The sequence below is a fragment of the Caloenas nicobarica genome, chromosome 4 (genome assembly GCF_036013445.1).
Source record: "Caloenas nicobarica isolate bCalNic1 chromosome 4, bCalNic1.hap1, whole genome shotgun sequence".
In the NCBI taxonomy this organism is placed as follows: Eukaryota; Metazoa; Chordata; class Aves; order Columbiformes; family Columbidae; genus Caloenas; species Caloenas nicobarica.
The window spans coordinates 69,830,757-69,902,845 of NC_088248.1; the positions used below are offsets into that span (position 1 = coordinate 69,830,757).

Here is a 72,089-nt window from a genome sequence, read left to right on the forward strand (position 1 = left end):
TGAGCATAGCAAACCATGGCATAGTATACAATGATAACAGAAATACAGATTTCGGCATTCTTACCTAGATACTTGCCATTCTGCTCTACGAGCTTTGATAGTAAATTTTCAGATTCTTGAAGCTTTTGATTCTAACAGAAGAAATGTTATCATTATAGCTTAAAAATAAAATTCTATTACAAAAAGTTAACACATTTTTATTCTGTTTTGCCTGTACAACCCAAATTTTTCGAATGACACTGTAAAGGTGAAGTAAAGATTAAAATTCAACCTTTTAGTAAGCAGGCACACTGGGAGATTTCCAGCAGGCCTGAATTTGTTCCAAATGTATTTTATTTTACTTCAGAGTGCAATACGCGGGCTGTAGGTGCCCTTCTTGCTGCCTCACAGGCAGCCATTTTCTGAGCCGTTTCTCTGGCCATGAAGCCATGTTGAAGGATCTTGACCTGTCGTTCCCGACTGTCTTCCAGTTCTTTCCAACGGTTCTGTTCCAAAGAATCCTGCGGAAAAGACACACAGATGAATGGAGTGCAGAGACTATAGCGATTATCTTTAGAGGATACACTGAACTTCTCTTTGATAACCTGGCTGGTTGGCAACGCGGTTTATTTGCCAACAGGATTGTGAAACTTGCCACCCTCAAATGGGGCATGATGAATAGAAAGGTAACTTGAGTGGGTTGTCCAGTTTAAGATTAATTAAACACAGCTGCAACACTCCACAAAACATTAAATCAAGATAAAACTACATCTGAATGGTTTGCTGCCTTATCTTCTTTCTTTGCCAACAGTTTATTCTTGAACTCATAAAGGAACAGTTGCACAAATCCTATCAGACTCTACTGGTTTCTGGTTCAAAAGCTGGGTTCACAAGGGAGCATCCCCAAAAAAACCCCAGGACAAACACAAAACTGCTACTTTTTCATCTGATTCTTTGCTTAAAATGATGGAAATTAACATTTTTTTTCATTCATGATAGTTTTTCTTACGGTTACTTTTCCAAATTGCAATATAAATGGTTTTATAAAGAATGTCCTAGTCATTTATAAACAAATGTTACATTGACTTATATCAGCACAAACCCATTGGACCTAAAGCACCATCACAACTGAAGCCACAGCCTGGACTTGGAACCTTAATACAAGGGGTTAGTGTCTTTTTTTTTCTACTTATTGGGGAAACTAAAAGGCAGTACAGACTGAATGCCAGGTACCTATTGCATTGTAACTAAGGGAGGAATTTTCTCCTATAGTCACACGAACACCCTTTTCAGCAATATGCAGTTCAACTGGAAAAAAGATGCTGCTGAACGTATCTGACTGGAATTGAGCCACTTCCCTCCAGTAGCGTTTTGATAGGGTCATGCAGAGCTGAGCAGACCTGATGGAAGATACACTAAACCAGCTAAATAATTTATAGTAACCTTGAATTTTTTCCTTTTTTTTTTTTCAGATGTCTTAACATTTGAGCAGAACATACACAAAAGCACTGTGAATCTTAAGAGACTTACTGTGTAAAGCTAAGCTCAATAAAAAAACAAAATCTACCATCAAAACAACTTTCGAACCCTGGCCTTTTTGCTCATTCACATGACACCAGAGCACTCATGCAGACCCACATCAGGTAGTGAAAAAGTTCCACCTGGGAATTTATAATTTATCTTTGTTTATTTTAAAAATCTTGGTGAAAATTGTGAATTATACGGGTGCTTTCCTTTGAAGTCTGCATTTATTGCTCCTACTTTACTCTGGACTCCAGTCAGCAAAGCATTTAAGCATGCGTTCAAAACTTCAGAAAGTCATCCCAGTTTAGGAAAAGCTTTCTTCAAATAGGTCTTCCATGTTTTCTTTGCTGAGAGGGATAGACCTAGTTGTCTGTATAATATACATGTTTCCCTTGCCTGAAATGGGAATTCTGAAGGCAGCAGGCATTGATACTCTGAAAGATTGCATTATTTTGGTTTTTAAACTATACACACATGAAACATACAGTTTTCCTGTTCATTGAATTCAGCTTCATCTAACTTTCTGACAAAATAGCTAAAGAATTATTATTTTAACAGATTGGGAGATTTGGTTCTAATTTTGCATTGGGCTAGTTCAGCTGTTAAAAAGTGATCCCATCACGCATGTTCACTGCCGTGTTCCATATGTGCTGTCACCGGGATATGAACCACTTCTAAATGTTAGGCGTGCATGAGCAATGGCAGAAGGAGCAGCAGGAGCAGCAGTTCCTCACTGCTTGTCTTTAGACACTTGCCAAGGAAATACAACCAGTGCGAACAGCCTACGGGCTATTGGTGCTTCCATCCAGTTTTGTGGGAGCAGGCTGAGGAAAGGTGAGGCAAAAAGCATGGGAATGACCACCTGGAATATGCCTTGTGTGAGACTCGGGGGGAGTGTCCCAGTTTGGTGTGTGAGAGGAAGGTGAGAAAGACAAGAGTCAGGGACAGGGGTAAGATGCTGTTTCAGTGGGAGGAGAGTGTGTGGTAATAAAAGTGGGAAGCGTGTCATATGGATGAGCCCTGCTCTGTGGCAGCAGGATGTGTGACAAGAAGCTGAGGTCAAGGCCACGGTTTGGAGAAATGGTGCCGAGGCAGGACACAGGGAGTTGCTATTGCCAGGCATTTACGGCACCATCTGCCTCCACCCCCCGCCAGTGCTGGCAGCTGAGCAAAGGTCTGCGAGCAGCAGGTCTGTCATACAGCTTTTCTCCTTATGGAACTCCCAGACCTTCCTCCATGCAACGCTGGTTTTCTGGGGGGTGATCTTTAAGAGTCCTGCTTGCTTTTTGCGCTCCATTGTTTTTTCTACAATCTTTTTCTGCAGGTTTAAAATACGTTCATCTTTCATAGGCCTTTCACCAGGCTGGGACTTTCTTTTCTTTTCTTCTTGCCTGTAAAAAAAAAAACCAAAAAGAAGCAATGAGAAAGTAAAATAATATCAACTCACAGAATAAATCCATCTGAACATATATTATCTTGAGAATAATGAATTTGCTCTTGCTTCTGGGAACCAGCTAGACTCAATACAGGTTTAAATCATATAGCTCGATGAATGTGGTATTCACAACTTGCTTATTGTTGTTTACAGAACAGCTTTACTAAACAGTATAGAATAATTTCTTCCCACAGGATGCCATGATGACAATATCTGAAGTATTTCAAGCCTGACATGACATTCTTTAGAAAAAGCAAGTGCAAACACTGTGATAATACTGCAGCTTTTTGCTTGAGAGAACTATTGAGTTTTCCTTATATGATCATTAGTATTCATCTCAATTGCTGCATTCCTTGGCAAGTCCTTTTCTATGTAATCTCAATGCCCAGATTCAGCATCTATGGAGTGGTGAATTATTAAGGTTAGTGGGTTTAGGTGAGCATAAATTGATAGAACCATGTGCAGCATAAAAGTAAAGCATAAGAGAGAGGTTATTGATTAGTCTTCCTTTTTTTTTTTTCCTTTCCCCTTCTACTATAGATATTTTTCTGTCCTCTGGAGTTAACATTTTATCTGGTTTTGCTTACTTTCAGCCAACTGGCACAATTTACTCATGACTTCTTCATGTAGGTTACACCACCTTACATAGTGATTCACTTTACATCCAACTTCCTCTTTTATTCAACATTGCCCTTGAATTTGGCTCAGTCTGACCAAGCTGTAATATTAATACTATGTCATGAGGAGCTGTGATTCTCTGGCCAAATTCAGAGTTAAAGTAAGTTTCAGATCTGCCAAAGAATACACACAACTATATAATGTATAACCAGGTTACATCTGATGACTTCTCTCAGCTGGCAAGTTTTGTAAAAGGTCCTCCTATATTGTGGCAGTACAACATTACAATTGTTGTTCTTGGAAACCAGATTAAGACTCCAAATGACTGAGAGCAGAGTGCACTGGGGCGTCGTTCAGCTGATACTGTGAGTGTTATTCTGTCAGTGGCAGCACTAATTTCACAGGCAGGCTGCCCCTTGCTTTACAACAGAATTCCCTTATCTCTTGGGTCTGACACCACAGTGTTTTCAGTATGAGGCCCACTCTTTTCAAGAAGCTGGAGGATGGGGAAGAAGGAAGTTCCTTCTCATGCTAAACCCACCAATTTGCCTCAAAAAGTGTCTGTATCAAGATTTCAGGGATCCAAACACTTTGTTCATCTTGGGAGAAATGAGAGATTCCCAAATCCTCAGGAATGGCATGAAGGGGAGATTTGAGCCATGGCACATTCTGAAACGTGACTGTGAACTCTAAACAAGGGGCACAGTTTCTTATTTCCAGTCATTTTCCTGAGACACCTCCTGAACACCTCTGCTCCTTGAGTCATGCTGTCTGGTTAGGATAACACTTCCTTGTTCTCATTAATACTGTGACATACTCTGCTACACTGAGATTAATTTTTAACACTATTCTGTAAATCTAAAAATTATGTGCTATCAATCTAATTGTGAACATGGGTTATTTCTATTTGCATTGTAACAAGGCATTGCATTCCATGGGGCATAGGAGAATATAACAATAAGGTTTTATGTAAACACTTGATGATTAAATATTGTCAGTGGGACTAAGCAACAAAACCTTTCATTACACACAAATCCACATTCTTGTAAATACAATTACAGGAAATACAGCAAGAGGTTTAACATCATGAAGCAGCAGCAGCTGCTTCTGAATTAACATTGTGAATAGTTGCTTAACCTCCGACTAATATTAAGCCCTCTTTCACACGAAGTCACGTGCCAGTCATCTACACTATTCCAAAGAGGTGCCAATCCCATAGATTTTCAGATGCCACACCACACCACAGCTGAAACTCAGAGAGAGGAAGGAATAAGGTCAGTTGAGAACTTTCAGGACTCAAGACAGAAAGAGCTCATACGATCTCCGTCACCCCATATCAAATGTTTCCTAAGAAGTAAGGTAACAGCCAGTCAGAATGAGGTAGTACATAGACAGAAAAATCCTCTCCAGATTCAATAGAAAATTATGTGATGACTTATGGAAAAAAAATGCAGAAACCATTTTAATTTTACTTTTGTTTACCAGCTACTAGTATTGAATGAGCACCTTGCACGGAAACCAATCTTTAAGAATCATACTAGTTCCTAAAATGTAATGTAAAATATTTGGTCAAAAAAAGAATTCGTTCATTTTCTCTTCTTTTGGTCTCAGATAAGAGTCTTCTGTCCCTTTGTGAGTACACCATTATTTAAAAAATATTTCCCTACCAACGGCTTTGAAAAAAAATGGCAATATTTTTGAAGTCCGTATGTATTTGAAACACTTTAAGAAACTCTAGTTTTTGCTTAGTGACTTTGTCAGAAATAACCTTTTAGTGTTAAGGAATGAGATTAGAGGATTCTTGAATGTGCTTATCGAAGTTTGTAGAAGTGTGGGGTATACAGATAAACTACTCAAAGGAGGAAAAATAAGGGATTAAAGATTTAACAGAATATGGATATAAAAGCAAACAGTGAAAATTTCTTTATCTACCACTGATTTCATTCACAATTCACTTTCCATGTAAGCCATGTGTACAGTCAACAGCAGAAAGACTTTGCCTTACTGTGATAAAGTACAGAACAATTCCATCAGTGATGGGTAAAATGTGTCTTTCTACTTAAAAATAATATTCCAGGCATCGTAAACTGCAGCTGATATCCCATATTTGTTGTCTCAATGATCTCCTTAGTAAGTATGATGAATTTAAAAAATATATAATTATTTTTTTAACTTCATGTTTTACAAACTTATCATGGAGTTTGGCAGTCCAGCGTCTTCTTATTTACATATCCCTTGTAATTATTTAACTATCTACCGCAAAATTTTAGCATCTGGCCAAATGGACTCTAGGGCCAGTAGGTTATCCAGCCTATAACTAAAGAAGCAGAAATGCAGCATTAAAGGTTTTCCTGTAGGAAACGAAAACACTTGGAACAGTTGGATTAGGTCTTCTCAGCTGTGTTTTAAACATGGGGAATCTGAAGATCTGCACAGAGGATTCCCCCTGAAAACCACATTATGCTCTTTCTTCATTTACATTTTCAAACTCCAGCTGTGCATCAAAAGTATACGGAGACAGATGTGTGACACTGAGTCTTAACTGACCCAGTACTTGTAGGAGAAGGAGTAAAAATGGCTGCTTGACCATTCTAGGCACCAAAAGATCAACTTAAACAGCTAGGACTGTGTTTATAAGCTCACCTTACAAAATGGTGTCTTGGGCAATAAACACAAATATGTATTTTTAAAGCAGAAGTAGAATTGCTTTATAGTGCAATAAACTTTTTTAAAAAATTATTTCCTCATAGTCTCAGTGACAAGGGCTGCCTGTACTTCAAAGCACCTTGCCTTTTTCTGTCCTGCATGATATGATTCTTAGTTATTGGGGGGACGAAAATGAACGTGTCTGTTAACTGTTAAGGGAGTCATCATTTTGACATTTAAAAACACTACACTACTAGATTGATTGCTATTTTGTACCAATTTGAGGGATTTAAGCACTCAAAATCTGACTCCCTTGCAAAACAATTAACTTATTAAGCACGTAATTTTAGGTGGAGAAGTCATTGTTATTCCTAACGGTGTTTTCCTCATTTGAAGTAACAATTATGAAGCTGTATAATCGAAGTTCATTCATAGAATCACAGAATGGTTGAGGTTGGAAGGGACCTCTGGAGGTCACCTTGTCCACTCACCTGCTCAAGCAGGGACATCTAGAGCTGGTTGCCCAGGACCGTGTCCAGGTGGATTTTGAATATCTCCAAGGATGGAGACTCCACAACCTCCCTGGGCAACCTGTGCCAGTGCTTGGTCACCCTTACAGTGAAACAGTATTTCCTGATGTTCTGAGGGAACCTCCCGTGTTTCCTCTTGTACCTCTTGTCCTCTTACTGGTCACCACTGAGAAGAACCTGGCTGTGTCTTCTTTACAGCCCCTCTTCACATGTTTATATTTCTGATCCATCCTTGCTGATAAATTTAGTCCTTCTGTTTCAATGCTTGTGAAGAACTGATTACCAGCAGTAGGGACTTGGAAAATAAATCTTACTTCTTTATTACCAACATGCGCAAAACCCTAAGTATTTATGAAATTTTTGAAATTAATGAAATCACAAATATTACAAAGTACAAACCCGAAGTCCCTTATACTGCTAATTATTCAGCTTTTTTCATTATTCTAGGCCATGTTTTGGAAGCCTGAAGCAACAGCCACACATGGGGACAGCATGGCACATGTTCGCCTGTTCCATCTTTCCACATCCATGTGCTGCCCCTTCCCTCAGCTGTGTGCTGCAGCCCAGGGCTGTGCTGCCAGGGAGTCCTACAGCTTTTGGAGGATGGGGCTCCATTCTTCCCTCCTTGCCCCAAAGGGACTGACCCCCTAAGTCAGACCTGGACGCTCCAGGGAACACCTGCTTCGGGGAGCTCGTTCTACTTGGAAAGAACTGTCACAGTCATCCATCCATAACCCTCCCTTCTGTTTTTTCTCCTCTTCTTCCTCATAACCTGCTTTCATCTAGGGGTGGCCCTGACTTGGGGAAGAGAAGAGGCTGGGGCAGCAGGCACCGTCACATCACTTGAAAATGAGCAGGAAAACAAACAAGGCAGGAACATGAGCAAAAACAGAAATAAGGCTGGATTCCATGTACCTCACATTTGTGCCAGTGGCTGGTGGGGCTGTGGATGTGCTACTGTCATCTGTGCGAGACAAACAAAAGGATAGCCTGGGGTTCACTAGATGGGCTTGCAGAGGAGCCAGGAATTGAGAATGTGAAGTTTTGTGAGATGACTCTCCTCTGAATAGCTTTAAACCACATGGATGATGGGAGCATGCAGTCCCAAGACCAAAGTAAAACCCCCAAACCACAGATAATGTGGAAAGAGGGAGCCTCAGCCCCAACTGGTTTGATCTGTTGCTTGGTTCTTAGTGCCTTAAATTACTCACAGTAGGAGATGTAGCCTGACTAGAATGAAAGGGAATTGTACCTGACATACACAGGCACATCACTTCAGTACATTATTAGCACATATTCAAACACTTGTAAATCTTCTGGCACTCATGCTGGAAAGCTGAGAACTCAAATGTTTGTCCACTTCATATGCCAGTGCTGATTTTCAAACTGTGTGAAATTCTGGCAATTAAAGGGACGTCCTGCGTATATACTGACTCAAGTGTTCTGCAAGCACTCACAAAAGCACTGCTGTGATGGATGTCATGGCTTGCAGTCTATTAAAGGCTGATGTCTCTGTAATTTTTCATGTTCCGTTTCCTATTTTGTTTAATATAGCTCATTATATGCTTGCTCAATGTGCTTCTTTTGTGTTGATGTATGTCTGTTTGTAAATGACATTGAAAGGAACCTGCTTAGTAGGGACCCAATTAAACTCCAGCTGACACTAACTAAAGCACATTTGTTTAGCAGAGCTTAGCTGCCATTAGTTGATAAGCAGTAGCCTTCAACATCATGCAATTTAAGATAGAACATGTAATTTTCTATTGATGTATAAGGCTATCTTATGAGGAGCATTGGTAAGATTTGCTGTTCTATTCCTGTAATTATGAATTCATTCTGTAAACATAAAACTTTGCTTTTTACGTCTCCTGTGCAGTGTATCAATAGTGCAACCCAAGCAATTAATCACTCACACTGACGTGATGCATATTTCAGGATTCAAGATCTGTAAATTAGGTTTAACATACAAAGCCTACAGTTTGTTTAGAGAGAAATAAAAGCTGCAGCAAAGTGTCTAGCATTTGTAAATAGGCCAGCATGCTGTATTCCTATATTGACAGAAATAACACTATAGATTTGGATTATAGATGAAAATGCATGAAATAATATACTTCCAAAGAACATTATTTCTGGTATACATTGAAGATGCCTCTTTATGGTTGATGCTTCCACAAGAAGCCACATAGATTGCCTGGGAGCCATGAAAAGAAATGTCTTATAACATCTATAATGAAACTTTGTATTTTCTCTGGAGAGCAAATAGGGCTCCATTAAAATTACTGTATTACTTATCATGAGTGTGATGAGAAGCTTGCAAATTAAGTGTTTAATTTCATTTGGATTCTATCATCTTTGGCATGCTAGTCTGTTCTAAAAAGCATTTCAAATGTCAGGACAAAAAGTGAATCAAAGTTAGCTTCTCATTCAAGCATGGCTTGTTTCAGAATCAGAACAGCTTTAGATCTGAATTAAGCCAAAGAGTCTATTTTAAAGGAACCCACCACTATACAAAATTCACGGACTGCACGTATAGCATTACAAATGATTCTTGTCGTAGTTACTAGTGAAACAGGTTTTATATATTGATAGTACACCAGTTCTTAATGCGTAGTTTGTATCTCTAGCAGAAAGCAGTGGTTTAAGTTGCTCCCACAGGCCTCTGCAACACTGAATGTTTTGCGATTTGAGTGTATTTCCAGCTCAAACTCCAGGTTCTTTAGTCTTCAAATCTTTTCTCGATATATGCCATAGGAGAGAGGGTCACTGATCTATGCAGTCAATCTACTGCAGTTGCAGTTATTGATTCATTAAATTCATTAAACTATCTTCTTAAGCACTAACATAGCAAAACGCCAGTCTTTGGAGATTAACTATCAGCAACAAACCAAATTAGAGCTGGGACTAGTGAGAACCAGCTAAATGAACACATCAATACTGCCTTCTGTAATTGCGATTTAGAACTGGATGATAAATCAATAACATGAATCGAACTCTAGGAAGCCACCTTTGGTATCTTGGCAATAAACATGAATCTCACACGTCTGAAGACGTGTGCTTTTAACCTGATACGTGTCTTCAGAATGTCAGCCTGAACATGTTTGCAAAATAAATATGGCAAGACGAAGACTAACCTCTCAAACCCACAAGGCAAAAAGCGAAAGACAACTTGCAAGAAAACAGTAGCAAGTAGTCAAGATACAGTAAAAATGGCGTAAGATCAAGGAGTGTGCCATATTTTATACTTTTACACAGGCTTTCTTCCTTCTCAGCTTTATTTGTAAATAGCTTTAACTTAGATTTTAAACTCTTTGTGCAAGGGACCTGTCTTCTGCATATGTGAAGCATCTATAATGGTTATGGACAATGGATAATAATAATAATGGTTTATGACAATGAATAATAAATATGATAATCAATAATAAATGTGAATAATGAATACGGAATTTGATCAGAGAGCCTGTAAGCGAAGAATTTTCTCTTTGATCTGCTGCTATAATATATTTAATTTATAACTTATTATTGTTACCAGAAAATCTCTTTCCTAAAGTATTTTGAACTCTAGAATAAGGCCTGCCTTTTCACATAACTAGTGAAATTCAAGGAAGAAACCTGTAGCCCTGTTGTATTGGTTTAGATGAAAATGAGAGACCCCTTTAAGTGGCAAGCTAGAGTGATTCTAATAACATCGAATTAGTTCTGATTTGCTGAAAAGGAAGAGAAGAAAGGCAGAACTTATTTCTCAATATATGATATTGGCTCTGAATCCTGGGGCAATACTTTCAACACCAACTTATGGAGTGTCTTCGACCATAAATGATGAAAATTATTCTTAAATTAATCTGATGCAAATTATTTTTGAGAATAAAAAGGAAATTCTGGCCTCCGTGTAACCCTTGACAAAAATCACACTGGTTTATAAAAGGGCAATGTTTTGCTCCTTGTTTTTCTCCTCCAGGGGCTAGCAAAATATTAACAAAGTTGCAATGTCTTAAATGTCACATGCTGTTTTATACTGACTTGAGAGCAGCTGCTCGTCCAAGTTCTGCTCTGAACATGGAAATCTGGTCCAGTTTTTCTAGAAGAAGTTGTTCCTTAGCTTGTTTTTCGTGAATTATCTGGTCTCTCTTTTCTTCCTCTGCTGCCTTCTGTGCTTCTCTGAGTAGAGCGAGGCGTTCACGTAGTTCCACTATCGACATTTCACAAATTAAACCATGGCCACCGGTCTAGAGAACATGAAATATAGGTTTAAATAACACTGTAAATACCAAGGGGAGAGCAAATGAGTAAAACTAGAGTATTTTGATTGTGTTCCAAATCGTGCTGAATATATTTGGACTTAAAGAAATATTGGGACAGCCCTAATTTTTAGGTTGTAGAGCTTCTCTTTCGTATGTGTAAAAACCACAAGGGTCATAAAACATTTCATGGAAAAGCATTGAAATATACAGTAATCAATAATAAATACAACGTATTTGCTGTCCAAAAAATTCTAGTTGACTTATCTTTTAGTTTTAATTAGACTTTTGACGTTTTAAAATGTTTAAAACTGTTTTGTTTGTTTTAGTTTGTAAAACCAGAACAGAGTTTACACTAAAAAATATGCAATTTTTGTATTTACCTGTTTCCAAAGCATGTATTTGATCTATCACATCACCTACTATTTCTATCTAAAAAGACTAGGACTAAACAATGCTTTGTGCCCAGGAAATTCAGATCTTAATGCCTGACGTTAAAATATTCAAACTTGAATGTTTAATGAAGGCTTTTAAAAATCCACTTTGCAATGAGAGTGATAATGACCCTGATTCTGAGATGTAATGAGACTTCTGCACCTTATTTTGCATATGAAGACAGATAATTTCTACAGATTTGTGAACACTTGAAGTTTTCAGCCCTCTCTCTTACATATACTCTTCCTTTCCCTAGGTCTACACATATATATCTGCATATGTGGAAAACTTGCATAAACCCACACAAATATTGAGCTTCTGTGTAGCTTTCTTTGCAAAATTTAATCCATTTCACACCAAATGATATTCTATTGTCTATCTTAACATAGTTTTGGTACACAGATTTGGTGTGTATCTTGTAAAATACCATGGCGTGTTATAACGGAACATATGGGTGCAGGAAATCACGCTGCTAACCTGACTCCTGCTATATAGCTGTATAACATTGAGAGTGAAACACTGGTTAGGAATTTAAACATGGAGACCTTGCTCTACTCAGTTACGTAGAACTAGTGACAGAAAATTAATGACAAAGTCTGGGAAGGATGAAGTGGGTGGGTGTGAAATCTGAAACAACAACCACTCCTCTAAATTGTATTTCTCAGACTGAATTTAAGTGGTAATGATAAACATGTAAGTAAAACTCATTACAATCCTTTTAATGGAGAGAAATTATTCAGTTAAAGAGCCTTCATTTTTTCAAGTAATCCTTTTTAGCAGGTAAAAAAAGCCCTTGTTTTGAATACTGAGCGAGTTGTTGACAGAATAGTAGTCGCCTTTCTGCTTTTGAGCTTTTTACAAAAGAGAACATGAAAGACAAAAAAAACCCAAAACCAAAAGCCAAAAAAACCCCACCCAACCAAAAAACCCCCAACCAAACCAAAAAAGAAGGATGCTCCGTCATAGACAGATGCTCAGATTGTCAGTTTGGCTGCAAGAATTGACCCGGGTCCGGTCCCTCTTCTCTGGTCTGGGGTCTTATCTAAGCAGCCTGGTCAGGTACTTGTCCCCTGGGGCTCAGCCCCTGGCTGTTCGGGGTGGTGGGTCCATGGAGGAGGGGAAAGCCAAGTGAGATGCAGAAAACAGTGAGTGGGGGCAAGGGGGCGCAGGGGAAATAAAACCACAAAATAGAGTAAGACAACAAGGCTTTACTCTCTGCTGCTACAACATCGGTGCTGTATAGGCATTATGATTCTGTTAGTTATTATGATTAGTTAGTCTGGAGAATCTAATGACACAAGCTTGTCAGTGAAGGAGAGGGTGTCTTGGGTGGCCATCCCTGGGGACTTCTCCAAGATCTCCAAGAGTGTCTCCTGCAGTTTTGGTCCCCATAGCTTCTCTTTCTAAAGCTTCGAAAGTTGGGTCAGTAAGAAGAGACCATCAATCTTTTTTCACCTGAATTCCAACTCTTCAATTTTGACTCAGTGGTTTCTGCTTCCATGCTCCTCATATGTACTAAACACTTCCTAAACACTGGTCGCCGTCAGTAGAAGACTGATCAAAAGGTTGATAAGAGTTGAATCTTAAGCAGTCTTTATTTTTGCATCTCTTTGAAAAATATGTACTACCATAGGTTACTGAAACAGTAAATGATCATTTATCTGCTTCTCAGATTTCCATTTAGAGTGAATTTGCAAATAGCAAGTGCTGTAATACCTTGCTTCTAATTTAAACTGGTCAATGCCCATGAAGTTGTATTCATAGGAAGTGGAAAGAAAATGTTTTGCCAGAGGTCATATATACCAGTAGTAGTGTTTGAGCATGGCAAGCAGACACCCAAAAGGTGTAGGAAAGAGAATTTCCTAGAAGTATAGAATGGTAGAGGGTGAATATTTTGAGTGTCTGCATTTCCAAAATACTCGGTGAAGACAGCGTAGTGGTTCCTAAAATATGAAAAGTCCTTTACTCATGCTGGTGTTCAAGCAACTTAAGTGCCGTCAAGGGAAGAACTGGGTACTTTAAAAATTATGAGAATGAATGAGAATTTTATGGACACACACTTAATTTCACTAGGCCTGAAAAAGCCTTTTGTAGAAAGAAAAAAAAACCCACCATGGCAAGCTATCACCAAAAGTGTATTAGTTTACTCAGAGTACTATAGTAATAGTGAATATAAATGAACCGTGAAATTGAGATATAGAATTATAGAAAGATTTGAGTTGGAAGGACCTTTAAAGGTCATCTAGTTCCAACCCCCCTGCCATGGGCAGGGACACCTTCCACTAGCCCAGGTTGCTCAAAGCCCCATCCAGCCTGGCCTTGAACACTTCCAGGGATGGGGGATCAACAGCTTCTCTGGGCAGCCTGTTCCAGTGTCTCACCACCCTCATGGGGAAGAATTTCTTCTTGATGTCAAATCTAAATGTACTCTCTTTCAGTTTCAAACCATTGCGCCTTGTCATGTCACTACAGGCTTTAGTAAAATATCTTTCTCTGTCTTTCTAATATGCCCCTTTGTATAGTGAAAGGCCACAATAAGGTCTCCCTGAAGCCTTCTCTTCTCCAGGCTGAACAACCCCAACTCTCTCAGCCTGTCATCACAGGAGACGTGCTCCAGCCCGATGATAATTTTTGTGGCCTCCTCTGGACCCACTCCAACATGTCCAATAGCTGGACGCAGGACTCCAGGTGGGGTCTCACGAGAGCAGAGTAGAGGGGGAGAATCACCTCCCTTGACCTGCTGGTCACACTCCTTTTGATACAGCCCAGGATATGATTGGCTTTCTGGGTTGCAGGTGCACATTGCCAGCTCACGTAAATTTTTTCATCTACCAATAGCTCCAAGTCCACCACAGGTCTGCTCCTAATCAGTTCATCCCCTGCTTGGTATTGATATTGAGCATTTCCCCAACCCAGGTGCAGGACTTTGCACTTGCACCTTTCCTTGCTGAACTTCAGGAGGTTCACATAGGCGCATTCCTCAAGCCCGTCAAGGTCCCTTTCCTCAAATGTATCAATTGCACCACCCAGCTTGGTGTGAACTGCAATCTTGATGAAGGTGCAATTAATCCTACTATCTATGCCATTAGGGAAGATATTAAATAGTATTGGTCCCAGTACCACTCATTACTGGTTTCCACTTGGACACTGAGCCATTGACTGTAACCCTTTGGATGTGGCCACCCAGCCAACTCCTCATCCATCTAACAGTGCATCCATATCATTCAGGTCCCTTCTCTTGTACTTCCAATATGATCTGGATGGCCACTCCATTTTCAGCAGTTACGCTTTTGTAATGCGTAGGATAAGCTTGAATTTTGAATGAATTTTTCACATACGGCTTGAAACCTGCTGTTTTTCTGCTTTGGCTTTTGAGATGAGCTAGATGGGAAAATGTATTTAAAGCCATATTCTGTACTTCGAAACAAACAGTATTTTAGTGGAAGCTCTATGTGAGGTCAGCAGGCACTGTAAGTGGCGATGAGATGAACTAGGTTCAAAAAAAAGAAAGTACTGACATTCCAGTCACCTTCATTTTCCTGAATGAGAGCCTGCACCATTTTACAGAAGTTGTTGTGATTGAAAAAGTAATGACATTTCCACATCCGACAACATCATACCGTTATGTGTTTGCAGCCTGCACCTTGTGACTGAATCACCTGGGTAACAAATAAGCAGTGGGACCATGGTAAGGGCTCTGCTCAGGGTTGACACAATCTGCAACTCTATCTGCAGCAGTAAAAGACCTGGAGATTGGAGTAGCTTTTGGCTTTTCCATGCAGACAGTTTACAGGGCCTGTGGTGTGCAATAATTCTTTGTACTCTTCACTTTTTTCCCCTGCTTTTTCCATTGTGGTTCAGTGATATTTCTCCACAAATGGGTGGGGTGTGTCTGGGTTTGAAACAAGAGATTTGCCTTCTTGGGCTGGAAAAGAAGTGGAGAAGTGATGGCAGCCACCATAAAGGCAACCGAAGAGAGTAAAGGAGGATGGGACATCTGATTTTATTCTTGTTTACTTATTTCACACTTTAACATTAAATGTATGCTAAAATCTGATAAATGAGATGGGGGATTTATCTGGTAGCTGCAAAGACAGTGGGTAGCTTTGGAATCAATAATGGCTCAGTTCTCTTCAGAGGAGCAGGAGATAAAACTAAAGTATTGTACTGACTGTTCCAACAGCCCCATGGAAGGAAGACCTGCTCCTTCTGTATTGTTTCTGTAGATTAACCATGGATGTTTTTAAAATTTGTGATCTTCATTTGAATACTCTTGAAAGAAAGAAAGAAAAAACTCAAATAATTATATTTAAATTTCTAGGGTCATTTTATATTATTCTGTGCTATTCTTCTTTCAATATGCATAAGAAAAATGGAAGAGTAGTTTCAGCTACTCTGCTTCTGATTCAGTGGTAAGGTAATAGATTTCAGATGCTGCCTGAGTCTGGAAATTCAGCAGAAGTGGGCATTGCAAAGCCCAGTCTCGGGCATATAAATTGTTGTACATCAACAGTATGTCCAAGAAGTTTGGGATACATTTACTGTAGACTTAACCACACACAAAAAGTCATTTGCACAGTACGTGCATAACAGCTCAGCAGATTTTGGGTTCTCTTGACAATCTCATACACCTGAATGTTGACAGTTGTGAAAGCACAGGAAATTAATTTTGCTAATTACCATGGCAATCACCACTGCAATATGAACAACTGTGTATCAGTCCAAACTTTGTGTTCATTTGGTTCTTACCCAGGACTCACAAATCTGTGAATTTGTGAAGATGGATAGAACACGTTGTAATCACTTGTCGGTCTCTTTGTGAAAGATATTGGGAACGCAGATCCTTTGGCAAAATTGAAAGTTCAAGGGGACTAAGATTTTGGTTACCATCAGAATATTCTTCCTGGTAAAATTTTCATTTTATAAACTTGGTGAAAGTTCCAGTTCAGATCTAACTGTTGTGTCATGGAGTCACTTTGTATTTAACGTCATGCATCCAGACTGACATATCTGCATGCAGTACCCAATTCCACTGAATGTGTGAAAGATGTACAATATACATTTATGTAAACCCAGTAGTTTTCCCTTTTGAGCTTACCTCAGTTAAATCAACAAACTTGTGTCTGAGGCTCGGTAAAGACGCAATAGCTCGTATTTGTTGAATTAGTTCGTATCTTTTCGTAAGCTTCTCCTCCTCGTCTTCTAAAGCTTGCCGAAGAAGTTCTCGATTTTCTTCACAAACTTCCTGAACTGAAAGAAAAGAACTAATCTCTGTGAGCTGGCTGCATATTTTAACACATAGTCCATCTGGAGGAAAATTCATATGAATTTGTGAATAACGATACTAATACTGATCTAAAGGTACTTGAGGGTACCGTCTGGCATTGGTGGGAGGAATCACAAGAGAAACAAATGAGTACTTCCCACCTCCACCATCTATCATTCTATTCAACACATAAACATACTGTATATATACATAGACACTTCGAATTACTGCTTTGTAATTTCTATTCTAATTAGTGCATACTGTTTCATTATTCAATAAAAGGATATGCAATAGTAACAAAAAAAATCCATAGTTTTACAAGCTTTATATATGATAGAAATCATGGAAAGCTGGTACGCTTTGCCATCTCATTTCAGAGTGGCTAATGCCCTCTGCCCCCCTCAGCCGATACACACGGATGGAGATACACAAGCAGAGAAAAGTCTGCTCACCAAATCATCCACAACTCCAGGTAGCCTGTGCATACAGTACCTGTTGGCATGGCGTTGCACCGGAATTTGTCCAGCCATGCCAGTCAGAGCAGCCTTCTCCATGGACCTCATTAGCTAATGCATTAACTGGAGAATTTTCTTCAAGAATAATGGAGGATGAGTAACGTTATTTCCCTCCATCCTAATGACTGGTCTGTCTGGGAGGTGCTACATCTTTCTCCCTTGTGATACTGTCCTTCTAGGAGATGGCTTTTCTTTCCTTAGCTACAGTCTTCTTCTCTGGAGAAGACAATAATGAGCCACAATTCTTTCACAGTGGTTGCTAGGCGAATCTTCTCTTAATGATATGAATCACAAGAATTTGAGCTTCTTAACTTGATTTGACAAAAAGTACAGTCATTCACATATGCTACTTTTAGATTGAAGGGAAACGTTGCAGAACAATAGTGCTGTATTTCTCCCTTTTAAGCAAAGAGTAATTCCAATGACCAGTAGCTTAGAATTTCTGATCTGCCCATTACAAACTTATTCCTGGAATTCATATTCATACATTTGTGGGAACGTATAGCCTGGATCTTTCCCTCAACTTCCCTTTCCTTTCTGTAAAAATTGTAATTGGCCCAGGAAAGTAAAGATACAGTAATTTGGGGACATGTGTCATCATTTCTCATTTTTCTGGCAATATATAAATACCTATCTGCTGTTTGTATTTCTGGAGCTTTATTTTTGCTTGCTTTGCGTTCTTGTGTCCTTCCACAACCTGCTCCACCAGCTCTCTCATTTCTTTCTGTTCCTGTAGACGTTTCTCTGCGTACTGGTGCATCAGCTCTGCTTTCTAAATGCCAAACAAACAGGTGAATAAAATTTCTGATAACTGGTGATCTGAATGCCTCAAATCATTGAAATAGCGCAAGGACGAATGGATTCGAAGTATTACATCATCCACAAAAGTAGCAAAGGACATTGGCTGGGGACAACACGGAGACCCAGATTTAAGCTCCCTTCTCTATGTTTTATTTCCCCACAACAGCCCTCCATAACATTTGCACTGCTGTTTTCCAGGATTCCATCCCCATGTTTCTCAAAGCAGACAAAAAAAAGCCATCTCTGGCTCTGGCTGTGAGACCAAGAAAAAGAGTGCCAATCTAATGCACAGCTGGCTGTGTGCCTGCAGGATCTTCCTGGGCCTCAGTTGTAGCTCTGTACCATACAGGAAGTCCAGTTTGGGCTGTCACGTTCCTTTCTTTGTTGGCGGAAATGAACAGGAAGCAGGAATCTGGATTTTCCCAGACTGCATTCTTTACCATACTTTCTGTTTTAGGTGGAAGACCAGAGTTTTAAAAGAGGAGAAGGGTGAGCATGACAGCTGTTGGTGAATAGGGGATTGGTGCTCAGTACTTATATGGATGAAGTGTCTTGCTTTTGTCTGTTGGCAAGTGAAGGGAGCTGCCTCGAACTGGTCAGGTTAGAGCAAGTCTGACTTGCACATCCCCAAATCTATGCGTATTGGGACATTTCTGTTAACAAATAAAACATTTATGCTCTGAAAGTGAGGTGAATATAATAATTACAGTAAATTTGGAATGAGTGTGAGCGATCACACTGTGCTCAGTTGTACACAGTAGGGTTCTTGCTACAGCCTGTCTGAACAGACATGAAGACTCAATGTCAAAAAAGACTGAAAGATTTCTTTAAAGGACAGAGAAGGAGCTCATTAAGTAACTTTCCCTTTTGCAGGGTGGCCTTTATGAAAATCTTGTACATTTGTGGTCCCATCCTAAGTTGCTGAGGCACTGTAGAGACATCTAAGAGAGGTGGCCAAGAGAAAAGAACTGGCTGGCCCACAGGGCATAGCGGCAAACTGGGCTAATAGAAAATAAAAGCCTGTGATAGTGACCAAGAAAACTTCTATATCTTTTAATCTAAAGCATTAGTTGTTTCTTTATTGCTTGTTTAGTTTATAGGAAAAGCACTGGAAAAATGTAATGTGAGTTTGGGCAAAAATGAAAAGATCTAACAAAGTTTTTGGGAAACTGTGATTTGCCAGATCAGAAACTGTGTGAAAGTACTTCTTGGCGTAAATATTCAATTTTCCATGTATATAAATCCAAAGAGGGTTATCTGCCTGAATTTCCCCCTAGGAGAGATTTAGGCATGTCAGATAATATGAAGTAAATTGAATTATATCTGTTTAAGAAAACAAAATCTTTCATATTTGTGTCTCTCATTTTAACAAGATAATGACATTAGTCATATATTGGTGATTTCATTGCAAATGGCGTTTAGTATCTCAGTATCTGTTCAAAAACGATATGCATAATGACATGAATATAGGAGAGAATGCTTTAGCCTTCTGTTTTTTTTCAATTTGCTTTGTAAGTGTTATCAGTCTTGTAAAAAGTACTTTAGTGGATAAGCATTGCTGTGTCTGGAAGTTATAGCACTATTTTTCCATTTTTTGCAGACTCCAGTGAGTAAAGACACTGTACAGGACTTTTACACCTTTGTATAGGAGGTATCACCTATGGTATGTTTTGCATTGATTGAGCGTAAGCAAAATTTGAGCGATGCTGTATATATTACCTCTTCTCTCATGAGATCAGCTTTCTTCTTATTTTCTTGAACTACATTCTGATGGGCTAGAACTGCCTCTTCATAACTCAGTTTCCCTTGAAGCCTCCTACACTCTATTTCAGCCAGCTGCTCTTCCAAATCTTTTCCACGCATCTGTTTTTGCCATTCCAAGAATTCAGATGGGTCTCTAGCCCCTCGTAGCAAGTTTTCAACTCTGCAAGAGAGAAGAAAGGGTATATTATTCCAGAGATCTGGCCTTGCAGCCCTGCCTTGGTTTGTAAAACATTTCTAGTAGTTTGTTGTGATACAAGGTATTTGATCTCTGCAGAGAAAAACGGTGCTCATTGCAAAGTCATTTGACAGATACATTTTAATTCCAGTCTAAGAGGTGTTCCTACCTTTTGGAAAGCCTGAGAAAGCCAGGCTGGAAGAAGGTGCATGAGGGCAAGGACCTGAAAGCTTTCAGGAGAACAAAGGCCCAAGAGAGGGCAAACTTCAGCTACATACGGATTCTCTTAAGGCGCAAGAAGAATCAGGCTGAAGGTATGCACATTTTCTCAGCAGATGATTTGCTTGGAGGTAGAAGGAACAAGTAACTTTTGTCTTTGGCAATCTTCTTGGCCACTTTAACACTGAGAACTAAAATATTGTCTGCTTGATTCTATTTCTGGTTTGTATTTTGCCAATTAAATAATATTGCTGACGTGAGGCAAAGAAGTATTCAGCTATTAAGCAAAACCACATTCTTATTTTTCGTGCTGAGAGGGTAAAGCAAAGCAAAGCCCTGGGGCAGGCCCGTCAAAGTTCTGCAGCAAAGGATTGAATGAGCCAAGAATTAGGGCAGAGACACAAAAATGCAGTGAATTGCGCCTTACTGCTGCTCCTCAATGTGTGTATATATATATATATATACACACACACACACACACACACATTTTTATATATACATTTTTTATATATATACACATTTAATACACCACAGATGCGTATCTATATATATCTATATATCTATATTTATATATATCTATATGTCTATATATCTATATATCTATATATATGCATCTGTGGTGTATTAAATGCAGCTTAAGATTAAAACTCATTAATATAAAATAGTGTTAAGTTATGAGGAAAATCTATGCCTTTGCTGAGTGGAAGAAAATTCTGACAGATAGACTGAAGACTATTATATGTAATATAAAAGAACCTCAATATACATACATATCTGATAACAGAACTTGAGTGATGCATAGTATTTTACTGCTAAAATCCCGATCCATATACCAAAATTTGCTAGGTCCAAAGAGCAAATCCAACCTTAAGTAGTCATTCTGGGACTTAATATCCTAACAATATTAAGTGCTTAGCCTGCTAAGTCAGGCAGATTAGAAATAATACTAAATCAAGATGACACGGTATAGGTTTTATCTTTGTTAAAATTATTAGTGAAATGTTCTGTAATTCTAGTCATAGAATACAACCTGCAGTGGCCATTCAGGAGTCACCCTCTCCCTAATTAATGCCAGCTGAAAACCTGTGCTGCTGAATAAGGATTCCTTGTGTCAGAGGAATCTTTACATCGGAATTCCTTAGAGCCCTAAGTGCACCAGAGGGACCTTCAACCTCTTACTCCCCACCCGTGCCTAGGATTCGGTTGCTTGTGTTCAAAGACAGCTCTGTTGCAGTATAACATTGGATCGGGCTGGAGTGAAAAGAGCTGTGCGAGGAAGAGCTGTGACCGTCCTGTTGTGTGTGTAGTTTCTTCACGGGAGCCACATTTAAGCTGATGTTAACAGCCTTTGTCTTTGCTAAGCTCCGCTGTAGGCCTGCCTGCACCCAGCCCGGTACCTGGTTGACCCTGCCTTGTTGATTTGGCTCCGTGGCTTGACCTTGGCCCTGACTCGTCACTACGGCCTCATCGGGCAATCGCTGGATCGCTGGCTGACCCTGCTGTCTGTCACTGCCTGGCCAGGGCACTGTGGAACTGTGCTGCTGTCAGTGAGGACATTGTCCCCACGTGCCTCGAGGTCATCCTCGGCTCCGGGCTCCTCTTGCCATGTGGAGCAGCACGCTCTTAGACCTCTGTATCTTTCTGTGATAGAAATGCACAGGTATTTTTATACACATATAAGCAAGTTCAAGGATCAAATCTGGCATGTAGTTGACCGCAAACCATTGAAGAAAATGGAGGTATATGAAATTATTTGGCTTAATATACATGCATCTTTTATAACGGACACAAAAATAGATGAGTATTTGGGTCACTATTTATTCTGGAGAATCAGAATAAATATAACAAGTGATCTTTATTGGACTTTGCAGGTGGACCCTGGCTAGAGTGCGAAATCAGAACACAATCACACAGTGTAGCATCTGCAGTAAAACAATGACTTTAACGCAGACTTTCATTTCAGTCGACTTTTCTCTTTATTTATCAACTGTATTTATAGAATAGCTTCCTAATGCCTTACAACAGATCCAGTATTTTAGTTTACCTGGAGTTTACTTAATCATTTTTAATGCGGTTAATTATTCTATGCCTAGGGACATGAAAAGTAATCTGAGAAGCAAGTGTGGTTGTTACCTCTTGAGCTCCTGTTCCATTTTCCGCTGATAGAGGGCACCCTCTCTTAAAATAGCCGCAGCATTTAATTTAATAGGTATATTGTCGATCTGTCAGGAAGGGGAATGTATATACTATCGTTAGTAATGTAAACCATAAAACAGAGTATAAAAACATTTCAATGGGTTAAATAAATCGATCTAAGACAGTATAAATTTTGCTTAAAGCATTCATCTAGCATTAATCTGACATTCACAATGAAATTGCATGCTGTTCATAAACCACTCAAGCTGCTTAAGAAATCAGCAAAGTCCCCCAAGTGGATTATAAATTCGTAATCACTCTTGGACCATGTCAAATCCCATAGAATGTTCTCACTTCCTTTCATTTTTTTCAGTGCTCATATACATAGTGTGCAGGGATTCCATCTGCTTTGGACAAAGAAAACAAACTGCTTCTCTGAAAGACAGTCAGTTAGCCAAAACCATTAAAGTGCAACATAAGCAGTATATTTCATAGGAAGCTTTCGAAGTGTTTCACAAATAATCACTATTATAACTTCAAAGTCGTTCTAAGACAACTGGCATCACCAGTTGCCATGTCCATTTTCTAGACAGTAGAAGGAAGCACAGTTTTCAGTGACTTTGAGTCTTCATGGTGTAACTTGGACTTCATCCTATGGCTGCTTTGCAGTTCTTCAAACTGTCATTGCCTTGGGACTAACTCCCAGAAAACCTCTAATGCTGAGGGAGGAAGAAAACAACCTCTTTGCCAGTTAAAAATGTTGGCTGCACAAGCAGGCTATTCAGAAAAAATATATCACCTTTGCAGACACATATAATAGACCTGAACTGAACCGAGGCAAAGCAGTGCTGGTGGGATAAGAACTGGGATCATTCCTGCAGAAAACAAAGCTCAGTCATGACACATTGACCTAAATCCAGACAAGTTCTGTGTTCAGAATCCAAATACGAGTTTAAATTCCAAATTAGCAGCTTAATGAGTGGCTGAGAAACGGATGCCCAGAATCACTGAAGCTAGAGACTGCAAATATTGTATGCGCAAATATGTACTGCAGTCTCCTGAAATACAAAAGCTCACTGGAAAAAGGGATGTTTTACAATTGATATTAATTAGGCAGGTTTAGGATAACAAACACATGTTATCACCTAGAAATTCACAAAGTAGGATTACCATGTTTTCCACACAGATGGCACATTTTAATGGAGAAAAATTAATTACCTGTCTGTTTCATGACAAAATGATGATAACTTGAAGAATTTAGGAGAAGAAGCAAAACAATGTATTATATTTTATTTCTTTTGTTTGACTCACTATAGTTACTCTTCTTAATGCCTAATGAGGTCTTTCCTTCCTTTTGGTCTGCTTCTCGACCCTCCTGGAAGACTTTTGCATTACATGAACAATCCCTTTCCAGCCTGTATTTTACACATTATGCTGGCTTAGGGTTGACATTTTCTCTGACACATATAGAAATATTCATCTTTTTGGCAATTACCTGTGTATACCGATTTCATGTTCTGTATTTACTAACTGTAATTTGGATAGAAAACTAAACTAATAATGATTATGGAAATACCTTTAACTTAAGTTTCTCAATTTATTGAACAGAAATATGACTGAAGTTCATATAGTCAAAAGAACTAGGACTCCCAAGACATATGCAGACAGGTATAAGTAAAATAATTGAATAGATTCCTCTCTGTCATGTGGTGTCAGGGAAGTTTTGAATTGTACTCATTCTCTTCCTGTCATATCTTCCCTTTTATCAAGATGAGAAAATGGAAGCAATCAGGAAAATCACAGAACATTGTAATTCTTGTGGAAAAAAATGTATTCACTGTTTCCACCTAATGAACACACAATGGCTCACCAAAACCAATAAATATGTAAAGAGCAAATCCTGGTATGAGCAAGAGGCAGATTGAGACGGTGATGATGCATTTGTACTAGTGAAAAGGATGAATAGACATTTCGTAACAGCAATGAGAAATAATTGCTGCTGCACATAATGTGTCTGAAATGAAAAATGTGTTTACTATACTGTAGGTGTTCTAAAAAGAGGAAGGGAAAATACTAGTTGGGTAAAACATTATATAATTTCATTAATTTGAGGACAGATTATAACTTTATTTGTACATCTTGGATAAACCTTTCTCTTAGGATTTGTCTACTCACAGAGTTGTGCAGGCAGGAAGGTAAATGCAATAGAAAGTATTTTAGAAGTCAATAACAATATGCCTATCACGGCTTGAATGTTACAGCAGGATCTTGAATATCACCTAACCAACCTTTAAAGCAAATGTGTTTAGGCGAGATAAAACTGATTGTGCTCCTAGAGCAGACACTAGCTGGTGTTAGAAGTGGCTCTGATCGATGCCATAAGAGTCCAGATCCATATTTTTCTTTATGCAGTTTAGGCGGATGGTTTGGCTGTCATTAGTCTGCACTAAAGTTTCAGTATTTTAAATTATCAGAAAAGGAAGCAGAATATACATAGTGTTGAACTAAACCCACATAATTACAGGTCCTGCCTGTTTGGGTGAACTATGTAAATGTTTCCCATTTTGGTAATTTCCCTCTCTTTTGAGTGCAGAAGGAACTGGGATATTACTACTTTCCTGTAATTTCATGCTTCTGGACTGTAAGCAAGCAGACTGCATAGGGGCAGGGAAGAACCAAATGAAGTTTAACAAGGGCAAGTGTAGGGTCCTGCGCTTGGGGAGGAACAACCCCAGGCACCAGTACAGGTTAGGGGTGGACCTGCTGGAAAGCAGCATTGCAGAGAAGGACTTGAGAGTTCTGGTCAACAACAGGTTGACCATGAGTCAACAACGTGCCCCTGTGGTCAAGAAGGCCAATGGTACCTGGGGTGCATTAAAAAGAGTGTGACCAGCAGGTCAGGGAGGTTGTCCTGCACTTCTACTCTGCCCTGGTGAGGCCACATGTGCAGTACTGCGTCCAGCTTTGGGCTCCCCAATTTAAGAAGGACAAAAAATTACTTGAGGGAGTCCAGCGGAGAGCTACGAAGATGATGAGGGGTCTGGAGAACCTTTCTTATGAGGAGAGACTGCGAGAGCTGGGTCTGTTCAGCCTGGAGAAGAGAAGCTGAGAGGGCTTCTCATCAATGTTTATAAATATCTCAAGGGTGGGTGTCAAGAGGCGGGGACCAGACTCCTTTCAGTGGTGCCCAATGATAGGATGGGGGGCAACAGCCACAGACTGAAGCATAGAAGGTTCCATCTGAATATGAGGAGAAACTTCTTTACTTTGAGGTGCCAGAGCCCTGGATAGGCTGCCCAGAGAGGTTGTGGAGTCTCCTCCTCTGGAGACATTCAAAACCTCCTGGACACATTCCTGTGTGATCTGCTCTGGTGAACCTGCTTCAGCAGGTGAGTTGGACGAGATGATTTCCAGAGGTCCCTTCCAACCCCAACCATTCTGGGATTCTGTGATAGGTGACACTGTTATTAAAGATAACTTCAGTATGTGATGCCAGATATGCTTTACAATTAGTTGCCAGATGCCCAGCTCCCCAAGCAGAGAATCAGTCTTTCCAAGGTGTATATTGAGCTGTACCTAAATACGTAGTTTTAAAGAGTAGGTAGACTTGCTCACAAGATATTTAGGGTCGCAATACAAGCATGGCTTCCACATTAAATGATTCTGCATATGAACTGGAAACAAATGAAAGGTGACAGATTGAACAATGTAAGACTGAAGATTGTCTGTCATACAGTTACTGCAGAAATAGCAGTGTGAGCTTTCATGTGTTACACCATTAAGGCTGAACAGCCCATTTTCCATGTTTACAATTCTCTGACCCTTGGAAATCCTAGCAGAGAAGCAATCAGTATAGTGGATTTTATGACCTCAGTATGTGTTTGAAGGCAACAAGACAAACATCCAGACTGATCGTATATTGTGTATCAGGCAGTCATTAGCTGGAGTGATTGCTCAGCATTCTTTAAGATCTCATTTTGAAACAGTGATTTACAGACACAAGATTCTTCTGTCCCTATGCTGAGTTTGTAAACCAGGGGTTCACAATTATTTTTCTTTTTTTTTTTTTTTTTTTTTCCCCTGTGAACTATTCTTATTCCTTGCCATTTTACATAAAAAAAACAATGGGCCATAGACACAATCCATCCCATTCTCCTACCCACAGAACTTGGAGTAAAAATGTGGATTCCAGCAGAGTTTGCATCACCACAGAATTTATAGGTGTGTTTTCACTCCATAGTTTTCAAGTACATCTGACAACAGTACCTTAAAGGTTACTCACCTTGCTTTGGGTCTTTTGAGCCTGGATTGCTGGTTTACGCTCCATAGTGTCCTCTGTGTCCTGTAGTTCAAACTAAAAATAGATTTCATTTCGGAGACAGATTTTGAAGTACTCAGCAAAAGTATTTGATATTTACCAAAAATGACTCTTGAATATTCATCTAGAGTGACAAATACAATCATAGGGGACATATTTTGGAATTGTTATATCCACAAAAACTTGCTATGTACACCCAACTTAGTGAGAATATTTCACATTATCATAAAAAGGTAGGTCCAAATATTGACTAAAACTTATTGACAAAAATAATGTTAGAAAAGTAACAGTGATGTTTTGTTTGACTATGAAATGTTACCTATATGTATGAATATATTCAGCTCTTAACTGAAATAGACATTCGGAAAACAAAACAGGGTGTCAAAGCACACTTAATGAAATTATTAAATAGTGGTAGAATTCTACAGATGTTTATTAATTTCATTTTATGGTCTTAGCTACAGGTAGTGATGTGAAAGTGTCTGGTACCATGGGGATGAAAACAGTGAACAGAATATGCATATGTGATGCTGAAATGAATATATTACATACGTAATTTGGTGACATAGTTGTAAACTGGGAATCAACCAAAGCAAGAATTCTGTATGAATGGGAACATATCCCCTCAGCTTGGCTGCTCTGTGGCATAGAAGTTAATGGAAAAATAATATGTGGGTTTAGAGAAATATTGCCAGTTTAGAGTCTTGTTGGAGTGGTATCATAGGAAGGCTTATTGACTGAAAATTAGGAGAAAAAGCAGCACCAGAAGTATAAGAAAAAGGGGTTGTGCATTATGCATCCAAAGAGGCGAATGTTAGTGTATTATATCTGAAAATAACAAGGATGTGAAATGACAGAACAGCTACATATGACAGCACATAATTCCTATTCCCAAATAAATAAAAATTTTCAAATACTTTGAGATATCTTTAAATACTCCAGTAATTTTTCATCTTCGTACTGGGGGATTTCTAGGTAATGCAGTATTTTGTAGCATACCTCTTCCTTTTCAGACTTCATGGTTGCACACTTGAACTGGTTAGCAGTTGCTTTGAGGAGCAGAACCTAAAATTAAAGCAATTAGCTTAAAAAATACAATACATTTAAATTCTCTAATAAGAATTTTCTGTCTCAAAAAGTCTTGCAGCCCAGACCAGTATATTAATTTGTTTCCAATGAATGAAAGCTTGACTTAGTATTGATATGAGTTTTCATTCCTGATTAAAGACTTGAAGTAGGCAAGTCTTGCTTTTCTCCATAGTTCTGCCTGGCTGTATCCCTTGCATAGGGCATTGGGCCTTTGATAGGTCTGCCATTATGAAACTTGTTCCTTATCCAGAATTTGACTTAAAAGCCTCATAATTATCTATGGACATCAGTACTGTGGGTAATATCTGTTTCCACATAGCTAACAAACAATGGCTTCGGTTTTGAGTTAAATTAGATTCTGATCGGGGGATGAGAGCATCAAGGGCTGCATCAATAGGCACAGCCCTAACAGTAATTCCACCTGTAATTTTAAAGGGGGAAGTAAAGGCAGCCCCATTTCTAGTTTTTGGATATTTCTTTTGGTTGTAAACAGTAATCTCTAATCAAAGCTGTGAGACACAGACTGGGTTTTCTAATGTCTTTCTGGCCAGCAGTGATCCAGAACATCATGCTCCCATAACGGTCTAGAGTGTGGCTTCCAGAGTTCACACTCCTTCCTACAGGAGCTCAGACATGGTACTTACAGTGACAGCTGGAGCTTCTGCAAAAATGTTATGAAACACATGGCATTTTTAATGCATATTTCTTTTAGGACCCAACATTCCGGCTTGTTTAGCAAACAGTCCAGGGAACTGACCTTTGTGAATGCTTTGGATGCCTTTTACAACATTCCAGAAGCGACAAAAACTGCTGTTATTGCAGCTATAATTTCTGTGGTGGTTTTCCTTTGTTCCTTGTATTCATGCATTTTCTCCACTGAAGAATGTGGCTGGTAGTTTAAGTGATTTTATAGTTGTCATTGATTTTTGAAATATAGGTACTGTGGTATCTTGCTTTTCCTCCCTAGATTTTCTAGGAAGTTTGTACGTACAAATAAGCACACAGACAAACAGGCATGTGCTTGCTCCACAATATGGAAACAGTAAAAGGATAAAAGCCAAGGTTGTTTTCTTTTATAATGAAATACCAAGCATAGGAAATGTGACGGGCCAGCAAAAGGAATGCAAAGATTATTCCCCTAGAATCTATCACACTTACTATAGGCACTTACTATAGTTTAGGAACAGGATCCAATGCCCCTTTCACAAGGACATGAGGAGAGCCCAGAACAGTGATAAATGGACTCGTAGTGTCTGGTGAAAGCTGGAGTAAGGCATTTTCAGAATGGTGGTGGAGAGTAGAGATAAAAAGGAGTCAAATAGCATGCCTTTTATTGAGCTTATACCGGTATTCGATTGGGTGTGGTGATTGCAGTGTGGGGAGGAAGAAAGTAAAGTGGAAACTGACATTTAATTAATTCTCTTCCAAGGAGAAGACGACAACAATCTGTTTTAACTATGATAGGGGCTAACTCAATGAACAGGATTCATTATCAAAGTTTGGATCAAATAACTAGATGTGTTTATTTTTCCAGGCCTTCCCTTCTCCTGCTCTCTTAACACACAGCCTGTGTGCTCTGCTTCCTTACAAACCGTGATGACTTCCCACTCTCTCAGCCTGCTGAAGAGTATGGAGTCCTCATTAAAAAAAATCAGAATCTGCTGGTATTTTAAAACAGTGGATGATGACATGTAGTCATTTATCAGTTACTATAGAAAACAAACGAAAATATTCAGCATATTTTGTATATTAAAGCCTAAATTATTAAGTGAATACCTTACATAGCCACACGTCCTGTTGGAGTAAAAGAGCCATCAAACTATTTCAGGCTTGTGAAGAGAAGGAAGTAATTGTGTTTCTGCTGCCTTACATGGCCACTTGCATAATTTCTCACACAGTACTTGTACAGTGAATAAAAGGTGGACCTTGTCTCAGACAATTCATAATAAAATAAGGAAGATGGAAAAAGGATGATAGAACAGAGGATAAAAACTTCATGACTCTAGAGAAAGAGCCAGGAGCTATTAGGTGCAAAAGTAAATATGGTTCAGATAAAGTTCTAAGACTTGTGAAAATGGAACAATACAGAAGAAACAGTTTAGAAGAAAGAAAAGACTAGAACAAGAATATAATAAACTTACTTGTGCTTTTCGGCGATTTTTTGTTTTGATTTTCTCTAGTTGCTTTTTTTCCTTTGGAGGTTTGTAGGTGCTTGGAGGAACCTGTATTAAAAGGCAATAATCTCCACAATATGGGGTATAAAACATTCCAAGTGACACATTCTTACAGGAAAAAAACACCTTCACTTTTACCATAGAACAGCTGCAGTTATTTTTTAAATATTGATTCTTTTCTATTAGTGCCAGTGTAGAAGACATGGACAGGTTCCAATTAGCTGGGACTACCCAAGCTTTTCAGTCCTGTCAAATGCAATATAAACCCTGGACAAAAGACTGGAAAGAAAGAAAAAAAATCTGAAACTATCACAAGAAAGGCTAAAGAAATAATAAATCCTATACACCCTACCAAGGGGAAAACGAAGTTGCCAGAAGGGGAAAAGTTCTCTTTGGTGTCTCATAAACTTCACAGCACTGACAGCCAGATAGGGCAGCTGAATAAAGTGAAGCTGTGGAGCTCTTTGGCACAGTGTGTGGTAGTAGAAACAAGCTACAGAGACTCCAAAGAAGTTTAGGGAAGAGAAATCCTGTCAAGTTTATTAAATACCCAGGAACTTCACTGTAGCTGAGGAAGACTTGGAGCTGAAATGGTGGGAGACAGAGAAGACAGCTGGAGAAAGCAGCAGCTATGCTTGGCCTGTCCCTGGAGTCTTCTCAGTCATCTGTGTTCGGCCACTGCTGGAGAGCATCCACTGGGCAACATGGGCCTTTGCTCTGGTCCGCTATGGCTGTCCTGATGTCATAGAATCATTTTGGTTGGAAGAGACCCTCAGGATCATCGAGTCCAACCATAACCTAACTCCAGCACTAAACCATGTCCCTAAGAACCTCGTCTAAATGCCTTTTAAACCCCTCCAGGGATGGTGACTCCACCACTTCCCTGGGCAGCCTGTTCCAGTGCCTGACAACCCTTTCCATGAAGAATTTTTTCCTAATATCCAACCTAAACCTCCTCTAGCACAACTTGAGGCCATTTCCTCTTGTCCTATCACTTGGTACTTGGGAGAAGAGACCAACACTCTCCATGCTACAACCTCCTTTCAGGTAGTTGTAGGGAGCGAGGAGGCCTGGAATGCCATTGGAAGTGGAGGGTAAATGTTTGGAGGGAGAGGACTGAGAGCTCTCCTAGCATGAGTCACAGATTTGGGAAAGCATTCACATGTCAGAAAGCACTACAGATAGAAAGAGCAGGACAGACTTCTCAGCTGGCTGTCACCTGGAGCAGCAGAAGACTGGGGACTGAATGGTTTTGAGTTTGGCTGAAACTTCTGGAGGATCTTGATATTTGCTTGAGCAATAAATTTTGCCCAGAAGCAAACTCTGAAAAAAGACAGGATGTCTCCTTCCTATGTGCATGAGATAGTCTAGCAGTTTACTGGACATCTGCTTAAATATTTATCTTGCTAAAAATGTTCTAACTCAATTAGAAGTTACTGAATTAATTCAAGAATTAATGGGAAAAATCTATAATCTGTATCGTACTGAATGGCAGTTTACAGAACACGGGGATCCCATCTAGCTTTATTAGACTACATAAAGAGTTATGCTTTGAAAACCTCATGAATCCGATGTACTTTCCACTGTCTTTGCTATTTAATGTCGTTATCTACAGGCAAAACAAATGCACACACAGAAGCAGCTAGCAATTAAATACACTGGTGAGACTGCTCAGGTATTTTTGTGAGGTTTTTAAGTGAAGTAGAACTGCAAGTATTTCCAAGCAGTACCTCATATTTTTTATTATGCTTTTATGGATGGAGAAATTAAAGCCCAGAGGATTTGCGAAAGCATGCACAGGCAGAGGGTATCAGTTTATTTCACTCTTCTTCCCAGCCATGTGCTTTACCTGCAAAACTGTGCTCATCTGCCAGGGTAAGCTGAAAATCTCTCCTCAGAAACTGCTCTGCTTATTCCAAGTAATTTAAGGAGGAGACTTTTCAATCGGCTCTGTTTCAAAAATGACCTTAGCCTTGTAATTTAGCCCTCAGATACCATGCTGATGAGTAGCAATCAGACAGACAGGTAGACAATACAGTTGCCGGAAGAGGATGAAAAAGTCACTATAAGTAAATTGTAAATTCCAGCAAAAAAGGCCAAACTGTACCTATTTAATCCTAATGTGAAAAAGGGGGGCATATGGGTAAGAAACACCAGCTTTGCTTTTCCTCTCCAGGAGGAATCCCTTCTGCTTTCTGGATGTCCCTTTACCAGGGGTTTATTTAGTGAGTAGCTACCACAGGAAGTTTACGAAAGAACAAAATGAATAATCACTTGAACTTTGGTAGTCATCGCTCTTCTATTTTAATAAAGTTACTGTTGTAAGATGGACAAGGGCAATCTAATGCAATGCTATTGTATTAAGAGCTTCTAGTTTTATATATAAAAAGGTCATAAAGTTAAATATATTGTTGGGTCTGTATATTTGCAAACAAAATCCTCTGTATTGGCCAAATGAATTCACCCATTTAATTATTTTAAACAATCAAGTGACTCCACTCATGAAGCACAGCTGAAATGATACAGAAAATGTCTAAAAATGCATTAAACTTGGCTGAATGGTGTTATAATAACATCTCAGTGTGACTTTTTTTTCTTAGCTACATGATTGGTATACAGAAAATCTAAAAATAAAATAATTGTGTAATCTTATTATTCTATTACAGTGGTGATATTAAAAGAATTTATTTTATTTGTAACTCAAGGCCAAGATATCCAAGGAAGTTAAATGTGTCCAAATCATTTTGCATGTTATCAGGTTTAAACACCTGTCTCCATTTGTTTTCTTTGCAAACTTCAAGCTAAAGCAAAGATTTGTCTTTGCAGAATTGTATTTATGAATGTCTGAATGCATATGTGCATGCTTGTGTGTGCATTCATGTGCTTGTGTGCAAAGGACAGCGGAGAAAATGATTTATAATCTTTAGACCAAATATTTAGAGAGAAAGATGTCATTACTAAACTTCAAAATTAAAGTGTTTTTCTTTTTTGACTTAGTGTCCCCCATTTCTGATGAATGTTTATGATGACGAATGATTATTTTAACCTTCTAGGCCTATGTTACTCCAATGAAACTTTGCAAGGTCAGTGCAGGGTCCCATCTCGGTGTAGATCGCTAAGATGAATACCTGCCTTCTGCAGTAATCCTCAGCTCCGGGCCTCTCCTGCGAAGGGATTACGTGCTCGGTTCACAGGACAGCAGCACTGTCCCAGCTCCTGAACTCAATGCATGTCATACATCTCATCTCACTTTGCATTTTATCTCTACTATAATGCAACGGAGCAGAAAGAAATACCTAAAATAATGATCCTATTAATCAGAATGAACTAATTTCACCATAGCGATGCAGTAATTTATCAGCATTCATTGCTCAAAATCCGGACGCCTCCCTATGAATTTGTATGGCTGTTTCAAAGCTGAGCAGTAACCACGTCTGCAGTGATTGTGAACGCAAAAGTCCCTGCCAATACACCCCATGCCAAGTTCTTTGACAGATGCATGAGAACCATGAGTAAAAGTGGATATCTCATAAAACTAACAACTTTGTGAGAAAATGGACGAGAACATTTCTGCAGCAGATTATGGGATGGAATCTGGAAGGGCTTTATTTCTGTGCATTCCTCTCCACAATACAGTAGCCAAAACGGTGGCCTGCTCTCACTTTACTAACTCTTTCTTGCCATCTGGGCTGCCTCTTCAGTCTGTTCATTTCAGGATCTAATATGGTGATATGGGCAACAATATGGCAAATTAAAGTGAAGCTTAATTTGCTGAGATAGGTACAGAAATGAGCACAACATATGTCACTACTACGCTAATGGGTTTAGATTCACACAGCTTTTAAATTTGCAGACTTGGCCAGAATGTAAACCAAATTTAGTATAATCCTAACAACAAAAATGAACTTCAGTCAATGCATCTGCATGAAAGCAAATTTATTCTAAGAGGGGCTGCACGGCATAAAGGTACTGAAATGACAGCAATATGACTCATTCCTATACTGATTAAATAGTTATTAAATGCAGTTTTTCAGAGCCTGGTATTAAGCTGTTTCAATGTAAAATCCCATTAACTGCATAACACAGTACCACTAAATTGCTCTGCCATCCTTAGATATAAATCGTTTCTAAGAGCATTCAACACATGTATTATTTAAAACTGAAGTGCTAATACAAGGTGGCAGATAATGCCCAAAACTGTGACTTCCAAGCTCACTTCCCACTGCATTTAAATATAGAAGATTTTGGAGTCTCTATTAAGTTAGTCATAGCAGCTTGATCCTAAATCCTGTTTGCCTTGTCCCAATGAGGTAACTTAAAACCAGTCGTGTGTCTCCAATTTGTACCAGCATAACTGAATCACAATCTTAGACAATGAGTAAAATAAAAGCATAGCATTTCAAAGATAAATATAGTCTCATTTATTAATGAGCAATAATTTCACTGAAAAACCTTAAGTTTAGAGATTCAACATTAATGCAGATAGAAAGGAATAAAATTCCGCTTTCAAGGAAGAGCTATAAACCTGGAGTCCATCTAATCTCCAGTGAAATTGCTTTGCCATTTATTTTAATGGGAGTTCATCTACAAAAAAATCTGAATTTATAAAAAATTTTCATTAGAATATTCTTTTCTTCCCTGCTTCAGTACATTATCCAAAGCAAAGATCTTACAAATCCAAGGTCTCCCAGAAACACTTGTATCAATGCTGTCATCAATTTGTACCCATTGTATAGTTCTACCCCCAAAAGTCACAAAACAGCTGCAGGAACCAATTTTTTCCCTTTCTTGTGTTTGGCTTATAATTTGCTTACACAACATTCACTGAAATGAAAAGAATTAATTTGATCTTTTTTAGGAATCTGATCTAACACAGAATATTACAAAAATCCTTTTTGATCTGTCAAAGGTTGTAGATTTTCTACAATTATTTTGAAAGAGACCATTAACTCCCTTACCATGATTTTGTGCACAAGCATACATAAAACTTAGTAACTCTCAAAGCATAAAAAAACTCACAGGTAAGCTTTTTTCCAGTACTCCTATTGGCAGAGGTACAGGAATGGCACGTGGCTTGGGTACAGTCAAATTAAATTCCTCTGGCTGAGTGACCCTCGAAGTCTTGACAGTGGTAGTACGATTACTTAATTTATCTGTGAGCTGTTCAATCAGTTGCTGTACTTTTGGCTGCCATCTTCAAATAAAAACAGATTTTTCAATTTTATTTCATCACTTTCTTTCATGCAAACTTACACACCGTATATGAGGTTGGCATTGGTGCAAATTCTGTAATGCTTTCAGACATTCAATTTTAATAAAACTGACCTATGAGTTTGTGCTCATGATTTAGTTGGACTGTATTACTTCACCTCTTGATGGATGCCAGTCCCTTCAGACTAGTGGTGGTGAAATAGCCACAGTTTTTGCTGACTAGGCAACTACATCGCCGGTTTGTTTTGCAGGAGGACCAGACTATGAATCAGAAAAGCAGCTTTCATAAGCTAAGTACACGCTTAACATACTTAAATGAAAAAAACTAAGAACAGTGGTCTGAGCATTGCCACTTTTACCAAGAGCGCACATAAATCAATCTCATAGCACAGGTGCTTCTAATAAAAAAATAGAAAGATGTAAGGAGTTGGGCGAATTAGCGAATGAACCCTCAGTGAACCCTGTGGGGCAGTCAAGATGATTTTGATTTCTCTGTTTGGATTTTGGTTTGTAGGAAGGTTCAGACTTCTTCCAAGGAATGGCATGAAGGTGCAGAATTCAAGGTAAGACACAAGTTATCACAGGGCTAATTATACTGACAGCTTCATGTCAGTTATTCCTCCTCTGTATGTGTTTTGTCTTTAAGTGTTACACATGCAACGGAGCTCTCCCAGAACTTAAAAAGCAGCTGACAGCGCAAATTTACAGTAACTTGTTTGTGTGACTGTTACCTTAGCTAGTACTGTCATTGTGGGATGAGGCTTGCAAGTAACTTCTGCAAGTAATGCAGCTCCATTAAAATAAATAGGAGTCTTTATGTTAACCTCATTGACCTTAGAAAGGGGAATACAAAGACACATTTAAAAGACTTTAAGCTACTGAACGGATTGAACTGATTAATGCATCCTTAGTCCCTTGAAGCAAGTTTCAGACCCAGTAACCAAATATGGGCTTTAACATTCTTGTGCAACTCAGATTTACTAATTCTAGGCAAAACACATGTTCGTTACGTTCAATGTAACTGACTGTGAAGAACAGCTCCAATAAGCTTAGTGTTAATGAAACAAGCTATAGATTAAGCATCTGCCCGCATGCATATGTATATATATGTGTATATATACAGTGTGGAAATGTGTGTCTCTGTCTATATATCTCTATCTGTATCTTTATATGATCATAAGCATATGTTATAATTAGAATTACTACACTGGAATAAATTGAGTCAAATTCTTACTTCAGATATATCCCTGCAGTTCCTGTAGAACTGTGTGGAATTTGGAGTATTGCAAACCAAATCTATGGTGCACATTTGCTAATTTGGCATAACTTACATAGTAGGAAATAATTAATTCAACTGACTTTGATTTGACAGAAGTGGATGCAAACTCTTTTTCAGCTGACATGGTTTATAATCTATTTTTGTCTAATGGCATTTGCCATGATCTGGGTTAATGTATCACGCAGTGAGGAGGATGTGTGATTGCAGCCACACAGGTGTACCAATGCTAGCTCGAATTTATCTGTCCTGGGTAAAATTGAGAGTGAAAAAGTGACACAATAGGCTGCAGAGCTACCATTTCTCTGCATGAAAAAGTTGCAGTTTGGCAAGAGTACATATGCTGCTGTAGCACCACCTAACCAATGTGTGGACACACCTGGTACCTCAAAGCATTTAAACCCTTAAATGATGCTGCAATTGTGTAAATAAATAATAATTTAAAAAGACTTGTTTACATGCTTATCTGATTCGCTCAGAAGGGATTTTACAACCATTGGCGTAATCAAGTCTGTGCATAAAGCCAAACTCGGGCAAGTCACTCATCTTTTTTCATATGCTTAATGTCATACAGATGTTGAAGGAACTTAGGAGGCATGAATCTAACTCTGTGAGATAATGCGAACCTTCTCTTTTTTGTTTTCAGAGTACGATGTTTGATGTGTTCAGGGGCACTGAGAAACAAATGTGCAACTGCTGCGAAAGGACTTTTCTACAAGAGAACCTTGCCTCTGGGTAAGCAAAAGGGATTCCTATAGTCTCATGAAGACAAGAAGAGTTCTGAGTGACTTCAATAGGAGAAACACTTTAATAGCGAATTGAACTTTGAAGGGAAGCTTTCTGCACCATTTAAACTTTGAGGTGGCCACAGGCTACTTCAGTCCTGCTTACCTTAGCAGTGGATCAATCCAGTTCTCTTTTACATAAGGTGAATCGTAGAACTTACTCCATTCATCTTTTATCCATGTGTTCAAATACAAGGCATTGAAGAAAAATCTAAGAAACTAATAGTAAGTTATTTCTTTTAAATATGAGTACTGAATGCACAGTGTATATAAGACTACAAAAAGACAGTTACTTTTACTACAAATACTGATGAAGAACTTGCTTGTATTTTACCCTGTAATTATAATCATAGGTGCTCAATGTTCATAGGTTCTTCTTAGTTCTGTTAGAACAGCCACATGTCTCTCAGCCCTATTTCATGAAACACTAATAGATACTAAGAATATTTTTAGTGGCCTAAAAAAGATCTAGAGACTACAACATGGTGATGTGTTGATGCATCCTTAATTTTCTTCAAACATTGTGAAACAAAAGGTTTTATTCAAAATTAAATTAATTACTACTGCAACACAGTGATCTACTGATTTTAGTATAATTATACAATAGAGTTTCAGAGTCTAATATATGCACAATCAACTCTTCATTACCTATAGCTAGATGATCCATGGTGCCCAGAAACATCTCAGGTTTGACACTGCATTTGATTTCTTAAGTTCCTTTCATATCTCTGGGAACTGGGCAGGGAGAACTGCTGAGAACTGTAGTAACTGCTATACAATATCGTTTCTTCTTTTATTGAAATATAATTAATTGGCATATTCCCATTAAAGTAGAAGACTGAAATTTGGCACACTTAAAACATTGTAGGGCTCTACATGCTGGAGGAATAGCAACTAACATTTGAACTTTTGTTTCCCACTGGAGTTCACCAGGAGGTCAAGAGCATTTCTTTAAAACCTGAACTCCTCAAATGGCCTTTTGAAACAGACTCTTGGAAAATGGCACTCGGATTCAGCATGTATCATGTACAGCAATAGAAATTGCAAACTTAAACATGAAATTTTTCATTGTAATCCTTGGAAATGAAAGTACAAGCAAGTATCCTGCTGAAATAATCCTAGTAATAGAAAAAAGCACACTAAATAATATCGACATTATGAGACATACTGTAAAGCAGTGTGCAGTCACTTGAGAACTTTCAATTGGAGACTGCAGAGCTTATTAGTTCAGACTTGGCATCAGCCCTGTCTTGGGTTGGTTTTCACAGAGCCATGTAGGTCTTTGTATTGAGTTTTTGGTTCTGGAGGACTACCAAGGAGCTTCTTAATTCACATGTTGCCAGGGCCAAGGTGGCTCAGAGCTTTGTGAATAATTCAGCTATAAACAGTTCAGATTTGACTCAAGGTGTTTGCAGCAGATGTTCAACAGGTGTAGAAGGACTGCTGCTTGAAATCTATAGTCTTGATGTGACCACTTCCAAATGGAACAGGCTGCCCAGGGAGGTTGTGGAGACATTCACAACCTGCTTGGACACCTTCCTGTGTAACCTCATCTGGGTGTTCCTGCTCTGCCAGGGGGATTGGACTAGATGATCTTTGGAGGTCCCTTCCAATCCCTAACACTCTGTGATTCTGTGAATTAATCTGTAAATTTAGTCTTTTCATCAATGGTGCTTTTGGTAGAGTCAAAAGACTGATCAACAACTGAAGGGCTAAATGAGTACTATCCCCCTTGCATTCCCATTCTTGTCTAGAAACTACTGCTCTTCCCCAAAACTGCAGATGCTGGCATATCAATACACCATCCAAAAGAAGATATTTCATCCCTTAAAGTGTTGAATTGTGAAGAAGTTGGGTTTTTGGTGCTTGCAGATTCAGTGGAGTTTGCTGAGTATATGCTAAGGGATGAATTTTATCCCATTGGTCTAGAAATTCATTCATTCTCCTTATGGAGAATCTTTCTCTGTAGTGCATGCACGTTGGATTACATTTTTCACCTAACATAGTAATTTGTACTTATGCAATGTGTAAATAAAATGCTAGAAGTCTAGACAGAGTTCATGCTCACCAACAGGACCGATGCACTGTATACACACTACTTCCACCAGTTTTAACAAAATTGTATAGCCATGTATCCCACCTGTATATATGATTACAGACACAGAGAATATGTCTCCTGCTAAAGTACTCTTCTTATCTTATGGAAGGCCCTAACTATAGACAAAGTTTACCAAAAAATGTGTTTTTAAACAGATGTAAGCAAGTGTGTATACAGGGGTGGATTGAACATGAGCTGATGTACTTAAAATGAGGCAGACCCTGAGGGCTGAAGCTAGTTTCAAATTTTTAGGCATTCAGAGAGCTCACAGAATAAGCTGATGTAGAAATACTGCAGGTGGTGATGAGTAAATCCTCCAGTTTTCTTTCAGTAGCTTTCATTAAGCTGAACTCCTCCCTCTCTGTGTCCCCAGTGTTCCTCTTTTAGAGCGTAGTCCAACCCCAGAGGCTGCAGCCAGTTGTCTGCTACATTGCCACATGAAACTGAGCTTCTGAGCTGTTGTTTCAGCTCTCCTGGCTGATCTTCTCCATCTGGGTCTTCTAAACATTTGCTGTAACTATCTTTTACAAAGTATTTGCAACTCAACTCCCTCTTCAAGGCAGATGAAACGATAATAAAGGCACACAGTTAGTGATTTCTAGCTGTTGTATTTAACAGCTGGCTATCGCCCCTTGAGGCCTCCTACTGCAACATCAGTTATGTCCTGGTTACTAACATTTCACACTGTATTAAGACAAATGGTAATCATGTGATTGATAAATGCTGTGATGTACTCCTATGAGGTACAGAGAATGGTTCACTGTGTAAGCAGATATCAATACTGTGATGTGTATTTTAGCAGCTTTAGTCACAGTCCCCAGAGAAATGTTACGATAAGGATATGCCCCAATATGCATCACGCTAGAGAAGGCTCTGGAGGCCACTCTGGAAGGGTTAACCAGGGCCTGCAATGCAGGGATTGCAAACGGCACTGCAGGGTCACCAGACATCACTTCTGACCAGAATCTGCCTGAGCCAAAGTCCACAATCTTGGTTTTGATAATCCATATCACAGATGGCGAATGTAGGCAGAATAAGACCCATGAAGCCATAGCACATTTCTTAACTACAGAAACTTTTGTGTTTTGTGAACTGAATTGCTAGGAAAGATCCCTGATATTTCTGTTTTGTCTTTGGCCACATGTGACACAGGTGGCAACTCCAATATTGGCAGTCGTTGCTTTTATAGCAGCAAAATCTGGCTTGAAGTTCTCACAGGTTTCTGTTTGGATATTACCACCATCTGTCTCCTTAAAGAAGTCACTGGACAGTTAACAGCATTATTCTGCTTACTCCTCTGTCTTGAATGTTCCAAGACTTTCACTGCTCACAGAGCTTGATAACCGAGATTCCTTTCCCTTCTAGAAGTGGTGGTATTACACCAGAAATTAATTTTTCCCAATTTTTACTTTTTTCATGTACTCTGGCTGCAATAAGACAAGTGTGTATAGTTAAAGACCGTTTTGTAATGCATTTTTACAGGCGGGCTAAAATAATACCTCGCTTTTGAGAATTTGGACGTGCCCTGCTAATATTCTTAATGTAATTTTACACAGTGGGAGTTCATAGATATCTCAAAAACAAATAAAAATGGGAAGTTTCCTCATTTGATATTATCTTTACACCCATGTAATCATCTGCAGAGCTGAAATCCTTATAATCGCAACATAAGCTTTTGACTCTTGAGTTAAGGAAGGAATTTCGAGAAACAGCAGGTTCTGTTTCTCCAGGCAGATCAGCCACTACCTGCCAATGATGTTATTTTGCTGTGCACACCTACAGCTATTTGCTGTAGTAGCAAAAGCAATTGAGGAGGTTCCTGTCCATTCCTCTCTTCACCTGCTGATTCTTTCCCTCTTATTGTAGTTTAGGTCTTCACCTATGCCAGCTCAACCACCTGCAGGATTGTACCTTTCAGCTGCGACAGAGAAATGAAGAGGAAGGCAAGAAGCTCTTCAGAAGGCTGTCCTATAAGCAAATTGTAATGGGCAACTCTATTTTGAGGACCCTGAGGTAAAGCTGTAGAGAAAAGTGTCCTAGCATGCTCTCATGTCCTTCTGCCATTGTCTGACCCGACTGGGACCTTTTTTGCCCCCATGTCCACCATGAGGCTGATCTTGTCCTACTATTCCTACATCATCATAACAGCAATTACAACACCCAGTTCTTATATTGTGATTTTCCTTTGCAGATCCCAGAAGTTCTTTATGAAGGACTTCACTGCTGTTAGAAGCAATCAGAACATGAAACAGAACAAAACAGGTTCTTGAATGCTAGAAACAAAACACTAGTTATTTTGCATTTTTACAAGAAAATTATGAAATTATAAAGCTGTTTACTTCAACTTTTTATTTCAACAGTATATTGTCTCTAACATACAAACGCTTAAATTTTACAGGAACTATAAAAGAATAACATGTATGAGTAAAAGAACAGAAAAGTAGGCCTGAGCTAGCAATACATAGCTAAGCTCTTAGAAGAACAATGACACTAAAGTTACAAAATTGGGTTTTATCCTATGGTTCTGTAATTATACAACCATAAGGAATTTTTGCATGTATACTTAACATTTAAGAGAGAGGTTTACTCAGACAAATCAATCTTATTCAGCTGAATAGTTCATTTAATTTCTTGATGACTACTCATTTGAGTAAAGTTTATCTGCATGATTAAGAAAATTCCATTCAGCCTGTGACGTGCAGAAAATCTTTTTTTATTAAAGTAAACTTATTTTAAGTAATATATGTGAATATTTTTTCTGCATCTTAACTGAACTCAGAGACAATAGTCATCAGGCAAAATCTGCAGGTCAGCACCCTGAAGGAGAATCCCAAATTTCTGACAACTTCTGTTGCTAGGGCTGCAGATCTGCCTTCTGCTGTTTTTGTCTCTGTTGCTGGGGGGACCAAATGCTGCTTCTAAATCCTCTGCTGCAGGTGCATTAATATAATCTAGCATCACTTCGGAGACAAAGAACCTCTTCTAACACAAGAGAAGAAAACCATGGTGATGATGATCTGATAAGACACTTAAGCAAACAAAGTTACATCTACAGGAAAAAAAGTTGCAGGTGCAGATCGTTGTGTAATGCAGCACTTCCCTATCAGAAAAGTCTCATTCCAGACAAGGAAGGAGAAATTATCTGAAATAGAACATCAGGGCACTGACACTTAAGCCATATAAAGCTAGGTGAATGCAATCAGCAAGAGGTAACTGGCATGAAGTGGGAAAACTGTGTTGCTAGCTGGATGAGCTCAAGATGCATCCAATCCAGTGGCTGCGCCTGAGATGTTTACCAAAGAAGGGCTGGGAGAGCATTTCAGAGAGGGTGATTTGTCTGTCTACCAGATTATGATAATTCTTCCAGCCACTTCTGTGTTCTTTCTAACAGTTAATGAAATATATCATTTTTGTCTCTGAATGGAATTAATAAAAAACATTCCATAGTAAGCCCTTGAAAACAAATTGAATAAAGTGTTTCTAAAAATGTTATGCAGACAATCTAACCTACTCTCTTCCTACATATTACAAAGCAACTGTACTCATTATAGAGACACTGGCATCCACATGAACATTCGAAGTAATCAGTATAAGGACAAGCCTTAGCCTTTTGAGTATTAATTACTGAAAATTGCCTACCTTTTGAATTCCACATTTTTTATTCACAGAATCTCAGACTGGTTGGGGTTGGAAGGGACCTCTGGAGATCATCTAGTCCAACCCACCTGCTAAAGCAGGTTCACCAGAGCAGAACTTTGTTGTTGTGCTTTCTGTTTGGCAGCAATGGTTTGGTCAATGGCACCTATGTTGTAATGGAGTAATTGGTACGTGTGTAGCTCCAAACGAGCAATTGCTTTTTGGGAAGGAGAAAAAGCAATGGAAGGACAATAGGCTTAGTAGAACAATAGGCGGTAGGAGGTAGTGGGTTGTTCAGGGAAAAAAGAGCACTAATCAGCAGGAACTGCAAGTTTCAATAAATTCATCACATCTGGAAAAAACTTCTCCTGCCTAAAGTCAAAGAGAGAATGCAAGCAGAGCCAAGAGTGAGTATCCAAGTTAGAGGGACAACTGTAAATCACATGAACTGTAAACCATGTGATTATTCTACCTTCTCAGACTGTATAAAATACATTTTAACTTGATCTTTGACTGAATATGAGGTAGTCACTGTGTAAATGTAGAAATTGAAGAGTTTTGTGATAACAAAATATGAACTTACTTTCTGAATTTAAACAGAAAATAACACTGATTTATCAACTTAAATTATCCTGAAAGTTCAGAAAAGTCATCTGATTAATCAAAATGAAGAGATCATTAATTAGTAAAAAAAATGTTATTGCTTTCATTACCTTTTGCATTTTTGCAGTGTCCAGAGATTTCACAATTCTGCTGAACTGCTGAAGACCAAGCTCTTCTAGTTGAAAAGTAGCCAGATAACAAATAACTATCAAAAGATACATATGTTTAAAATGCAGCAGGAAATTCAAATAAAGCTATACCCTATACTCAGCATACTCTTGGATGTAGCCTGTTAGTTTAATTTTAAATAGTGTTTAGTAGTGTTAATAGCAGCATTTCGAATCCTGTAAGGCCCAAGGTAAGATCTCGCCATGATTTCAGAGTCATTTCACAGCCATCATGCCAACATCGCCACTAAAATAAGCAGCTCTGTCAACCCCTAATGGCTTGTTCCCGTCCCCTCCTTTTACTTCCTGGTGTTAGAGCCACCCACACAGTCACGTTAAACCAGACTGGGAATTTTAACCTGAAGCACTTTCTTGATCAGTTCACTGGCAGGCTGCTAAACACAAGTTCTAACTTTGAGAAAATTTGACACGGGTGAGAATGAGCGGCCAGTGGGGAGAAAAAGGGTGGCCTCTTTCTTTGGGTAGTGGTACCAGCTTATACAGCAAATATCTGCATATTCCATCTATGAAGTTCTGTGTTAGTCTGGCAACAAGGCAAGGAGAATAGGAGTCAGATGGCTCCTGAGAGACATGACTGAAAAGTTTATGACAGTATTATGTCATAGGAAACAGCTCTCTTATAGTGTAACCAAAATCTTCCCCGTAAGCAAGCTTATTCTGAGAAAATTTAATGCGAACGGGAGACATAATAGTAAGTTTTGATAGTGAATTTTTCAACATAATGTTTTCAGAGACGATAGCTCTTATTCTTCTGTTCCAAAATCCTAGTTTACTATACATATCAATAAATTTTAAAAAAATATACATAAAATATATTTCTAGTACTTAATTTCCTTTTTTTTAAGTGACCATTTTGCAGAAAGTGTTGTAATCTTTGTTTTTATTCTGAATTAGAATAAAACCCAGTTTTTAAATTGTGACATTCTCTTGGAAATCCTAACCCAATTCTTGCATCCCCCTCTGGCAAGTATGCAGTTCAATACAGGAAGAGGCACAGCCAGTGCTGTGAGATTTTTGCAGACTTGTAAAGTTCATGAGCTCCTGTATCAGCTTTCATTTAACCATATTCACTTTGATCGATCGGGCTTTACTTGCACTGCAGTATTTTAGCTGTCACCAAATAGTAATGATAAAATCAGTGAATTCTGACCAATGTGCTGCAGGCAGCTCAGTGTATCGTTAGGCTTCAATCTTGCGCTTTAGCATAGCAACATATTTAAGCAGCCTTAGTAGAGTATACATTTATCTTCTACAAGCTTTATTAAATTCAAATCTGCCCACACATAGCAACAGCCTTTGTAAGCAGCTTTGATCATTTAAGTGTCAGTGCAGCTTGGCAAAGGGAATCACAAGCAGCTTAAAAAAATGTAAGCCAGTGACCTTAGACTCTCAACTTGTTGATAAAGGAAAATTTTCCGGGGTCTACCCTCTGCTATGATTAATGAAGGCTTTTGAGTGGACCAGTCCTGACAATCCAATTATAGCAACACTCAGCTTAAAGGTATAATTTATGTGCCCCAGACACTGAAAAACATGGCTATGGAGAAATGGAGACAACGAAGCATTACCATTTAGAATAAACTCAATATACTATTAATTTCATCCTTGACAGTTTAGGTTCCATTTCATTTGTTATTTGATTTAGATTTCTATACCTTCCCAGATTGTGACAGAAGCAATGAGAATTGCCATAAAAATTTAGCAGTTTTTAAAACATAAAGTGTAGATATACTGATATTAGATATATTTTTGTATTTTTCAACCACTTTGTATTAAACTGACTGGATTTTTCAAAGTACCCACAAAGCTTCAGAACATGTCTGACTCAGAATACCAATGCCAGTGTGATTTGTGATTCCAGCTTATTTAGGGACTTAACAAATCGACCTCAGTATATGTGTAGTAAATGCATAGCATTTAAAATTACTTTTTAATGTATTTCTCAATGCCTGAAATAATGTTGGGAGTAGTAGCTACTCTGATTAACTAGCTCATACTATCAGATATAGTTGTATTGTAACTGATTCTAACCAAGTAACTAGTAAAAGGAAAATAATGGACCTCACTCATGGAGACAGACAGAAATCTGTTTATGTCATTGTGATGGTCAGTTACAAAAACCCCATGTACAGGTAGAGCCAAGCAGAGCTTTGTCCTGTGAGACATGCTGAGCTCCTCAGCAGCCAGAGCTCTGTTATACTATTTCATATCGAAATGGCTGAGGTATTAGGTTGCATAGAAGAGAATAAAGGGAAATCACTGAAGAACTTTTTTTAAAAGCGATGGTTAAACTTCCAAGATATTTCTTCCAATCACCGATGCTATTTTCCATCTGCATGTTACCTAATCTGCAGGTATATTCTGCAGCATTTTCTTAGGTAAAATTCCAGTTAATACCTGTGAGAGTCTAGACTAAATAACAATTTCAGGATTTAAACTTTAAATAGTAAGGCCATTGGAAAAGATCCTGTATTTCATACGGCACTAGGCCAATGGCAATGCTTCAAATGTAATATAATATTAAGACCTATCCTAGTAAAATAAGATTTTAAAAGTTTTGTGGTAAACACATTTGGTGCTTTAAAGAAAACTTACCTATATAGAGGTTACGCTCAGAAATCAGGCAGTATCTCCCATCCCGAACAAAAAATGCATTGACTACTACATCCAATAAGGATTTATATTCTATGCATCCAGCTAGTGTATCCAATACAAATTTTTCTTCTGTCACATTAAGAGTCTATAGAGATACAAAATTAATAATGATTAATGTGTTCTGGAAAGAAAAGGTTAGTTGTTTACAAAAAGAAGTACAATCATTTTGAAGTAATTGGAAAACATGAATAATTAACAGCAATGTCTTTGGTAGGGCTGACACACTTCTAATACTACCAACTAAAGCAGTCCTAACAAATTAATGGCCCTTGTTAAGTAAAATGTAACCTTCCCCAGTGTCAAACTTTTGGTTTATCTGCTGACATACACATTTAGTTAAAAGGCCTTGATGTGTGAATGTCAACAGTTAATAGAAAGAAAATCTGAAGTCTCTGAGCTGTGAACAATTATTAACTTAGTCAACAGTATAAGAAAGTTTCAGTAAGAGTTTGCTTTTCCAGTAGGAAACCTGTTCTATGTAGATGAAGTCTGTGCTGCTTGGGGAGACCACGCTGAAGGGAGAAGCTGGACAGGATTATGGAAAAGACCCTTAACTGCTACTGTGACTTAATATTGGAGAATATGACTATTTTAAATTAAACCTGTGAGTGCCAGGATTCTTATTAATGCAGACTGTGTTTCTGATCTGCCTGTGCTCTCAGTCACTCGCAACGTTCATGCAACACCACAAGAGAACAGAAAAAGGAGGATCAGATGCCTACAGTATGCCATTTGGATCCTACTTCATAATCCCTTTAAAAAGTCTGAATGCTCCTGAACTTTACAGAGAGTTTCACTCATAACAAATAATCTATGGAATTTCTGTTACTACATGAGATAAACTTCCAGTGTGAACCACCTTAAAACATTGCAATAAAATCTGAGGCCCAGAACAGTTTGTTATAACATGAATTGAAAAAGGACAGCCACACTATGACAAAATGACAAACAATAATGATTCTTTGACTAAGGAGGTTAGCCAAGAAGCCAAGAAAAAAGCTAATTGCATCTTCTGAAAATATGTAGTTCACATCTGATATGTGATCTCTCCCACAGCTCTGAGATGTGGGACCAATTGAACTGCAATAATATATCAGATCAGAGGTTCACCTTGCCTAGTAGGCTATCTGCTAGCATCTTCATTGCTTTATTTCCCTAATATGATGCATTTTTAGTTTGAAAGTCTTATTAGAGGCCGCTGGAAGGAACTATGTGAGTATTCTGATATATGACACTATGAAGGGCTCTGAGATTGAGCAAATATATGGCAAAACTTTAAAGTTACAGTTCTAATTTTTAAATGTAAACAAATGATGCAGAAGTATTCAAAGTGTATTTTTTCGGATGATCATTCCGAGTAAGCATAATTCCTTTTTACTAATCCTGCTCAAAAGCCAGGTTTCTTTCCTTCCAATTTGTGCATCATCACTAGAAAAAACAACAGTGCCTCCATATAGTTGTCTCGATATCCATATGTATTTATATATGCATATACACACATACGTATGCAGGCAAAATTTCACCTACATATATCCTTGTGATTTCTTTACTGCCATTGGGATTACACTAACACATCTGACTACCTCTCCAGCAGAACTGTAATAGGCATATTACTAATGATATACACACAGAAACAGAATCAAGCTTAGTTTGTGGGGTTTAGGTCCTTAAGGCTAATAATAGTTAAAATGATAGAAAAGCTTTATTTCTATAACTGAGACAATCATATATAATCCTCATGACACCAAGTTGGGTGGGAGTGCTGACCTGTTGGAGGGTAGGATGGCCATACAGAGGGATCTGGACCAGCTGGATCATTGGGCTGAGGCCAGTGGTATGAAGTTCAGCAAGGCGAAGTGCTGGGTCCTGCACTTGGGTCACAACAAGCCCAGGCAGTGCTACAGGCTCGGGGAAGTGGCTGGAAAGCTGCCTGGTGGAAAAGGACCTGTGGGTCCTGATTGACAGCTGGCTGAACGTGAGCCAGCAGTGTGCCCGGGTAGCCAAAAAGGCCAACAGCATCCTGGCTTGTATCAGGAATAGTGTGGCCAGCAGGACTAGAGAAGTGATCATCCTCTTGTATCGGTGCTGGTGAGGCTGCACCTCGAATCCTGTGTTTAAGGAAAATACGGTTCCATGTGTTCACAATGTCATTCCTGTACAAATATCTGAAAGTGTTCTCTCTATGGCATTGAATTTCAGCTTTTACTCTGATCCTCAAGTGTTTAAGTTGGAAAAGAATAATCCTGTCTGAAATTATCCTGAATGATCCTATGAAAAAAAAGTGATTCTTGTCTGAATATGTGCTGACTTGCATTATTCCCCCCTTTTGAGAAATCCCTAGCCCTTAGCCTGCTTCCATGGACATATTTTCCTGTCTCCCAACACTTAGCTATAGCTGCGAACTGTAAGAAAGCTTAAGCACAGGACTGGTACACAAACAACTTTCAACATGTGTTACTACAAGAAATAGCACGAATTAAATGGAGAATTATCTGCAAAAAGCAAGCTATGCCACTGTGGGCGTATGGTAGTAAGGATGGTTAGAATGGGACCTGTTCAATGTCCAGAGAGATCAGGAAAGGATGGGTAAGGAGAGAAGGAAAAGTTGTTGTTTCTGGAGAGAACGAAGGAAAGGAACATCAGCCATGCCCTGTGAGACTTCTCAGTATAAGGATTTAGTTTAAGGTGAAACAAACATTTTAGAAACAAGATAATATTTGATAAAAAGATAAAATAGCTTTCACCTCCCAAGTGAACTGAGTAATAGTATGTACTGAACATGTGTACTTGCAGGCAGAATATGCACATTTTGCAGATGCAGACTGATTAATTTATAGTGCTTCAGATATCAGTGCTACTCCTCTCCAAGGGTCTAATCAAAACTCTCTGGAAATAAAAGGAAATATTCCTAGTGATTTCACTGGGTTTCAAATCAGTCACCAGAACCCAGTTCTCTTTCCCTCTGAAGTCAGTGAAAATGCTTCCAGTAATTTCAATGGGGAAAAACCCCTGGGATCTTAAGATTTAAGTAGGAGAATGTCCTGCTTCTACTGTTTACAGTCTATGTTGCAGGCACAAGCCAGTATTTTCATCTTCATGTGATAATGCTGACCATCTTGAAGAGGTACAGTTCATGTAATTTTCCCTTGTACTTAATATTAAATGATGAGTGGGACTGCAGAAAAATCAGATTCCATCCTTTCCTTAGCAAGATTCTAATGTGCATTTATGTAACTCATAACACAAACTAGACTTGTAATTTTTTTCACCAAGTATCAAAATAATCCTGCATTATATTATTTTCATATTTAAAGCTAAATCTATGACTTTTGACATTTGGGGATTTTCCTCACAGTTGAGTGGGCATGTGTGAGGCGCACAGCTGAACCAACACAAATGAGAACTGTGAAGAGTTATGCCAAATTACACCATGTTCTTGTGAAATGGAAAGCTCATGAACGGGTTCATCTTGCTATCAACATGAGAGGGATAAAGGAGTAAAACAGTGAATTTGGGGTAGCAGTTCTGATTTTACAGGGGTAAGCTTTTCAGTAGATGGAATTTATAAAGGCCAATATGATGGGTCTGATCCTGCAACTCTAATTGAAGCAAATAATTCCACTGAAAATAAAGTAGGATTATTTGCATAGAGAAAGGCAAAAACATTGCATGGTAACTTCTGTGTTGAAATCTGTCTCTTGTTATCACAGAAAAAGCTTGATTCTAACAAGGAAGAAAAAATGCCTGGGATGCTTCAGTTAGGTACAAAACGTAATCTTTTTTTCAAAATGAACAGATGCAGCCCATTTCTATAAATGGCCTGTTGACACAATATCCTTATGTACAATATACACTAGATGAAGGATCATTCTGGATTTGGATAATTTTTGATAGATTTAATTGAAGAATACTTAATAAAAAGGGGGGTTTACTACACAAGAATGAAGATATCTGGAGGGCATCAGTCTGACGAAAGGAGTATTAAAAAGCATTTAGGAACATAAACAAGGAGAAGTAGTCGGTATTCAAATGAAGAACAACAGACACAGAGATGTAAATTTGAATGTGAATACTAATAATTTAAAGAACCAAGATAGACTTGAATTTTTTAAGTTAATGTGTTATTCAGGATAATTCAAATTGAATTCTGTTTTAATAGCAACAAGGTCACAAGATCGAAGCAAAAGCATTTATTTACAGTTATTATTTATTTTTAGGAGGTTTGAGGGACATAATATGATTCTTCATGATTGAAGGTGAAGGCTTGTTTGTTGCAACTAAGAATCACCCGTCATATTCCTAATGAACCTATGCTCTTATTGAAAATACTGAAGTGAAAAGCAAGCCAAATATTATGTTAGAAACATCATAACGTACAATACAATAAAGATGAAGATTGTAAATAACTGAATTACAAGTCAAAGTGTAGTTTTCCTCCTGGAAGAAAATCAAGTCTGATCATTCACCAAGAACAAGAAATAGAAATTCTTTGTAAACATGTAAAATTCACATGTTGCAGAAATAAATTGTATGGAGTTTAACACAGAATCACTTCTAGGCTAATTTGATCATAACATTCAAATTAGAGGAAACCATGTTATTTATCTCCTACTATTCAAGAATTAAAAGTCCTTACCATATTTCATTTGTATTTCTCTAAAAACAGGAGGCTAATAATCAGTGAGTTTCCCTGTACAGAAGTATGAACTAGGAGTCGGAAGATAGGAACTGAGACTGGAACACGTCTTTTCTCTCTTGCTTCCTGAGTGGCCTTGTAGAGATTGTTCTCACTTGACACCTTGGTTTTAAAGACTATTGACTACCTGACACTCAGCAATTTATTTATACATTTCTGTCACACCAAAAGAAGGTTCCATCTTTATACATGCAGTGGTTCAGGAAGACCTGAACTGCTGTCAAAGTGATGGTTTACCTCTGCTTTTTAAAATTTACTTTCTATTCCTTTCGTACTAATTTTCTGATTCCCTATTTGTATCCTGAAATACTGAGTGGCTGCAAGGTGCAATATATGGAAAAGAAAAATGTATCTCAGTGGTTATTGGATGCACTATCTGCTTGATCTACCTCAATCGCAAAAATACAGAGAAAGATGGGTGCTTTTTCAAAGCAGTACACAAGGATTAGATGTGTGGCTGCCGTTACTGTAAATGGACTGTGTAAATCTAAATCTCACACAGAGCTAAAAACCCATAACTCTTGATAGCAGTATCTAATGCCATCATTTCTCTATAAATAAGGACAGCCAACTACTTATCTCATTTACGTTAATATATGTACAGAGTAATGCTCCTGACTTCTGGAATATACTTGGAAACAGACTGTACGCCCAAATGTTTTCCAAACAGATTTGTGTCTCAAAGCTTGAGACAAGACTTCCTGCAATGAGAGAATATGTTCAGATGGAAACACTGATATTTAAACAAAATTATAAAGATGTATTAAGAAATAAAAATAATAATAACGAGGTTGCTTCTGCCCCTCTTGAAGTTAATGGATACCTTCCCATGCTATTCAAGAGGAACATGATGGGAGTGGCTCACATGGTCTGAGAGAAGGAACTGATATTTAATAGAAACCTGTCATATATTCAAGTTTTTAACTATTGGAAATAGTAACTAGTTGCAAATCAAATGCAGGGAAACAGCTAGGGATGACACACAGGGGTCAAGCAGTGCCTTAGAAATTTGGCCTTTTGGTTTTCTTAGGAAAATCCACTTTGCCAACTGAAAAATATCCACTTTCACGTGTTTGGTGTGAATGTATACTGTCACAGTAAGCTTTCCTGAAGATTCTTCGTGCCCTTACTATGCTGAGACCAGGGAAAGCAGAGCTTTTGCTACGGTACAGGATGAGACTGGGACAAGCCATAGGGGTCAGTTTGGGAGCTCAAACTGATAGAAGAGAGTCTTTCTCAGCTATATTCTCTGTGACATCTGTGGACTTCAGTTTGAAGACAGAGAGATTTCTGATTCAATTTAGGTACAGTAGAAAGTGGAACTGAATGTGCAAGAACTTTGAAGTGAGCAGAACAAAACCAAGGAGGTGAACAGGACTTGCTGGACAGTGACAATAGCACAGGAATCAACGACCTGAAGAGATGAAACTGGGACAGGTTAAATGAAGAGACCTAGGCCAGTAAGTTTGAGGGTAAGAGAAAGGACAGGGACAGAAGGATGATGGAGCTTAAAACAGAACCCAGTTTATCTTTCTCTTCCAGCCGCCCAGTATTTGGTGAGCAGAGTATTCTAAACTTCTACAGTACAGCCGTTTCCCAACCATCATGAACTGTCAAAACATAAACATTTCTACATGGTCTTTATGCAAGAGCAAAATATGCTATTATTATTTCACACAATCACATATTTTGGGTTTTGTTTTAATTATTTATCTAACCTTAGGTGTAGGTAAAATTAGAGCCTCTAGAGATTCAGGAAAAAATCTTGCTGCAGAGTTATAATGCAAACCTCTGGATTGTGTCATCTTCACAGCAGCACATTGAAACCAACAGAAATGTTGTGTTGGATTTTAAGTAGAATATTCAACAAAGGCCAATTCTATACTTAGTAAAAGATCTAATATGGAAATCCACCAGTTACTTTTTGCTACAATTTGCAAAGCAAGTTATTCACAGTGGCTGGTATATTTTCACCCTGTGGCTTCAACCCTTTGCTTTTCATGCCGCTTTTTTTTTTTTTAATATATATTCCCATTGTAAAGTCCTTCGTTTTAACATATATTTGCTTGCCCACTTTCACTTCTTTTCTTTTGCTTCCCTTCGCCATTTTTACCACTTTAATTTGCAAGGAATCCCATAAGAATGGTCTTATGGCCCGGGTTGACAGGGATATTTTGATCAAGACAGATTGTGCCATCAAGATGCTTCACTCCCTTAGGACTAAATCCAATGTCCTTTCATAACATATTCACATTTATCATATACACAAATAAGAACCCTAACTACAGTCTAAAATGCTGGCCTCTCTCTGTGACATTTCCTTCTTGTTGTTGTCAGCTTAATTTCAACAATGCTAACCCAAAACTTCAGTGCTCTCATGCTACTTCTTTCCTCAGGTATTGGTACTATTGCCACCCTGCCTGTCAGTCAAGCCCACCACTTCAGAGATCATTTTTCCCATAGACTGCTCTCCAGGATATCGCAAGCAGTCTATGTGCACATCTTCATTCTTTTTGAACAGTAGTATTCGAGCAGTATTTAACAGTTTCAAGTAGTATTTACCTCTTGCTTCATAGCTAAAAATCTAAGGTAGTCTCAACATCTTCCATTTTATTGTAATAAGCATCTTTTCACTTCTTTGTAACTAATCCAACCTTTCTCTAGCAAATCAACTATCTGGAATGCTATCATGAAGATTCTTCTGCTGGTCCATTGTTTTGACCCACTGACTCCACCTGGCACCTCACAGTTGATTCTGGCACATAAAACAAAAGCTACCTGTCTTTGCTATCAAAATGCTTCACAACTCAGCTCCATTCTACCTGTTATCTCTCTATTGATGTCATCCCCCATTTCTGATCAGCCAAGGATTCACATCTCCTCTTTTCATTTTTTAGATTTCCAAACAAGTCATTTTATTTACTTTCCATCAGCTCCTACAAGCATTAATGTTGCTCTCCAAAACCTAGTTCATTCAGACAGACACTTTGCTCTGCAAAATGTCCTTTGCTATCTGCTCCTTGCAGTTCAGGTAAGAATGTGTGGCTGTCAGAGGTACTTTTCTCCAGGACCTTGCATTTGACAATACTGGCTCTGAAGTGGCTCCTGCAGCCTGGCAGACACTGCTGGGGTGTTGAACATCCCTGAACATATTCTGGAATGACCTGGGTGTGCTGTCTTTGTATTTGAGAGAAATAATCTAGCCCAAAATTGTTGGTTTCACCAGACAACAACCACAAACAGCTGGACAATAGGCCACAAGCATATTCTATGTAGGTCATCAACAGGTTATCAAAGAACTAAAGAAATCATCCCAGGTGTCACATTAGAAGAATATGAAGACCATAAACCATCCAAATACAATAAAGATATATAATCTGAATGAAACACACACTGTTGATAATGACTGGAATCTGACTGGACTTTTAAGGGATGGAAAACTAATTACCAATTAGAAAAGTCTAATAGATAGAAGATAGTAATGTGTAGAAAAGTCCAATCTGATGCACTACATACCTAAGTAAGGAAATAAATACGGAGAGAGCTGTAAGTTGCAATTATTTAGATTTGTGCTCTCGGAATCTGACCCTCCTGATTTTTGTCTGGTCAGTAGTACGCAACACTAGGTTTGCAATTTGTCGTGCTGTTAGCATGAGACATACAGGCTTGAATCTAGTCTGTGATTTAAAGTGATGGTGTTAATCAGGATACAAACTGGAAGAAGTTTCTGCATGGGTCAGTTAATATTGGTTAACTGGTAAGTGGCCAAGCCTGGAAATGACGTGTACAAAAATGCTACAATATTTTTATTATCAGGTACCTATGTTCTGTGAAATAGAAATGAAGTGAATTTTCTGTGATGAATTATAATCACCCATTTCGTACTGAAACAAAGCTGAATTTTATATAAACATAAATCTTAGTTTTTACTTTCCTGGATAAAAAATTATGTACTAAGTGAACTGAAACTATCCCAGAGAAAGATTTCTGCCTTATCTTTGGTATCAGCTACCCTCCCTGTTCTTCCCCATTGAAAGGGTTTACTATGAAACTGAAGGTTCATGTTTCTCTAATAGAGTTACTGCTTATTTTGTCTTTGCATAATATCACCTTTTCTGACTGAGAACAACAATCTGAATATTAATTTTTACAAGTATTTATTTTGGCAGCAGTGGCAGCTGAATTTATCTGCTCTCTGCCCAGTGAAAAAAGATTGTATTGAAACTGGATCAGTTCCCTGATGTAATTCAGCATATGAATGCACAGAATTATGTCTGTAGTACAAGGCAGGAGGGCAGTGGCAGAAACGAGCAGCCTGAGTGGGAACTGTTTAAGAAAGCAAACACCCCAGAAATGCGTATGGATCCACTGCCTCAGCCTCTGATTTTCATATTACACCTCCATAGTTTTATCTTCTTGTAGTCATTTGTGCTTACGCAAAATCAATGTAAAAGACTGTCTAACTAGAATAGCAGTGTTTTAGACCTTATTGTCAGAAGTGGAAACGAGCACTTGAGCTGCACGGCAGTGCAGAGTCAGGGCTCTGACAACATAGTTTGATAATACACAGCATGCAGAGACAATAGCAGTCTAAACAATATCCCTGCCATCCCCTAATGATTTTCCAAAGTTGATTCAATCCAGTAGATGCATCAGCACAAGTCAGGGTGGCACTGAGGACAGAGATGGGCAGAGGTGACAGACCATGGTCAGGAAAGGATGAGGACTGCTTCAGCAGCTACATATTGGCAAATCTTGGTCTGGTTACTTGCTGTGTTAGACTAAAATCAGGTAGCTGATTTACTGTCACTTGCCTTGTCCCACTGTTCTGATAGTCATTTATGTCCTCAAAGCAAGAGTACCTGATGCTGTGAGTCAGCTTCTGAACTGCATTTGTATTTACAAAATGGGTGCTGCTGACAGAAACTTCCACTTCGAAGGAGGAAAGGAGACAGGAAACTACAGAACAGCTTAGTCAGAAGTGGAAGAGAAGCTTCTCCTATCATTGTCAGATCCATTTTAGGAAGTTGCTTTCCCTGCCTTTTGTTGCTACCCAAGCAGTTATTCAACACCTCTTTACTTCTTTGTTTTCTGGTGATAACCGTAAGAAATTTGGACTTCAGTCATAAATGAAAAACATCACTGTAAGAAAAATCTACGAAATTACAACATATTAGGAAAGAGATATCTTTATGTTTAAAATCAGCTAGTAAAATACGGTAAGCTATGTAAGATGAACTGAAACTTAATATACCTGCAACAACTTAGCTGATTCATTCAAGAAATCCTCCATGTTCTGATTTTCAGGGTTAAATTTGTTAAGCTGTTGGACTATTATTGCAATATGTTTTCCATGGCTGACCATCTTCACCATGGAGAATCCTATAAATATAGTAAATCATTAATTTTTCATGCCCCCTTCAGTTGTAGAATAATGTATGTTGATAGGCTCATAGAAAAGATATACTGCAGTAATGTAGAAGAGAACATTTAGGTCAAGCTTTCAAAATCACAGTTACTCAGAACAGCTAACAGGAGAAATGAGAATACAGTACAAACATCAATAAAATACAAGGTATAATTACACATTTCTTATTCTGCAAATGTCTCAAATATCCTTTGGATGATACCTGAAATGTTTTTTGTATCGGGTTATTTGACAAAATATAATTGAAGATAATACTAGAGAAAAGCATGAATTTTTGCATGTGTGCTATCCTGGTAATATTTAATTAGTTGCTCTTCCCAGTGAGATGCAACTGAAAGCAAAATTTTACTCTTAAATCTTATCACATATTGCTATTAACAGCCTATTTTTTCCAAAGCAACAAAAGCATAGGAACAGAGAGGAATTATAAGGAAGCAATGAGCCAGTGTTGGTCCCCAAGCTGGGCAGCGATAGCAACACATCAGCAGTCTAGGCCGCCGTCAAGGTTTTCGAAGGCACAGCACTTTGGTACTTTTTACGCTTGATGCTTTGTTTGCGAAATGACTGGGTTACATCTATCTCAAATGATGTCTTACATGCATGAGAGTTTGCAGAACTGGACACCCGGATTTTAGTGTTCACGTGACAAGAACTATAATTCATTTGCTTATATACATGCATGTGCTGTTGTGTCTGAAAGGCCAATGATAGTAATGATCAGGGCTCTAAGTCATTAATCTGGTTTAGCAATGGGAAAAAATGAGCATGGAAGTAATTTTCCATGGTGACATAAAAATATATTTCTGAAAATCTTTGTTGTATTTTAGATATCATTGTATTCCGATGTTAGAAAAAATGCTTGATTGAGATGATTCACTGTGGTAAAGAAAATTCATTTCGTGTTTTAAAGGGATATCGTAACATTTCCAGTTACAGTGTTTTTATGCTCTGTCTTTCAGCACTATCGCACTCAATAATAATTGTCTGAATAGCACTTTTAATTACTAATCTCAAACTGCTGAAAAAACAGTTTGTCTGTGTTTATGCTCAGTATAGGCATTTAGTTACCTGGTATGAAGAAGACAAACTGTCTAATTTAAAAATAAAAAGTCCAGCAAAACAGGGCTGGATCATGACAAGGGATGGCAAGTCAAAAAAGAGGTGCTGCTGTGTCTCTGTCACAGAAGGAATCACCATTTCTCCACTCCTCTGAGAAACATGATCTATTTCTCTGTACCTGCCAAGGTTCTTACACTCACAAGGGATTTTGGATAAGGTGAGAGAGAAATACCTCTGTACTCATTCAGGCTGGATCGTAATTCAGGCTCCAACAGCTCTCCCAGTGACAAATATCTTTTCTTCCAGCATAGTAGAAATGAGTTTGAGCTCTCGTGCTCTGTACATGCTGATATTCACCCCTTTCCTCCCAATAACAAACATTAAAACCAGAACTTTGAATATGAACACTAAGACATATAGTAATACCTCGAGAACTCTGGACATACAGGGCTTCTTAACAGGAAGAACTTCACTTGTGATTATATTTAAACAAACTGCTATTATTATCATCCATGTTTTAAAACAGACACATCAGGAATAAAATGTTCTGTGTTATGACGTACATCCTTATTTCCACAAAGCCATTTATAATATTCAAATTGCTACATATAAAAAGATATACATTTATGCTACGTACAAAATGGTAGAAATTTTCTTCCATTATAAGATGTAGAATTTCAGTTAAAGTAGGTAAGAACCTGACTTAGCTTTAATTTACAATGGAGCTTGGAGATATTTTGAAAGCAATTATTAATACATAGGATAAGACTGGCCACAATTTTAGGGACTGGTTTCAATGACCCGAAAGATTCCTTCAGGTTTTACATTTGTTGCTATGCTCCTGGCCTAGAAAGACTGCTATTGCATTTCCTCTCATGAAACCCGTCGTTCTTAAAGAGAAGGCTGAACTAAGCCTCTCTGCAAAATTCAGCTAGATCAAGTAGCTGCTGCTCAAAATGGAACAGGTGTTTTCGCCAGCTGTGTGCTAGAAAAAGAGCCACTGAATGCAGGGTACACTTGTCCCAATAGTTACATCCCGCCATTCGCATTTACTCCGGACTTTTCTGCATCACTGAGTGTCACCTGTGCTTAGCAGAGAGCAGTTCTGGGCACAGATCCTCTGTTCAGCAGGTTCCTCCCTTAAGGCAGCAAATCGTCAGACAGAAAACACTCACCCTGAGCAGCTATAGCTGGGATCTTATGTTCGTTTTTAATTTGCGTATATTTTGATGTTTTGCATACCGTCATGGTTTAACCCGAGCAAGCAATACAACCAGGACAGCTGCTCACTCTCAGACCAGAGCAATTAAAAACATCAGCTCTGTGCTGGGGTGTTATCTCTTGTTATCAAACTAAGTCCAAAATAATGAGCGTGCTAGCTATGAAAAAGAAAGGTTTCTAACTGCATGAAGAAAATTAACTCAGTTTCAGTCAAACCAGCACACATACCTACTACCAGTATTTTATTTGGCACAGTATTTTTTTCATCGAATGCCTTATGGAACTTTACAATCAAATATCCATTGTACACAACCTCGTAGCAAGTAAGTTTTGTTATATTTACCAGACAGGGAAGCCAAATGACACCAAGGCTGGCTTCTTGCCCCAAATCACAACAGTTAATGAAAACTCTTGCGGCAAAGACCAACGATCCTGTCTACAGTAGGGAATATGCCCCGCTGGTCTTTTATACCGGATTTATAGACACCTAATAAAGGAGTGAAACAGTTATAAGCCTGCCCAGAGCTCCTGACACTTTCTGCGTGCCACACACATCAAGCATTTTACCCAGTTTTTGGCTTTAAAGAGGTCACATACCGCTACAGCTGCTTCGCTGCCAGCGGAGGCCGGTGAGGCCGCAGGGGTTCGACCCCCGGGCCCCGGGCGGGCGCCGCCGCCGTCGCCGCCGCCTGAGGTAAATGCGCGAGCGCGCAGCGGCCCCTGCCCCAGGGGCGGCCCCTCCGCCCGGCGCTGCCCGCTCCCGTACCTGGCTGTTCCCGCCGGAGCCCGGCACCCGTCTCTCTAGTGCGGGGGGACCCTCCGGCCGCAGAGACCCCGTCGCGGCCGCCGGCGGCCCAGCCCTGCACGGCGCGGTTGCTAAGGGGCGCGGGGGCTGCTGGGAACTGTAGTTCTCTGGCGCGCCCGCCGTCGTGTTGCGGAACGGCCCGATCGGGGGCAAAGAACTACCCATCCGGGAACAAAGATGGCGGCGATTGTTTGCCGCCGTTGCCAAGCAACTCGTTCCGCCCCTCCTCGGTTTTTCCCCTCGCGGCCCGCTAGAAATCAATCGGCCCATTAGCAGGCGCTCGGGTAGGGCTGCCTGCAACAGGAAGAGGCCTGCGATCCTGAAGCGGACACGCTCAGCTTTGCTCACACATAAGACTACAAGTCCCGGCATCCCCCGCGCCACGGCGCCTTGCACCGCGCCTCCGGCTGCGCGGCGGGGCATGCCGGGGCGCGTAGTCTCTCCTCCCCCTGCCCGCGTTACGCAAATGAGCAGCCGAGAGGGCGGGGCGAGTCCACCGAGGGGCCGCCCCCGGCCGCCATCCGATTGGTCGCGGGCGCGGGAGCCGGCGGGGAGGGAGCGCGTAGGCCCGCCTCTGCGCATGCGCCGCGCCGGCGCCGCTGCCGGCCGCGCAATGTTTTGGGGACTGACAGCGGCGCGCGGAGCCTTCGGTGCGCACCGGCGGCGGCGCTGAGGGAGCGCGCCGTGCCCGCGCTCCGCGGCCGTCCGAGGTCTCTGCCCTGGGGAGGAGGAGCGGGAGCGGCGGAGGAGGAGGAGGAGGACGCGGACGCGGCGGCTGCGGCGACCCAGCGGAGCTTCCCGGCGAGGAGCAGGGCTCGCCCCGGTCCCCCGAGCGGCGCGGGCGGGGAGCCGGCAGCCCCTGTGGCAGCGGCGGGCGGCGGCGGCCGGGAGGCAGCGGCCGCGGGGATGATGAACAGGTTCAGAAAGTGGCTCTACAAACCCAAGGTGAGCGGTGCGGAGCTGCCCGCGCCGGCTGCCCGCCGCTGCCCGGCTGCACCTGGGCTCGCCTCGCCCCGGGGTCACCCTCACCCCGGGGCGGGAAGTTGAGGCGCGGCGGCGGGGACGCGGAGCCGGGCGCGGGGGGACGCGGAGCCGGGCGGGGGAGACGCGGAGGGGGCGCGGGGGAGCGCGGAGCCGGGCAGGGGAACGCGGAGCCGGGCGCGCAGCTGCGGCGCTGGCGGCCGCGGGTCGTTTCGCGCCGGTGCCGCCGCCGCGGAGGTGGCGGGAGGTCGGCGCGGAGCGGCGGTCGCTCCGCTTGTTTTCGGACGGGTCCCGCCGGGCACGGTCTGCGGCGGTTCCGCGGGAGCCGTCGGGACGCGCGAGGCACCGGCGCGGGCGAGCGGCGCTTCCCGGCGTGCGCGGAGCGGCCGGCCCGCTGCGGGGGGAGACATGACAAAGCAGAGCGTGTGCTGTGGGGCGCCCGGACCTGCCGGGAGCGCCCGGACCTGCCGGGAGCGCGGCCCGGGGCGGGCGCGGGGCTCTGCCCGGCTCCCGTGGCGCTCCGGGGGAGGCTCCGGAGGGGCTGCGGAGCGGCCGGGGGGCAGCGCCGGTGGGAGGCGGCTCTGCCTGGGCAGCCCGGCGGGGCTGAGCTGCGGGCGGCTCTTCTCTGCGCTTTGCGTGTAGCCTGAACCCGGAGAGACACGGTTCAGGTGCTGCGGGTCTGCTGTTAATGCCGTCTGCGTGCACCCGGGAACTTTTTAAGTAAAAAAAAAACCGAAAATGTTGGGTGGTGCTCCGTAGGTGTGTATTTGCTGCCCTTTTCTTCTCGCTTTGGAATTCCTGGCAGGAATCCAAGAATCATAGCTGGCTTTGTAATAAAATTACCATCTTCTGGTAGGAGTTAAATAACAACTGTCTGGAGAGCGATCTTGTCTCGCATGTGATGTTCAGATCGCGTATGAAGGGCATGGCTGATTTTTGAACATCTACAGCATCCTTTTTTGTCCAGGCGTTACAGCAGTCAGTAGAGTTATTCACTTTATGAAGTACTTGATTTAATTTTTGTCCCTGTCTTTCATTACTACCCATTTTTTTTTCTTATGTTTTAATTTCTGTAATAGTGTTAAGACTTGTTTTTGTGAATTTTCCGTGCACACAGTTCTTCCACTCAAATGACAGCCAGTATGCTGGGGTTTAAAAAAAAAAAAAAAGTCGAGGTGATTATGCAAAATAAAAGTTCAGCCTATGCTGGCTTTATGGATTTTGTATGTAGTCATAACTCTGATGGGTACTGCTGATGAACATGTACTTGTCTGATATTGCTGCTAATAACTGAGAGCAACATAATTTAGAGATTAAGTAACTGAAAATACAGTAACAAATTACAGGTAGCTTTAAATAAACTTTTATTTCTTTATGTTCTGTACCAAGGAATAGCTAAGAGAGAAATAGTTCATGAACAAAAAGAAATATTTGTAATCTTAAATGTGGAAGAAACTGCAAATACAGCTTTTGTCATTGACTTTAATAAAAACTATTTAGATTTTGCATTAATTTTCTTTCTAATGGAGATTTTTTTAATAAAACTTACTTATTAATATACCGTTCCTGTGTTGTATGCTGTTATGTTCAGCATCTAAGGTCTGTATCAAGCAGCGCATGCTTACATTTCTGTGGGACTTTTCTGTGGTGAAGGAGCTTTCCAAGCCTGTCTCATGTATCAGTAACATCTATTACTGTTAGTCTCAAACCACAACGTGTCCTTTTTCCTGTACATTTATAGTTTCTTTGTGAATAGGTTTTGTTACATTCAGTAGCTTACTACATAATTTTTGTACTTGTATTCAGAATAGGCTACTGGCGAACCATAATAGTGCGTGTTCCTTCAGAAACAGGCATTTTTTCTGATGTGCCTGCTGAATTGGTATGGATAATATAATTACACAGAAGTTTGAATAGCACTTTTCTGGTAGAAAGTAAGATGGAGGAGCTCGCATTTAGAGACTAATTTTCCTGCTTGCTTTCCTGTTTCCTCAAGGATTCCTTCCTGTAAGGTTCGTGGGTTCCACAGTCTATTTTGAGCTGGTTTTGAATATAATGTGTTTTGAAAATGGCTTTTTTTTGAGTATTTGTTCTGATGGGGGCTGTCACCAGTAGTGACTTTATGTTGCGTAGTTATAAACCTCTGATAGGTATTACAGGTGCCAGGTGCATTTTAGCAATTAGATTTTGCTGCTGCCAATGGTGGGCAATGCTGCTTTTGAAGTATTTCAGATTCTACTATCATATAATAGGACTCCTGCACGGCAGCAGATTTTGATGGTACTGGGCATTTGGCCTATGGCTCTGATTGCCGTTCAGAGATGCTTTTGAAGATTTGGGGGGGATGACATCAGAGTGCAGCAAATTCACAGTACAGCCCGTTCAGAAACCTGAATATATGGTTTAGCTCAATCCCAGGGGAACTATTAAACAATTCTTCCTAAAAAAAACCCAACCCCAAGATATGTAAATTAATTCAGCTTAATCTTTGTAAATGGGGGAGGCAAGGAAATGGAATAGAACAGATATTGCTTGACAAGATGGAATTACAAAACTATTGGGATAATCAAATCATCAGGTTACTGTAAGATGCAGGGACTTGCATCTAGACAGATATTTACTTGGTAACGGCTGCACCTCTGTTTGAACACACCAAGGATGGGGGACAAAATGTGGGTGCAGGAAGTGGGATGGGGGACAAAATGTGGGTGCAGGAACTGGAAATTCTGGACTAATGTCGTGAGTGTGTCAGGAGAACGTCCCGGCTTTCCTGGCTCCTTGTGCAGCCACTGCTCTTCCTGTCCACCCTACTCGTCAGGTATGCTGATATACCAGATTTTAATAACCCGCATCAAATGCCAATGGCAGAGGTAACCAGAGAATGAAATAAATAGCAGTGACGTGATCTGTATAGGTGGTAGGAGGCACTTTTAACTGATGTATTGGAGACAGAGCAGAGATGAGATTTTGTTTCCAGTCTCCTGTACCACTTCAGTTGTTATTTAATTTTAAAAGTATTTTCTGTAAGATGTGTTTTCCTTCTGGGAACTGCAGATTCAATGTGTGAAGTTTTTGGTGTTGGTGTTTGCTTTTGAACCAGGAGAAAATGCGAAGCAGGGATTTGAAGCCACAGTGGTGGAACAATGACTGTGTTCGACCCCCTCCGGACACTGCAGGCTTCCCAGGCACGGCCACCTTTCTGAGACAAAGGATGGTCCCTTCTAAATCAAAATATTTGTCTGTATGCACAGATATAATAGAAATATTTCCTGTCATTTCAGGGGATTTCCGATTATGTACCTTCTGCTGCTGGAGCATTCCACAGGTGTCAGGTCAGAACCTGCTCCCAGGCAGATCTGAGCAGCCTGCGAAAATATGGAACTGGACTAGTTTTGCAGAGTTCTGAAATTAATTTGATATCCAAAGTATTCAGAATAGTTTCTGGGAATGTTGCTGCTTAAATCTAGAGACTAGCTTGAAAAAAATGTGGGTAAGTAGCTCACTGGGGTAGCTCTTTTGAATTGAGCTCCAGTTTATTGATATTTTGCAAGAACTGTTTAGCGCTTGATAGGGAAAAACAAGTCTGTCTCTTACCACAACTTCAAGATGTTTTTAATCTGTTTAGCATAAGAGGCTGAAACATCTTCGGAGTATGTTTGTTTTTCATTTTTTAATTTTAAAAAAGATTGCTTATTTTGTATTTACATCTATGAATCTGAATAAATTTTTACCTGGGGAACAAAAACCAAGGAATATGTTTTTTTCATGAGACTTTACTTTCTTTTTTTGATATTTATTTCAGTTGTGCATTCACTAACCTCATTTTTTTGCTCCTAGCTTATTTTTTGTAGTAAAAGAATGAAAGCTTCTTGTGGTAAATGTTGAAGAATTTCTTGTGTTCCTGTAATTCTCACAAAACTCATAGTCACTGGTAGATCTAAAGATACTGCTTTGTGAATACTTTGTCCCAGTTAAATGATGCTGGCAGGGCTTGCATAAGCCTGGGGGTTTTGTATGTGTTTTTGTTTTTTTTGTGTGTGGTGCTGCCTTTTTGTTTCATTTTGTTTTAACACCCGTATTCTCTAAGATTACCCAAGTACAGCTGTGCCGTTAGTGCCTGTTTTAAATAAAAGGCTGCACAACTTGCATGGGGCTGTGAAGCATTCCTGGAGCGCTCGGAGATGCTGAGAATTGCAGGTGCTGTCTTCCTGAGTATTTGTTCTAAAATACTTCTCATGGGTTTCTTTTTAAAATCTGATGGTTGCTTTCTGCAGCTGGATTAGCAGGTACATCTTCAAGACAAGAGGTTCTTGCTGCCTGTTAACACGGTGGTGCTCTCTGGTCAGAAATAACATTTAGGGATAAGTGGAATGGCTGGCACTTGAAGAAGGCTCGTTTCTGTGTTTGTGTATACTGCTTTTCTATAACTTTAAGGGTCATCTTACTAAGCTACATTTTATGAAAGTAAGCCATAGCTAGTAATAATTGTTGCTAATAATAGTTGTTAAAGGACTTCTAACAAAAGATAGGTATGCTAATTGAAAAAAAAAGGCTTAAACCGAGATAGTAAATGAGTATATTGGCAGAAGATCTCATGCAAGTAGGAGGAAGAGAGAACATTCCTAAAGGATGAAGAGGAATCCCCTTAAGTAGAAAAGTGAGAACCAATGGCCAAAAAAAAAAAATCAAATGACCTCTGGGAGCTTCTGCATTATTTTGTACAAGGAGAAGTGCTTAAAAAAAGAAAAACACGTCCTAGGTGAGTGCTGAACATCAAAAGCTGCATGTAAGGTAATTTTTCTCAGCAGTGTTGCCAGAGTTGCTTAATGGCAGAGCTGACTCAAAGAAGTAAAATACAGGAAATGAAATAGGAAACAGTTAACTTTTTTTTTGAGGAAGAGAAGAAACATGTCTGTAGGAATTTTTAGAGGAAAAAATTGATTGCAAGTAGAAAAAGAGGAAGGGTTTTTTTTAAAGATTAATAGAAATTTGAACTTCAGAAGGATGGAAGGTAGGAAAAATTGCACAGTCAACTATGCCCTTAACATACTGCAAAGAGTCTTTTTAAAGTTGGGTCAGTAGAATGAGATTCAGGAAGAGGGAGAATTATTTTAAGTGGTGTTTTGATGGATGGAAATGGTCAGAAATGAAATAGGACAAAGCTGCTGGAGTAGCCAAGCAACTATTGAGACTATTTTTGGAGTAGTGAATGAGAAAGGGTGATTTTACAGAGTGACAGGTAGAAAGCAGTTAGCATCCTATTTTAGCTCTGATTTCCAAACCTTGAAAGTGGAGGGTTTGCTCTTCACAGAAGAAAATCAGAGCGAGTTCAGTCTCAGGAAAAATGTTTTAGAGAAAACTACTTGAATGAAGAGTGAAAAGAGAGGTAAATGCTATTTGTAGCATTGAATTTTTTCTTGGTGCCGTAGAGTAATCAAAGTCTTTGGGCACAGCAGTTTGTGAACAAAACTTGTTATTTAATGCAGTATTTATATTAAAGTCTAATGACTTTCAAGGACAGAAGAATGAGGAGTTTTTCTTTCTTGAGGAAACAACAGTTACTGGGTTTTTGGAAATCTTCGCTGTTTTCATGATTAGCTGTTTGATCTCTATTATCTGCGTAATTATTCTTGTTGCTACTGTCTGATCAGAGGCTGCGGCTATTGAACATTAATCAGTGTTATTGATAACAATCCTGAGGAAGGCAACTTATGAGTCATCATACATTATTCAGTTTTAGAGTTTTGCATACCGAATTGCTTCATTTTAGAAGCACCATCTAGTGGTTCGAACACTAGTGTGGAAAATAATAATTCTTTGCTGATTTATTCCAGCTCTGGAGCTGACTGAAGAGAATTACCTACAGTCATATTATTTCTTAGCCGTCATTTTACCTGTATCTGAAAAAGGGAAGCAGGTAACTTGCAGCTGTCCATTAAGATAATAGCTTGGCTGTTCTAAATTACTGTGATGCAAGAGAAATACACACACCTTGCGAAATTATTTTTGATGTGGATTGCTGTGAGCAGAGTCATAGTATATCAGATCAAAGGTCCATCAGCCTGGTGTGATGTCTGGTGGTTATCTCTTTCTCTGTGTGCTGGAACAGATGCCTAAGGAAAAAAGATGAGATGAATAGAAACTGATATTTCCCCTGGGCTGCTTTTTTTTTTTTTTTTTTTTTAGACGTATGGTAGTCTGCAGCATAGGAGTTTGAGCTGCAGGTTGTACCCTTATAATTCAATAGCTTATGAACATTTTTCCTTAAAATGTCTAATCATTTTTCTGTTTATTTGTACTTCTGGGCTCCATGATGACTACTGGCTTCTCAGAACTTAAAGCCGAGTTTATTCTAGTGAAGTAAGCATTTTCTTTATAGGCTTTCCCAAGCAGCCATTGGTGTGACTCTTGTCCTGCAGACTCTGCTGCTCTTCCTCTTGGAAACTTGATTTGCACGTTTAGATTCTGTTGCTCTCTTCCCCCCGCCACGTAGTCGTACTTTACAGAATTCAGAAAAAAATACTTTTTAAAGATCACAATGCATTCTTCCTAGGTTATTTTAGAAGAATGACAAAACGAAATGAAAAAACCCACCAAAATACCCTCTGCTTTGGACCACAGAAGAATATTTGCTTACTGAACTAACTGAAAAACAGTGCAGATACTTCTGACATGCTTCATTTAACTGCTCTAATAGTTATGATGATCTACTTTCCTGGCAGTAGTGCTGGCAACATTAATTTAAATTAATTCAGTAAAGCTATTTTAAAATAATGATGTTAAAAGTAAATTAATTGAAGGCTGAGTATGTTCGCTTGGCTCATGTTTGAAGACTGACCAACCTTTCCAGTGCATGTGAAAGAGCAGGTTTATCCAGCTTGGTCGTTTTACTGGAGGATGCTGCTAAATTGGAGTCTGTCTTACCTGTTCTCAGCTGAGTCTTTGTTTTCATCTTGAAAGTACAAAATATTCCAACTCCTTATTGTATCTAAAATTACAAGCTGGGGATTGTTGGTATAGTGGCCGTGTGCCCCCGACTTGCATTTGGGAGGTGAACTGCTGCATTCCGTGGTAGCTGAAACTGTTCATTCCCATAAACTCCAGCTATCTCTAAGTCAGCTAAAGCAAAGCACTTAAGCTAGGTCTGATGGATAGCTTAGTGTTAACAGAGTATGTTTTTCTTTTGAGGGAGTGTCAGCTGCTTGCTATTGAAAAACAGGTGAGTGACAAAAGTTGTAATACATTTTATAGAGATCGAGATTTAGGATGTAGAAGAGAGTTTTTTGGGGAGATAGAATGTTTGGGCAACTTAAAGATACAGCACTCCTGTCTCAATACAACTTTCTGCTGTAACTGGAAGGTCTTCCTCTTATTTATTGATTTTTTTTTTTTTTTTTTTTTTTGGTGATGTGGATCAGATTTATTACATCCTGTCTGCGCATTTCTGTTCTGCCTTGCGGGCTGTAGGATTTTCCATCTTTTTCCCCAGTAGTCGGTGATTTTTCTGCATTCCTTCCTCAGGCCTCTAGCCTGGCAATTCTTCTTGATCTTTCTGATCCCATCGATGGTGGTTCTTACTCTGATTCTTCTACATTCACCACCCTCTTCTCCCTTTAGTATTATTGCTTTTGATCCTGTTTAGGAATAAGATGCCCTGAAAGGCTGATTCACGGCAACTGAGTTATAAAAGGATTCCACAGCAAGGCTGTGGAAGTGTGTGACAATCGCCAGCAAGGACAGTTGACCTCTGGGGGCATCACGTAGGGACTGATACCAGTTTGCTCTGTCTTTGTGGGCCATAAGCTCATTTTGCTTTTCTCTCACAGGGCCTTTATTCATACCTGATAACCATTCAGAGTGAATAACGTGAGTGAGCATCATGTCAGTTCCATGTGCACCATGGTGGATGAGTGAAGGGAAGGAAAGTGAATGGGGAAGAGGACACTGGAGGGGAAACAGGTGAAGAAGGCAGGGTGGAAGAAAAAGCTCAGCATAAAAATGTATGAAAAATCATTTGAGGGAGGGAAAAGGGAGGATTACTCTCCCACTCTTTCAAAATGCCTGCTCTTTATTTTCAAATGGGACACAGGTTAATTTGAATTGGGGTGATGTTTATGCTGAAATGTGTTAATTCCTGCCATTGACTGGCACTTTGATCTCTGAGAATTATAGGTGGTTGAAGCTAAACTAACCAGATGCTCTGGGTGTTCTGCATTTCTGCTTTGCATTCTTCTAATTCTCACCTTCCTTTGTAAACCTTTTAATGTAGGAAATGTTTCCTGACGCTCTGAAGTTTATTCAGGTTGTTTCCTGCCATGAAAGGAGCTGAGCATGGATGGGGTCATGCATGTATGTCTATAAGTGTCTTTTGGATGTTTGTCATCTAGGAATTTTTTTTTTTAGGAGCGGTATAGGCTCTCATATCAGGGCCTTTTTCTCAAATTCTCCTTCTGTAAGCACTAATCTCCTGGCAGAAATGTCACCTTCCTGTCTGAGTCCAGTTGCTGGAATTTGTGTGCCCTTACCATACAAATGAGAACACATCAGCAAGCTTCCAATAAATCCCTCCACATGCTCTCAATGCACTGTCTGCTTTTACTTTATTTTTAACATTTGTATATATAGAGCGCCTGCACTGCTGAACATATTATTTAGTGTTTTTTAAAAGTATGTTTTGTGAAGCTGGACCAGTATAACTAGAATCATAGAATGTCGTGAGTTGGAAGGGACCCACCAGGATCCTCGAGTCCAACTCGTGTCCCTGCATGTGACAACCCCACAGTTCACTCCATGTGTCTGAGGAGGTTGTCCAGTCTCTTCTTGAACACTGTCAGGCTTGGGGCCGGGACACCTCCCTGGGGAGCCTGTTCCAGTGCTCCAGCACCCTCTGGGGGAAAAACCTTTTCCTGATGTCCAATCTAAACCTCCCCAGGTGCTTCCGCTGACCATGTAATTCTTTTTTTTTTTTGTGTGTGTATTTCAAGAAGAAGATACCTGCTCAACCAAGCTGGCTTTTTGCCTCACCTGCTAAATTTTTGGCATTTTAGAATGGCCTGGTCCTCTGCTCTTGTTAGGTTGTACTTAGAAGACAACCAACATTGATGGACCCCAACACCTTCAAAAGCTTCTTCCCAGGGAATCTTACTAAGTACTTCCCTGAGCAGCCTGAAATCTGTTCTCCTCATATCTAGTGTTAAGGTCTTGCTGGAAGAAGAGCTAGTCAACAGCCTTAAAAAAATATCTTGAATTGAAACTGTCATTTTATGATGCAAGATGGATGGGAGCCCTTGTAGAATAAGGAAGAGTTAATATGATGTAAGGAGTAGGAAAAAATGTAAAGGGCCATCAAGCAAATCTGATATTGAACCCATGCTTTAATTTGCTTTGTATTTTAAAGAATCTTGCAGGTCCTCACTGAGGCGTAAGAGATGAAGTGGAAATGGTAACTAGGGTTTTCTGTGTCGCTTGGTGATGACTGGTCCTCCTTGAACATGGTAGTTGTGTGGTTACGTGAGCATAGGTGATGATGTCATATACGTGAGCATATGATGCCCTGGGTACAACATATTGCATTCTTGCAAGTGTACACATGGGCTCCATTGCGTGGTTGTGAAGAGGCAGTAGAAACTTTGGCATTCATTTTTCTGTAAGTTTGTTTCTGTTTGATAGGTCTGCTTCTGGTCGTGAGGATGGCCAGATCTGGAGATCTGTTTTGGAGACTAAAGGCAGCAGTGGGTTCTTTCAAGGAATGATCTTCCTGTGCATCTCACAGCTATCTTAGAATTTTTGTATAAAATTGAGCATAAGAATGTTATGTCATGATCAGCAGCAAATAATTGGAAGTGGTCAGATTATTTGATGTGCTTTATGTTAAAAAGTGCCTGTTGTTTACTGACAGGTGTTCACTGGTGTAATTGTTATTTTGGCTAATATTTTCTTTATATTGAAGTGGTTATAGAGCATTTTCTTCAGAACCGTTGTGTTCATGTTGGAGAGTCTGGTTTCAGATATCATGGGAGTGTTTTGGAGGTATTCTGTGGAACGGCATTGTTTGTGGTTTCACTGTATTTTGATATTTTTTTTCTAATTGCTTTGTCTAAGCAGTTTATTGAGTATGTTCCTGGAGGATAAATTATATCCAGAGCAAACGTTCTCAGTTTCAGTAAGACTGTTTTTTGATTTTGTGTGGTTTTTCTTAGGCTGTATGATACCTGTGTCCAAAAGTTTTGTTCACTGTTTGTGGTAGCTTCTGTTTCCCTAACAAAGATGTTACTTCCTCCTGGAATTTTTGGGGAGTTTTGTACATAATTACAGACTTGCTACAAATTCTTTTTCTATATTGATTTCAGTCAGGATAGTTGACAAATACTGTACCTGATAGTAGTGGTGACAGTAGGTACTGAGGCAGAAAGGCTTTTTTTCTCCACTTCTCTCAATAGAAGAGCCAAGGAAGTGAGCCGCCTTATTGGGCATTTATCTTTATTTTAGAGCATATATTCCCTTGACACTTTAGTTTCTTTGTCCAGTTACTTTTTAAGGTATATTTTCTCAATTATTCATCCACAGTATTTCCTTTGACAATTAGTTTCTTTAAGAAAGCCTTAGCCTTAGGTTGTCTCTATTATTCAGTTGATTTCTTTTTGTCCTATTGAACATTGAGAGTTACTTTTTAAGCACTCTCACAGTAGACAGTGCGGTGCATAGCTGATGACAAGAAATGAGTAAATAAATGTTAAAATAGCTCACACCTCTGAATTTTGAAGTATTTTTAGGTATGGAACCGAGATGGAACTTGTTCAAAAATAAATGCATCTTTAAAAAGCATAGCATGCTTTTCGGTATAAAAAAGTGAAATAATTTTTTTTACTCTGTATTAGAGATGTTCTGTTAATTTCTTTATATAATGTGTATATCAATCTATATGTGCATATATATACACACATACATATAATCTACTGTTCTGATGTAAACAAATAAATGTAGGAGAATTGCAGATGCCTAGTTGCTTTTGTTTCCGACATGAAATAGAGGTAGTCCATTGTTTAAATCCACCTGACTCGTTGTTGCTTAATAAGCTTTTTGATTCATTTAGAAGAAATGAGTATCTGACAGATATTAATGCTTTTTGAAAAAATATAAACTGTGTAAGACTGTCATAAATAATACTTCATGAGTGCTCCTGAAGAGCTAATAGGTGACAACCTTTCTCCTGGAAACATTGGTTTTAATGTAAGAAAGCGAAGCACATTCTTTGCTGAAGCCCAGAGTCGTTTGTTATCAGCCAGGTCAAGCAATGAAATGCTGTGAGGTCGGTTCAAGCTCTTTTTATAGTTATTTCTCTCTGTCTATATACGTCTGTGTGTGCCTGCCTGTTGTGTGCAGTCCAAAACTTGTGTATCGTCTGTGCATCTTTCAAATACAAATAGTCATTCTTCCTGGCTTTCAAATGGGGGACTGAGGCACGAAGGTGAGATGAGGTTATTCAGTGCCCCTAAATGTAAGCGAATAGCCAGACCAGCCAGAAAGGCTTAATTTGAGGTTTTCTTAACCATTTTATTCCTAATTCACCACTACTACTTCTTTGCTAC

The 72,089-nt window shown here is 39.5% G+C and overlaps 1 protein-coding gene across 1 annotated transcript; it reads right to left on the minus strand.

Annotated features, from left to right (window-relative positions):
- Positions 1 to 332: 332 nt before the first annotated feature.
- Positions 333 to 59,554, minus strand: CFAP99 (cilia and flagella associated protein 99). Its single transcript, XM_065634512.1, has 16 exons — positions 59,482 to 59,554; positions 56,262 to 56,389; positions 46,252 to 46,396; positions 43,579 to 43,673; positions 37,238 to 37,350; positions 34,879 to 35,053; positions 29,827 to 29,907; positions 27,596 to 27,661; positions 26,561 to 26,632; positions 22,276 to 22,364; positions 19,704 to 19,908; positions 17,814 to 17,955; positions 16,501 to 16,652; positions 10,750 to 10,955; positions 2,732 to 2,894; positions 333 to 500 (listed from the first exon to the last, which is right to left on the minus strand). The coding sequence occupies exons 2-16, from the start codon at positions 56,379 to 56,381 to the stop codon at positions 333 to 335; spliced, it is 1,992 nt and encodes a 663-aa protein (XP_065490584.1). The 5' UTR covers positions 56,382 to 56,389; positions 59,482 to 59,554.
- Between the last annotated feature and the right edge of the window lie 12,535 nt (positions 59,555 to 72,089).

What these genes read in the sequence shown, in the direction of transcription:
- CFAP99 (XM_065634512.1), bottom strand. Translation starts at nt 56,381, where the DNA reads ATGGTGAAGATGGTCAGCCATGGAAAACATATTGCAATAATAGTCCAA. An exon ending in ATGGAACAGGAGCTCAAGAG is followed by an intron (nt 19,909 to 22,275) that starts GTAACAACCACA and finishes TCTCTCTTGCAG; the next exon opens with AGTTGAAAACTTGCTACGAG. An exon ending in AGTTTGTTGATTTAACTGAG is followed by an intron (nt 10,956 to 16,500) that starts GTAAGCTCAAAA and finishes CATGTTCTCTAG; the next exon opens with ACCGGTGGCCATGGTTTAAT.